Consider the following 72,089-nt stretch of genomic DNA (forward strand, 5'->3'; position numbering starts at 1 on the left):
AAGTAGAAGTGAGTGACAGAGGGAGTTTGGGAAAGGAGGGAGAAGCTTCTATAGGATATGGTCATAGGGATGGCTGGTCATCTGAAAAGATGGCTGAGATTTCCTGGATAGCATTGATTCTGAGATTAAAGTGATTCATATTCTTTAAAAAATCAAATAGATACTCAGTAATGATTCCTTGGCATTTCATGAAGCAGCAGAAGCAAGACCTTCCAAAGACTTAATAGGGCCCAGCACCAGGATCTTGGAAAATCACAATAAGACAGGTACAAGGACGGAGGATTTGAAGTCAGAAGAACTAGGTTTAAATCTTGGCTTCACTGCTTATCACTTCTGTGACTTTTGGGTCTTCATTGCCTTCAATTTTGAAATGAAGGGTTTGGAAGAGATAATCATCTTTAAACCTTGGATCCCAGGAGATGATGGTCCAATGTCCGATGAGTACTTACCATACGCAAAGCCACAGACAGTGGGGTGTTGATACCCCTGAAGATTCCGTGAAAATCTGTTTTTGGAGAACTGAATCACATATTTGAGAAAGTGTTAGAGCTTAGTTGGAGGAACTGGAAGGAGACGAATGAAGGACAATTTCATTACTGTCTTCAGATATATTAAAGGATGATTAAGATTATGGGATTTCAAAGTTAGAGCTGGAAGAGACCATAGAAGTCATCTAGTCCAACAACACTCCTTTTAGGGAAGAGAAAACTAAGGCCCAGAGATGTTAAACAACTTCCTCAAAGGTACACAAGTATTTCAAAGCAGACTCTAAATTCATCATGCTTTCCACTATTCTACATTTTCATAATGGCATGGATTCTAGTCAATTATTCTCTTCTCCCATAAAGAATCAACTAAAAGTCAATGACCTTAAACTGTAATACCTGGAAATAGAGTGCAACCTACAAAATCATTTATTAAAATATAGGAGAAATAAACACTAGCACAGAAATCAAGGGAGATCAAAAACAGTTTGAAATACATTAAATAAGATCATCTCTTTGGGATGGTCTGAGAGATCACTTTCCTGAACCAAGTGGCCTCTTCAATTCCAACTGAGCTGTCAGATTCTGATTAGTCTAGAAGATCTCCCAGAAGTCTTTATAATACACATGTCAGTTCTGGATTGAAGGATGCTGCACATGAGAATGGATTTGCCAAAAGGATTTCCTGTCATAGAGCTCACTAGCTGGACTATAATTTAAGTAAAAGATATGTTTTGAAAATAAGTTAGTATAGTTTCTAAGAAAAAGGAAAAAACTAGAAGAGAGAGGGAAGGGAAGGAGGTGGGGTACAGAGTCAGGATGGACAGGGAAGCATAGAGTCAAACCCCATTCTTATTACCAGCTTGTTTGGAGATGATGACCCTATCAGAGGAAATCCATGTATTCCTACAAGACTTCTGGGTTCCCATTTGCATTTGTACCTGCAGAAAGAGCCAAGAATGGATAATTACTAGGTCTGACCCAATCCTTCTCTAGTTTTTATCTCTGTAATAATCACCGTCTAGGGTGAAAGTCTCTTGTTTTGCTCCTTGTTAAGTTAAAGTTTCCAGAATGAAAGGGATAACAGGAGAGAGTTCAGCTGTGGTTGAGAAGTTCATCCATCTTATGTTCTGCCAACAAATCCCATTTCCTCATTCGCACATCAAACACTCCCCAACCTCTCATCTCTACAGAAAAGCCCATATAAATCTCCAAACCATGAACCTAGCAACATTCCTAACACCCCAAAATCTCCACAAGTTTGGATGAGGAAGACATAAAACATAAAGACATTTGTATTTCTCCTACTTTGTTCAAAGAAGGCTTTGTCCCTGGCCACCTTTTCAAGGAAAAGTTGAGTCAGTACCTACAGTCTTAGAAATACAATTGCTTAGCAAAACCTGCATTACCACCAACTAAATCTTGGAGGTACACTGTGGAGTCCACTGACCATTCTACGGGGCTTTAATTTGTATCAAAAATGAAATGTATGCCCTCTTGTCCCTTCTAGAGATGCAAAATCTATGAATGTCTGAAGGCCAAGGAGAATCTGAGTGGGCAGGCTCTAACAACTGCCTGGGTCTTTGGCTCTTTTAGTGAGATTCAAAGAACCACATGTTACTTACCCGGAGGCTTGACCATTCTGGCTTTTTTGCCATCAAACTCCCTTCCACAGGACATAATCTAATGATCCTTCACATATATATTTAATGGGACACTGATGAAACTTTAGCTCCTGTCGGTAGAGGGATGATGTGGAGATATGCCTTTAGTAGCCTAAATCTTCTTGCAACATATCTGTGGAGAGGAAATTGAGGCAGGTTTGGGAATACAACTGTATAAAACTGTATCTGAACCCAAGAATCACTAAAGAGAGTTCGATGAGCCCCTCAGCAACATGACCTTCCATTTGGACCTCACTGAGCATATTTACATTTATCATAAACTATTGTGCATTATAATCAAATAATTTAGAATCTGAAAAATACATAAGAGCAGTACATCTACCATTCCCATTTTACAGATGAAGAAACTGAGGCCCAGAGAGGTTACTTAATTTATCCCAGGTCAGAGATTAATTATAATGTAATAGATATGGAGACAACCTTGGAGTGAGGAGGAACTGAGTTCAAGTCCCACCTCTGACACATATTGGCTGTATGACCCTATTGTCTACCATATCACTTAGCTTGTCAATATAACCTTCAAGAGACAATGCCTTTACTCACTGGAGTATCTAATAGTGAGAATATCAATCTTCAGTTTAACAGGGTAGAGAGATTAAACCTTAAGGTTTCTCAAAGAAAACTATAGGAGTAGTGCTACCTTTGCCACCTCAGCCCCTCAAGACCAACGGTTTAGTCAGTCAGGTCCAGAGAAGAACAATCCCACTGGTCAATTCAGTGCCTGCCATGGAAAAAAATGTTGTCTTGAAAACCCAGCCTTTGGTATCCAGGACCACAGTGAAGTCTCAGATTCTACTCTTTGCTTGAGACTGACAGGCCACCTCTAAGAAGGCCTGACCTCAGGCTAGACTCATTATCCCAGGAGGTCTTTTTCATATGCCATGTAAGTCGCTTACATAGAATATTCTGAGATGGTTTCTTTGGTTTATTATTGTTTCAATCTCTTCACACTTGTCATTCTTCCTGGATAATGCAATACAAATAAATTTTTTTTCTGGTTAGGACTCAGGGATAGAAATTAATACATCATCAAAATCACAAAAGGTTATTGGATTGCCTCCCTGTTGACTCATTCCTCTAACTAGGCCAAATGCAATAGAATACTGGAAGGCAAAGCACAATTTTAGCCTCTGATTAATCCCACTCACAAAAGAACTTTGTGATTCTCAGCCATCTTTTCAACATGAAATAATATTTAGATCAGTCTTGAGAGCTGGGAATCATGGAATATCATGGTATCTAAGGAGTCAAAATCATAGCTGATCTCAAAGGAAAGAGAAATGCATGCTATGAATAGGCTGCAGTATATTGCCTAGATTGACTTGTATAATGCATTGCATGGGTGTATCAGCAAGGCAATAATAACAATGTAGATGATGATTGTCAAAATGCCTGCGTAGTTCTGTATCGTATTACGAGACTCTCCACATAGAAAGTAGAAGAAGTAAACCATTATTCAGACACCAGAGAACCATATCCCATGAGCCATCTACCCACTCCATCACAGCAAGGAAGCATTCAATACATAGTATCGCAACATGGAGCTTCACCATCCCAAAACCTCTCCAACCTTCTGCTGGGGTCCTCCCAAAAACAAACTAACAGTACAGCTAAGTCACAGCCTGTTCAGTTCTAACTATCAGGAGGGCAGCCATTAGCAGTCACTAGTAGCCATGACTGCTCGCTCTCTCTCTGCCCATGTTCCTGTGACATAACTTCCTTATCCTGTGAGGAAGCTCCTCCCACCACATGTGACTCAGGCTTCCTGTGACATAAGCAGGTCACATGGCCCACCAATGGCTGGGAAAGATCTTCATATCTAAATTGCCACTACAATGGGGCAGACACATCTAAAGGGGAATGGAGAAATAAGAATCTCAAGCCCAACTCTCAAGCATGGACTAATAGTGACTCAGGAAGTCAATGGGAGAAAAAAAAACATTTCATCCATTTGTGCTAAAATATACCTAAACTTCATAAGTATATGAGAACTTATATCTACTATGTTTGCGGCCTTATTAGGTGAGCAGAAGATATGGAAATTATAGGTTCTATTTATGGTCCTAGGATAAAGGCCATATAAAAAGAAAACAGGGCTGCTAAGACCTAGACTACATACCTGATGGCAAATTTCTCCTCCTCTTCATCAATATTGAGGCAGATGATGGTCAAAGGTAACACACCATTAGAACTCTTCTCCTCAGGAAACATCTTGTCTCCCACAATTGCCTTTATATAATAAGTACCATACAGGGAATTAGGAGTTGCAGCCATGGTACAAAAAAGGAAAAAATCGAGAGAAATTGGTCTTCCCCTCCACAAACATCCTTTTCTAATCCTTTTGATCTTGGCACCACTGTCTGAACATAAGCCTCATTTGGACTACACAAATCATCTAGGAGCCAGTAACCTAGGCACCATTATGGACCTATTTGCAGCATGATTGGAGGTTTATAGCAAGAAGTCAGTAAACTTAAGTGAAACGACTGTGAGTACCTAAACAAAAATGTCATAGCCCAAACTGAAGAAGAGATTTGGCACTTATTCCATAGACTGAATGCATACAGAGAGTGGCTTTGAGACTGAGTACTTCCTGGGAACATAATTTGTTCTGAATGGCATTTGGCAGGGATAGAGTTATTATCATCATGGCCTCATTGCCAGCTCACTCTGGACACAGTAGATATAAGCAAAGAGAAGACAGCAGTGAAATACTTGACCTAACATCTATTTCCTGCACTGATGTCCATACCACCAACACCACCCCATAAACTCAATCCGAAATTAAACCTAAAATTATTGTCCCTTAGCTAGGTAACAAGATCACACAAATGTCCAGACCTGGCTGGAAAAAAAAAAAAAAACAATGCAGTAATGGGTTTTTGATAATAACATCTTGGAGTCTCCATCCCTCTAATTTATAGTACTTCCCATGCCAGCTTCATCTCATATGGCTCCAATTGATAAGAAAGAAATCAACATGGAGGACTTAGCGTGATGATTAGAAAAAGGATCTTCATCCTGGGGGTGGAGCCAAGATGGCGGCTGGAAAGCAGGGACTTGCATGAGCTCCCCACCACGTCCCTCCGAAAACCTATATAAAAAATGGCTCTGAACAAATTCTAGAAATGCAGAACACACAAAACAGCAAAGGGAAGCAGGGATCCATCCAAGGACAGCCTGGATGGTCACTGGATGAGATCTATTGTGCACGGAGTAGAGGGGAGCAGAGCTCAGTGTGGGAGGCAGCAGGACCAACCAGACCAGGAGCCGGGCAGGACAGGCCCTAGCACCCTGAATCAGTGAGCTGTGGCAGTTACCAGACTTCTCAACCCACAAACACCAAAGACAACAGAGGAGGTTAGTGGGAAAAGCTGCGGGGGACAGAGTTCGCCGTTTGGCCACCGCTCCAGGGGCAGCGGGGGAGGTGCAGCTACAGAACTACAGCTGCAGTTACTTCCAGCCCCAGGCCCACATGGTGGGAGGAATTAAGTGGTGGATCAGTGCAGAAGTGCAGAGCGTTCTGAAGATTTGCATCAGGTCTGGGTTGGTGGTTCTTGAGGAAGGAGGAATGCTGGTGTGGCACAGCTGGCTGTATAGAAATGGCTCTGAAATCAATGGCGCATCCCCTCAAACTTGGAACAAAGTACTCTTTCCTCTACAAGCAGTCATACCCCAACGAAAAATTCAAGGGTCAAGTAAGTTGACTGGGAACATGGCCAGGCAGCGAAAACACACCCAGATTCAGTCTCAGACTTTGGAATCCTTCTTTGGTGACAAAGAAGACCAAAACATACGGCCTGAAGAAGTCAACAAAGTGCAAGAGCCTACACCAAAAGCCTCCAAGAAAAATATGAACTGGTCTCAGGGCATAGAAGAGCTCAAAAAGGAGTTGGAAAAAGCAAGTTAGAGAAGTAGAGGAAAAATTGGGATGAGAAATGAGAAGGATACAAGAAAACCATGAAAAACAAGTCCATGACTTACTAAAGGAGACCCAAAAAAATACTGAAAAAAATATTGAAGAAAACAGCACTTTAAAAAATAGACTAACTCAAATGTCAAAAGAGCTCCAAAAAGCCAATGAGGAGAAGAATGCCCTGAAAGGCAGAATTAGCCAAATGGAAAAGGAGATCCAAAAGACCACTGAAGAAAAAACTACCTTAAAAGTGAGATTGGAGCAAGTAGAAGCTAGTGACTTTATGAGAAATCAGGATATTATAAAACAGAACCAGAGGAATGAAAAAATGGAAGACAATATGAAATATCTCATTGGAAAAACCACTGACCTGGAAAATAGATCCAGGAGAGATAATTTAAAAATTATTGGACTACCTGAAAGCCATGATCAAAACAAGAGCCTAGATATCATCTTTCAAGAAATTATCAAGGAGAATTGCCCTGATATTCTAGAGCCAGAGGGTTAAATCAAAATTGAAAGAATCCACAGAGCACCTCCTCAAATAGATCCCAAAAAGAAAACTCCTAGGAACATTGTCACCAAATTCCAGAGCTCCCAGGTCAAGGAGAAAATACTGCCAGCAGCAAGAAAGAAACAATTTGAATATTGTGGAAAAACAATCAGGATAACACAGGATCTGGCAGCTTCCACATTAAGGGATCAAAGGGCTTGGAATATGATATTCCAGAGCTCAATTGATCTAGGATTAAAACCAAGAATCACCTACCCAGCAAAACTGAGTATCATGCTCCAAGGCAAAATATGGATTTTCAATAAAATAGAGGACTTTCAAGCTTTCTCAGTGAAAAAACCAGAGCTGAATAGAAAATTTGACTTTCAAACACAAGAATCAAGAGAAGCATGAAAAGGTAAACAAGAAAGAGAAATCATAAGGGACTTACTAAAGTTGAACTGTTATGTTTACATTCCTACATAGAAAGATGATGTGTATGATTCATGAGACCTCAATATCATAGTAGCTGAAAGGAATATGCATATATATATATGTGTGTGTGTGTATACATATATATATATATACATATGTGTGTGTCTATGTATGTGTAGGTATATATATACATATATATATGTATGTATATATATATATATACACAAAGGGCACAGGGTGAGTTGAATATGAAGGGATGATATCTAAAAAAATAAAATCAATTTAAGGGATAACAGAGGAATATATTGAGAGAGGGAGAAAGGGAGAGATAGGATGGGGTAAATTATCTTGCATAACAGTGGCAAGAAAAAGTGGTTCTGTAGGAAGGGAAGAGGGGGCAGGTGAGGGGAAATGAGTAAATCTTGCTCTCATTGGATTTGATTTGAGGAGGGAATACCATACACACTCAATTGGGTATCTTACCCCACAGGAAAGAAGGAGGAAGAAGATAAAAAAAAGGGAGGAGGATAGAAGGGAGGCCAGACAGGGGGAGGAGGTAATCAAAAACAAACATTTTCGAAAAGGGACAGGGTCAAGGGAGAAAATTCAATAAAGGGTGATAGGTTAGGAAGGAGCAAAACATAGTTAATCTTTCACAACATGAGTATTGTGAAAGGGTTTTACATAATGATACACATGTGGCCTATGTTGAATTGCTTGACTTCTTAGGGAGAGTGGGTGGAAAGGGAAGAGGGGAGAGAATTTGGAACTCAAAGTTTTAAAAACAGACATCCAAAAACAACAACAACAAAAAAAGTTTTTTTCATGCAACTAGGAAATAAGATACACAGGCGATGGGGCATAGAAATTTATCTTACCCTACAAGAGAAGAAGGGAAAGGGGGATGGAAGGGGAGTGGGGTGACAGATGGGAGGGCTGACTGGGGAATGGGGCAACCAGAATATACGCCATCTTGGAGTGGGGGGAGGGTAGAAATGGGGAAAAAAATTGTAATTTGAAGTTTTGTGAAAATCAATGCTGAAAATTAAATATATTAAATAAATTAAAAAAAGAATACCTCAAAAAAAGATGAAAACTAAATCACTAGTATCAAAAATGAAAAGGGTGAAAATGGAATTAAAGCTATTATTAGAAAAAAAAAAGAAAAAGGACCTCCATCTTAGAAAATGTTAATAGGGACTTCTCAACAACAAGATTACCCTTAGTATCTTGAAAAAGAATTGAGTTCTAGGATTGTGAGGGAACGTCACAACTTTGCGAACTCAGATCTGTCATTACGAATACAGAAGTCAGCCCAAAGAGCTAGAGTCAGGATTGACACCAGGCCCCAACTACACTAGGAAATAAGCTTTCCTCTTGAAAGCTAAATCCTGAATTTTTGAAGTTCAGTTATTTTCCTTGTGGAGAGTATCTTGGGGAGCCAATCACTCAATCAACAATTATTTATTAAGAATCTACTAGATGCTAGGTGCCATGCTAGGCTTTGAATGTTGCTGTTATTCAAAGACCTTCATAACTTACCCACAAATACACCTTTCCAGATTTCTTACACCTTACTCCCTGCCATATGTGCTTTAATTAAATGACCATGGGCTCTTTGTTTTTCCACAAACAAGACACTCCACCTCTCAGCTTCAGGCATTTTCTCTGGCTATTCCCCATGCCTGGAATGCTCTTCCTCCTCATCTCTGTATACTGGCTTCCCCAGCTTCCTTCAAGCTCCAACTAAAATCTCATCTTTTGCAGTAAACCTCTACCACCCTTCTTTAATTCTAGTGCCTTTTCTCTGTTATTTCCTATTTATTTCATGTATATAGCTTGTTTGTGTATCAATCAATTAATCAATAAACATTGATTAAGTGCTTATTATGTGTCAGGCACTGTGTTAAGGTCTGAGGATACAAAAAATGGCAAAAGACAGTACCTACCCTCAAGGAATTTACAATTTAATTATTTGCTTGTGGTCTCTCCCATTAGATTATAAGCTCCTTGAGGTTAAGTACTGTCTTTTGCCTCTTTTTGTATTCCCAGCCCTAAGCACAGTGTCTGGCACATAGTAGGCACTTAATGAATGCTTATTGATCTACTGACTGGGCAAAAAGAGAATAGTCCCTTCCCTCAATGGGCTTATATTCTATCAAGAGAAACAATATACATGTATGTAAATATATACAAATTCAGTGCAAGGTCATTTCAGGGTTGGTGGAAGAATAAATTAATATTAGGAAAGACTTAAAGGATAAGGTTGTATTTGAGCTATGCTTTGATGGAGGTCACAGATTCTAAACCAGAGAAATGACCCTTGCCAGCTACCTCCTTTCTCATTATGAACATATGGGCACTCAGTACTGCTCTGCTATTTATTTCACTGTTATTTTTTTTTCATTTTTGAACAGTGATACTATTAGTAGGTAGATCAGCAGAACTGTATACACATAATTAACCTGCATTTCAGCAACAAATTTGACCAAGTCTCTCATATTATCTCATATTATAAAATGGGCTAGATGATAGTAGTTACTTTAGTTAGGTGGATTAAAAATTCATTAAATAACTAGAACCAAAAGGTAGTCATTAGTGTTTCAATTCCATCTTGGAGGAAAGTCTCTAATTGAGTGGCTCAAGGACCTAAGACCCGTGCCTTTTGATATTTTCAATTGATTAAGGCATAAATGATATGCTCATAACATTTGCAGATGGCATGAATCTTGAGAAAATAGGTGACCCAAAGGAAAGCTAGAATCCAAGATTATCCTAACAGACTATTATTATGGACCAAATCTATTGAGATGAAATATAGCAAAGACAGAAATAAAGTCCTTTAAATCTGAAAAGTGAAATTCATAAAGACAAAGCAGGGAAGCATGGCTATGCAATAGTTAATAGAAAAAAGTTTAGAGGCCTTTTAGTCACCTTCAAGTTCAATAGGCCCCAAAATTGTGACATTGCCAAAAAAAACCAAAGCTGACATAATCTTAGGACCTGTTAGTGCGTCATAATTTCCAGAAAAAAGGAAGTGATATTCATGTTTTATGATGAGCTCTTCAAATATCATCTGGAGCACAGTGTTCAATTCTAGGTGCTACCTAGAAATGCCAAGCTGGAGTTTATCCAGAGGAAAGCAACCACCCTCCAGCCTATGCCAGTGAAGAATCAGTTAAAAGAATTAGTTGTGCTTAGCCTGGAGACAAGAAATGAGGACATGTTATCTGTCATCAAGTATTTGAAGCAATTTCATGTGAGAAAGGAATTAGACAAGATGTGCTTGGCACCAGAGGGCAGAACTAGTGAACTTTGCCAGGCTAGCCAAAAAGTGGAATGTGCTGCCATGAGAAATAGTGAATACCCCCACTAAGGGTCCTCATGTAAAGGCTGGATAAGCACTTGTTGAGGATTGGGTACAGAGCATTTCTACTCAGATTTGATTTGGATTAGATGCCCTTATAGAGCTACCTCTCAACTTGGAGATTATTCATTAATTTTAATGGATTTTGTTATCTTTTGAAGTTTTTTTACATTGCCTACATTTCTCCTTCCCCAATTCTCCACCAAGAAACTTATTCCTTATAAGAAGGAATCTTTTTTAAAAAGAAAATAGAAAAAACAAAGGAAGATTAAAAAGATTCTGCAAAATCAATCAATACATTTTTTTTTGCTTTTTCGCAGGGCAATTGGGGTTAAGTAACTTGCCCAAGGTCACGCAGCTAGTATATGTGTCAAGTGTCTGAGGACAGATTCTGAACTCAGGTCCTCCTGATTCCATGGCAGGTGCTCTACTCACTTTGCCACCTAGCTGCCCAATCAATACATTTTTTAAAAATTGTATGATGTGCCGTGCTCCAAAACCATGGATCCCTCACCTTGGCAAAGGAGTGGGACTAGGGGAATAAGCAAAACCAATGAAAACATTGAAAAAGTACAAAAATAAATACAGTTTTGCACCCTGTGAACCTCTTACCTCTATAACAGCCACAAAATAGTAGAAAGTGAATATTGTAAAATTATGAAGAACACAACTCCAAAGAAGAAATATGAGAAGTACTTTACCATACTCCTTTGCAGAGGTGGAAAGTTCAGACGAGTGGAAAATTGTATTTATTTTCATACTTTTTCCTCCAAATTTTTCCTTAATGACTTCATTGGTTTTGCTAATTTTTCTCTTCTTCCTCTCTTTTCTTCTTTCTTCTTCTTTTTCTTTTTGGTGGTCTTGTTCTTTCCACACACATTTTTATAGTTATAGTGTATATTGTTTTTGTGGTTCAGCTTACTTCACTTTGCATCAGTTCGTGTAAGTTTCTCCATATTCCTCTGTATTTATCATATCCTTAGCACTGCTCAACAGTAATATTCTTTTCCATTCATATACCAAAATTTGTTTAACCATTCCCCAATTGTGAACATCTACTTTAATTCCAATTCTTTATTGGCACAAAAAAAGTGCTACACTAAATATTTGGGCATATATGGTGCTTTTCTCTTTTGTCAATAACTTCCTCAGGGTATATGCCTCACAAAAAAAATCTCTAGGTCAAAGGAAATGCACGTTATAGGTATCTTGTTTGCATAATTCCAAATCACTTTCAAGAATGGTTAAATTAATCCAAAACCACACCAAGAATGCATTAAATGTGTGACTGTCTTTCCACAAGTTTTCCTGTTTACATCTTTTGCCATCTTTGCCAATTTTCAAAGTGTGAGATCAAACCTTAGGGATGTTTTGATGTGCATTTCACTTAAATTAGTGATTTGAAACATTAAGCCATATTATTGTTAACAATTTTTGCTCAGTCATTCAATCATGTCTGACTCTTCTTGACCCAGTGGACCTTATAGTCTTTGGGATTTTCTTGGCAAGGATGCTAGAGTGTTTTGCCATTTCCTTCTCCAGTGAATTAAGGCAAACAGAGATTAAGTGACTTGCCCAGGGTAAAACAGGTAGTAAGCATCTGAGGCCAGATTTGAACTCAGGTCTTCCTGACTCCAGGCCCAGCATTCTACCTACTGAGTCACCTAACTACCTCCTTTATCATGAGTAGTTTATGGTTATTTTAAGAACTGTTTGTTCATATCCTTTCAACACTTCTCTATTTTCAAATGGCCTTTGGTCCTATATATTTCTCATAGAAGTTCAAATGTGTATACACAATATGTATAGATTAATGTATATATGAATATATGTATATTTTACATATATTCAATATACGTATTGAATACCAAGTCCATATCTGAAATATCTATTTAGAATATTTTCCCCAGTCAATTGCTTCCTTCTTTTTCTAGATGCATGAAGGAGCAAAAGCTTTTCAACTTCATGTAATCTAAACTATTTTAAGTTCTGTTTGTGTCTCTATACCTCATTTGGTTAAGAATTCATCTCCTAAGGAAAGCTGTAAAAGGTATGATTTGCTCTCCTCTAATTGTTTTTGGTATGATCTTTCTGTAAGATGTATGTATGCTCATGTAAGATATGTATGCCCTTATGGATTTCTAAGTTCATCTTGCAAACAGCATGAAACAATATCTCTGGAATCTGGCCCACCTATGTGCAAGGAAGACTGTTATTTCCACCTTGATAAGAACAGGACTGTGGCTAGTTGTTTTCTCCTTCTCTCACCTATCTCTAAGAAGAATATTAAATGATTATTATGTCTATTTTCTGCCCACCCACTCCCAAAATATATAATATATATGTATGTATGTATTGTTGGTCTAGAAGTATAATTTTCATGGGTTTAAAACAAAAATTATTCTCCTGGTTACCAGTTTTTAGCTCATATTTGCTAATTTAACTGCTTCCCACCACATACTGGTTACTCAAAAGACCATAAAATATGGTAGGGAGTGAGAAAACCCATTTATCCAAGGAAAGAGAAATCAGAGAAGTTATAAAGATTAGAATATATATTAGAAAATGCTCAGTAGAAAATTATTTCTTTGCTAGAAGTAATACGAAATCTCATCTCAAACCAAGAGAAAGACTGATCTCAGCAAAAGGGAGAGTTTGAATTCACTAGAGAGACAAGTTAGAATTTAGGGACATATTGAGAAGCTGGTTTCCCCTATATGTCTGGAACTTCCAAAGTCTTTGAACATATCTTCCTGCTGAAAATATCTAAAACAATGCATATATCTCCCAGGAAGCTCTGGCACTAACCTTGCTCCTTATACAAGCATCTAATTAGTAACAAATCACATTCAACTTTCTCTCCCCTAACCTGGAGTCACATCTCCTTCTGCACATGAAACAGCACACAAAACAGCTCAGGCTTAGGCAAAAAACCTGGTTATGTTCCTCCCTTGGGCCAAAACCTTTTATAGTCCCTTATAAAAATCACATATGCCAAATTCAAAACCTGTAACCATACAGCATAAACACAAATATCAGCAACTTAAAGCAATAACGATTTTCCTAGCATCCCAAATAATCAACCTACTGTGCCATTAAAAATATATGGCATTATTTTCCAGTGCCCAATAGGATGGAAGATTAGACAGTTTCTCTAATTCTCATTACCTCTCAAATATTTCCAAAATAAAAATTATGTTTAAGAAATAAAAGCGTTAGCTATCTCCATAGTCTAAGACACAAATAACCCTAACAAGGCAAGAACCCAATGAACTAACAGCAGAGAAGGTGAATTCTTAATTCCTAGTATACTTACTCGATAATTCCTCCCCAACCAACCACCACACTCTGGCAGTGCTACAGAAGCTGACCTACCTAAGTTTGTAAAAAGACTCAATTCTGCTCCTACACACATCTCCCTGCAGTTTCAGAAAAGCAAAATTCAAAACCTTGTTCTGGCTAGGATTTGTTCAGTTGTTTCAATCATGTCTGACTCTTTGTAACCCCATTTGGGGTTTTCTTGGGAAAAACGCTGAAGTGGTTTGCCATTCCTTCTCCAGATCATTTTACAGTTGAGGAAACTGAGGCAAAAAGGTCCGATTTGAACTTACAAAGAGTTCTTTCTTACTCCAGGACCAGCACTGTATACACTGAGCCACCTAGCTATCCTGTCTGGTTAGGAGTACAGTGGAGCAATGCTCTGTGTTGTAACAGTATTCAGCTAGAGAACCGAGGAACAGAGGGAAGTGGAGCATGGTCCATCATACTTGAAGCAAAGGGGACTAGTTTCCAGCTGGAGTCAGTTGTTTCCACTCATGCCCCACACCTCCAAACCCTGCAGAAGTCTTGGGTGTATGTTGGTGATAACAGTACAAAATATTTTGTATCATATAGTTTTTTTTAGTGGAATTTCCCTTTCAAGCTCTCCTTTTTGTGTTTTTTGGTAGCATAGAGGAATGTTTATGATTTATGTGGACTTGTTTTACATTCTAAAATTTTGCTGATTTTATTTATTGTTTTAATTAATTTTTTGGTTGATGCTTAAGTATTTTCTAAATGTATCATCATATTATTGAAATCAGGAATTCGTTAAGGAGCTGACTTCCCTCATATATGCATAGTTTCCGAAGTCTTTTTACCTGCCTCCCTCTTGAGGAATATCTGGAAATGTGTGTGTGTGTATATACGTACATACATACATAAATATTATATGTATGCAGGGTGTCCATAAAGTCCATGTGCAATTTAAAATAGTTGTAACTTTGTAACTGTATGTGATAGAAAGAATCTGTAACAAGGATTAGAAATCTTGCTGTATCTAGTTTATTTTTGTCTTTAGACATTTTGTGTTTATTTTATTTTTATTTTTAGAAATTCAACTTAAAATTATTTATTTTTCAGGAATACTGTTGACCCATGGCTTCACTAGAAGAGAAAGTAAACTGTGTTCTTTGGTCGGCTGTACTAAAATCTACCACCACTGTCCAAAGAAGGTTTAGAACCCAGTACAAGAAAGAAGCGCCACACAGGAATTCCATATCCAAGTGGACGAAAACATGTGATATGATTGCTGGCATTACTGAAAATCAGCTTGAAAATGTTTTCCACAAACGACAGAATCGTATTATGCTTTGTATTAGTAATGATGGTGGACATGTTGAAAAGTAACAAGAATAATAAAAAATTAAGTGATTCTTCTTTCTTTTGCTTTTTATAGATTCTTTCTATCACATACATTACAAAGTTACAACTATTTTAAGTTGCACATGGACTTTATGGACACCCTGTGCGTGTGTGTGTGTGTGTGTGTGTACACATATATGTATATATACATACATATAGATGTATATGTGTGTATATCTCCCTAAGAAGCTCTGTTACTAACCCTGCCCCATATTCAGGCATTCAATATTATTTACTGTTTAACATCCTTTCTCCTAATTCAAAATCATAACTTCTGTATGCATAGAAGTATACAAAATAATCTGTTTGGATGAAAGATAGTTACATTCCATATTGAGGTTGCAGATTCATTTTTAATTCTTTTGTGGAATACGGTATACTTTGTTGATCTAAGTCTAATTTCTGTGATACTGATTTCTGGTTTTCCCAGCAGTCCCTATCAAATAGGTAGCTCTTTTCTAAGTAATTAATGTTTTTTGGGTTTCTCTATGACTGGATTATTCAATTCCATTATTTCTGATTCTCTTTTTTAATTATGTTCTATAGATCTATTTTTCTTCAAAAACCAAACATGAAATATAATTTTTATTGAATTATAGTCAGTAAGTCATATGGTTATTTCTGATGTTTTAATTTTTTGATCAGATCTTTAAGTCCCAAAAATATGATTAATTTTTGTAAATGTGTTTTACATGGCTGAGAAATATGTAAACTCTTTTCTATTCAAATCTAGTAATAACTAGAGAGCCATCATGTCTAATTTTTAAAGAGTTCTATCCAGGTTTTTAACTTCTTCATTGTTTATCTTTTGATTAGATTTGTCAAGATCTGAAAGGGGTACATTGAGGTCTCCCACTATTACAATTTTACTGTCTATTTCTCCTGACAATTCAATTAATTTTTTCCTTTAAGTACTTAGGTGCTTTGCCATTTGAGGCATATATGGTTTTATATTGATTCATTAGATGTGGTATATTCGAGCATAATGTAGTTTCCCTGCTTATCCTCCCTGTATTCACTGTAGACTTATCTGAAATCATGACTGCTGTCCCTGCTTAAGTTCAACTGAAGCATAATAGAATTTCCTCTAATTACTCATTTTTTGACTATGTGATTCTCTATGTTTCAAGTGTGTTTCTTTTTTTAAATTTTTTTATTTTATTTTTTTTACTTTTATTTTTATTTTTAGTTTACAACAGATGGTTCTACATAATTTTGATTTCCAGATTTTCTCCCCTCCCTCCCCAAGACAGCATGGAATCTCATATAACTACCATGTATAACTTCGTATTGAATTAATTTATACACTAGTCAAGTTGAGGAGATGAAGTATGACCAATGGAATGAATTGTGAGAAAGAAGAAACAGAACCAAAAAAAAAAAACCCAAAAACAAAAACAAAAGAGAAGAGAAAAAGGTGAGCATGAAGTGTGCCTCAATCTGCATTCAAACCCCACAGTTCTCTCTCTGGATGTAGATAGCATTCTCCATCGTGAGTCCTCTGGAGCTGTCCCCGTACCTTGTGTTACTGAGAAGCATGAAGTCTGTCAGGGTTGGCCCTCATGGAATCCATATATCTGTGGTTGTGCACAATGTTCTCCTGGCTCTGCTCCGCTCACTCAGCATTATGTCGTGTAGGTTTTTCCAGGTTGTTACGAAGTCTGCATCATCCCCATTTCTTATGGCACAATAGTATTCCATTACCTTCATATACCACAGCTTGTTCAGCCATTCCCCAATTGATGGGCATCCCTTTGATTCCCAATTCTTGGCTACCACAAAAAGAACGGCTATAAATATCCTTGTACATATGGGTCCTGTTCCCGCTTGTGTGATTTCTTTGGAATACAACCCTAGAAGTGGTATTTCTGGGTCAAAGGGTATGAACATTCCTGTGGCCCTTCAGGCATACTTCCAAACTGCTCTCCAAAATGGATCAGCTCACAACTCCACCAGCAATGCAACAATGTTCCCATTTTTCCACATCCTCTCCAGCATTTATAATTTTCCTGTTTTGTTATTTTAGCCAATCTGACAGGAGAGATGTGGTATCTAAGAGTTGTTTTGATTTGCATTTCTCTAATCAGTAGTGATCCAGAGCATTTTTTCATATGCCTAAAGATAGCTTTAATTTCTTCCTCTGAAAACTGCCTGTTCATATCCTTTGACCATTTCTCCATTGGGGAATGGCTTGTATTCCTATATATTTGGCTCAGTTCCCTGTATATGTTGGAAATTAGGCCTTTATCAGAGATACTAATTGTAAAGATTTTCTCCCAATTTTCTGCTTCCCTCCTAATTTTTGTTGCATTGGCTTTTTTGTACAAAAACCTTTCAATTTAACATAACCAAAATTATCCATTTTGCATTTTGTAATGCTCTCTATCTCTTGTTGGGTCATGAATTCTTTTCTTTTCCATAAATATGATAAGTAAACTATTCCTTACTCTCCCAAATTACTTATAGTATCAGCCTTTACTCCTAAATCATGAACCCATTTTGACTTTATTTTGGCATATGGTGTAAGATATTGGTCTATGCCCAGTTTCTGCCCTACCATTTTCCAATTTTCCCAACAGTTTTTGTGAAATAGTGAATTATTAACCCAGAAGCTGGCCTCTTTGAGTTTATCAAAGAGTAGATTGCTATATTTGTTGACTTCTCCATCTTGTATTCCTATCCTATTCGACTGACCCACACCTCTGTTTCTTAGCCAGTACCAGGTAGTTTTGATGACTGCTGCTGTGTAGTACAGTTTAATATCTGGTATGGCTAGGCCACCTTCTCTAGCATTTCTTTTCATTAATACCCTAGATATTCTAGACCTCTTGTTTTTCCAGATGAATTTTGTTATAATTTTGTACAGTTCAGTAAAATAATTTTTTGGTAGTTCGATTGGTATGGCACTGAATAGATAGATTAATTTAGGTAAAATTGTCATTTTTATTATATTAGATTGGCCTAACCATGAGCAACTGATATTTTTCCATTTATTTAGATCTGACTTTATTGGCGTGAAAAGTGTTTCATAGTTATGTTCGTATAGGCCCCGGGTTTGTCTGGGCAAATGGACTCCCAAATATTTTATAGTGTCTACAGTAACTTTGAAAGGAATTTCTCTTTCTATCTCTTGCTGTTGGGCTTTGTCAGTAATGTATAGGAATGCTGAGGATTTATGTGAGTTTATTTTATATCCTGCAACTTTGCTAAAGTTGTTTATTATTTCAAGTAGTTTTTTACTTGATTCTCTAAGATTCTCTAAATAAATCATCATATCATCTGCAAAAAGTGATAATTTAGTTTCTTCTTTTCTTATTCTAATTCCTTCAATTTCTTTTTCTTCTCTTATTGCTACAGCTAACATTTCTAGTACCAAATTGAATAGTAGGGGTGATAATGGACATCCTTGTTTCACCCCTGATCTTATTGGGAATGCATCTAGCTTATCCCCATTACAAATAATGCTTGTTGATGGTTTTGGGTAAATGCTATTTATAATTTCAAGGAAGGTTCCATTTATTCCTATGCTTTCTAGTGTTTTTAATAGGAATGGGTGTTGTATTTTGTCAAAGGCTTTTTCTGCGTCTATTGAGATGATCATATGGTTTCTGCTAGTTTTGTTGTTGATATGGTCAATTATGCTAATAGTTTTCCTAATATTGAACCATCCTTGCATTCCTGGAATAAATCCTACCTGGTCATAGTGTATTATTCTCGTGATGAGTTGCTGCAATCTTTTTGCTAATATTTTATTTAAAATTTTTGCATCAATATTCATTAGAGAAATTGGTCTATGATTTTCTTTCTCTGTTTTGACTCTACCTGGTTTGGGTATTAGTACCATATTTGTGTCATAAAAAGAATTTGGTAGGACTCCTTCTTCACCTATTTTCCCAAATAGTCTACAAAGAATTGGAATGAGTTGTTCTTTAAATTTTTGATAGAATTCACATGTAAAACCATCTGGCCCTGGAGATTTTTTCCTAGGGAGTTCGTTGATGGCATGCTCAATTTCTTTTTCTTAGATGGGGTTATTTAGAAATTTTACTTCCTTTTCTGTTAACCTGGGCAGTTTATGTTTTTGTAGATATTCATCCATATCTCTAAGGCTGCCAAATTTATGGGCATACAATTGGGCAAAATAATTCCTAATTATTCTTTTGATTTCCTCTTCATTAGAGGTGAGCTCACCCTTTTCATTTTTGATACTGGTAAATTGATTTTCCTCTTTCTTTTTTTTAATCAAATTGACGAAAGGTTTATCAATTTTATTATTTTTTTTTCATAAAACCAGCTTGGTTTCAATTTTATTAATCTCTCCTTTGACTTTCAGCATTTCTAATTTGGTATTTAATTGGGGGTTTCCAATTTGCTCTTTTTCTAGCTTTTTCAGCTGTATGCCCAGATCATTGATCTCATTTTTCGCTATTTTATTCATGTAAGCATTTAGGGATATAAAACTTCCCCTAAGAACTGCTTTTGCTGCATCCCATAAGTTTTGGTATGTTGTTTCATTTTTGTCATTCTCTTGAATGAAGTTATTAATTGTTTCTCTGATTCATTCTTTGGCCCACTCATTCTTTAGAATTAGATTAATTAGTTTCCAATTAATTTTTAGCTTATTTTTCCATGGTTCTGTGTTACAAATAATTCTTATTGCATCATGATCTGAAAAGTGTGTTTGGACTACTTCTTCCTTTCTGCACTGGATTGTGAGGTTTTCATGCCCTAATACATGGTCAATTTTTGAGTATGTGCCATGTACCGCTGAGAAGAAAGTATATTCCTTTTTATACCTATTTAGTTTTCTCCAGAGGTCTATCATATCTGCCTTTTTTAAATTCTGTTTACCTCCTTAACTTCTTTCTTATTTATTTTGAGGTTAGATTTATCAAGTTCAGAAAGGGGGAGGTTGAGGTCTCCCAATACAGTTTTGCTGTCTATTTCTTCTTGTAACTCCTTTAGCCTCTCCTCTAAGAATTTGTGTGCCTTACCACTTGGTGCATACATGTTTAACAATGATATTGCTTCATTGTTTATGGTACCTTTTAGCAGGATATAATGTCCTTCCTTATCTCTTTTAATTAAATCTATCTTTACTTTTGCTTTGTCTGAGATTAGGATTGCTACACCTGCTTTTTTTTTTACTTTAGCTGAGGCACAATATATTTTACTCCAGCCTTTTACCTTTACCCTGTGTGTATCCCCCTGTTTCAAATGTGTTTCTTGTAAATAGCATATTGTAGGATTATGGTTTTTAATCCATTCTGCTATCTGCTTCTGTTTTGTGAGAGTGTTCATCCCATTCACGTTCAGAGTTATGATTTCTATCTGTGTCATTTTCTCCATCCTATTTCCCCCTGTTTATGCTTTTATTTCTCCCTTTCCCCTTCTCCCCCTCAACAAAGTTTTGCTTTTGACCGCTGCCTTCCTCAGTTTACTCTCCCTCTTTATTCCCCTCCCTTACCTTACCGTTTCCCACTTGCTACTTCTCCCCTCCCTTCTGTCCACCCCTCTCCCTTTTTCCCCCTTCCCCTCCTACTTCCCGTAGGACAAGTTAGATTTCTAAACTTATCAGGGTATGTTATTCCCTTCTTGAACCAGATCAGATGACAGTGATGCTCAAATACTGCTCTTCTCCCTCCCTTCTTTCCCTCTACTATAATATGTTTTTGTGCCACTTCATTTGGTGTAATTTACCCTTTTCTACTTCCTCCTTACCTCTTCTCTCATAGCCCTCCCTTTACATCTCTTACTTAAGTTTTTTATCTTTACATCAGTTATTTTATACAGGCATTCACAATCTATGTGTATCCCTTTCAATTGTCATAATAGCTGTACCATTCTCAAGACTGACATATATACGTATATATATATATATATAAAACATACATAAGATGATATAATCCCACATAAAGATGCAAACAACCTGCCCTTATTGGTTAATAAGGTTTATGGGGTTTTTCCCCTGGTTACCTTTTTATGTCTCTCCTGAGTTTTGTATTTGGAGATCAAATTTTCCATTGAGTTCTGGCCTTTTCATCAGGAAGGTCTGGAATTCCCTTATTTCATTGAATGTCCATCACCTTGCCTAAAAAGTTATGCTTACTTTTGCTGGGTAGTTGATCCTTGGTTGTAGTCCCAGCTCCTTTGCCCTTCAGAATATCATATTCCAACTTCTCCTGTCTTTTAATGTGGAAGCTGAGAGATCCTGCGTGATCCTGACTGTAGTTCCACGATATGTGAATTTCTTCTTTTTGACTGCTTGCAGTATTTTCTCCTTGAGTTTATAGTTCTGAAATTTGGCTATAATATTTCTTGGTGTTTTCAGTTTGGGATCTCTCTCATGGGGTGATTGGTGAATTCTTTCAATAATTATTTTGTCCTCTGGTTCTAGGACCTCTGGGCAGTTGTCTTTGATAATTTCTTCGAAGATACTGTCAAGGCTCCTTTTTTCATTGTGGATTTCCGGTAGACCAATAACTCTTAAATTGTCTCTCCTGGATCTATTTTCCAGGTCCGTTGTTTTCCCAATCAGATATTTCACATTTTTTTCTATTTTTTCATTCTGTACATTTTGCTTTACTACTTCTTGGTGCCTCATAGATTCATTGGCTTACACTTGCTCAACTCTAATTTTTAATGAGTTAGTGTTTTGATTTTGCTTTTGAGTCTCCTTTTCCAATTGGTTGATTTTGCCTCTCAGGGTGTCATTTTCTCTCTCTAGATTCTGAATCTCCATGGCCATTTTGCCAATATTATTCTTTAGGGACTTTTCCATTTTTTCCATGTTTTCTTTTACCTCTCTAATTTGGTTTTTAAAATCCTCCTTTATCTCTTCCAGCAATGCTTTTTGGGTTGGAGACCAGTTCACATTATCTTTTGGGGTATCAGGTGGATCTATATTGTCACTGCTGTCCTCTTCCAAATTGGTGTTTTGATCATTCCTGTCTCCATAAAAAGAATCTATTGTCCTCAGTTTTTTTTTGTGTTCTTCTTCATGTTGGTTTGCCTTTTCCTGGTTTTACAACAAATTTCTGTCTTTGGGGCTCAGAGCTCTCTGTCCCAGCTTTCTTATTCTGGGGATTGTGAGTCTAGAATTATAGCCTTCAGTTTCCTGAGGTGTGGGGGAGGGGTCTGGCTCCCTGACTTCTCACTCCCTATGGGTGCTCTCCAGTACTGGTCTCAGCTGTTTGTTGTTTGAGCTGATCTCTGGCACTTCCCCTGGGGGAGCAAGATTAAGTCTGGGCTCCTGTTGTTGACCCCTGCCGACTCTGCCCCTCTGGGACTAATGAACTTCTACTATTTGATCACTGAAGCCCCACTTCTTTCTCCTCTGTTCCAGCATTCTTTCCCCGCCCCCCAAGGAATTCTCTGGGTGAGGGGGGGAGGGATTAGAGCCGTTAACCTGGCCATTATGTCTCCGGGAAGTTCGAGAAACCGAGTTTCATTCCTTTGGGCTGCAAGCCTCAGGAGTAAGTGTTTTCACGGCCGGTGGGGTTGCGCTGCCTCTCCTCACTTCCACAGACTGCTGTTGTGTGTTGGAAGGCCTGGGAATCTTCACCAGTTCCAGGCGCCCAGCTTCCTCCCAGCCTGTCTCCCACGTGGATTTCCCGGCTAACTGCCTCCACTTTGGTCTCGAGCAGCTCCCCACGCCGAGCCCTCTCCAAGCCTACAGATTCGTGCCTTCGGCCTGAAGACTCTCCTGGCTCAGAAATTTGCCCCATGCAGACTGCTTGCGGTTTCTGACTCTCTCAAATCTGCTCAAATTCACTTTTTTATAGGAATCTGACAGACCTTGTGAGAGAGCTCCGGTAAGACGCTGCCTTCATGCGGCCATCTTGGCTCTGCCACTCAAATGTGTTTCTTATAAACAACTTATTTTGAATTAAGTTTTCGAATCTATTTTGCCGATGGGTGAATTCATGATATTCACGTTCGTGGTTATGATCATTAATTGTGTATTTCCCTTAATCCTATCCTCTTGTACCTTTTCTCTTTTTGCACCTATCCTCATCTATGCAAGTAAGAAAGCGGTAAAAGAGAGGGAGCTTTCCTAATACTTTGGTCTATAAATGAAAATGACCTTTTTCCTCTATTGCCATTCTTTTCTTTACCTAATTCTTCCCTTGGTGCCAGGTTATATTCTTTCTTCCTTTCTTTTTAATCTCTCCTTCTTGATCTCCTCTTCAGGACAATTTGTTTTGTTAATAACTATTACCTTACCTATCTTGCCTCCCCTAGTCAGTCTAGGGTTCTTGGTGTTTGAAGGCTTTCTTTTTAGTTACTTTTTGTATTTTTACCTAGAAGTTCTGGAATTTGGCTATGGTATACATGGGATTTTTGATTGTGTAGTTTCTTTCAGAAAGTGCCTAGTGCATTTTTTTAACTTTTCTTTCTGGTGCTGAGACCTGAAAAATTTCATTTTTGATATCTTGATATTTAGCATCCAAGGTCTCTTTTAGGAGGATTTTCACATAGGATGATAATTCTTAGATGATCTCTCTTTAACCTATTTTGCATATTTTTATATTATGTCCCTTATATTTTCTTTGGTGTTTTTTTTTTCAATCTTTTAGTTTTGTTTAAATATTTCTTGTCTCAGTTGTTTTCTGTTTGACTTGTTCTAATATTCAGGTATTCATTTCTTGGGTAAGTCTCCCTACCACCTATTTTGAAGTCTCAATTCTCCTTGCCATTCTTTTGTTCCTAGCTATTTCATTTTGGATCTCTTGTTTCATTTCTCCCAGATATTCTTAGGATCCTCTTATATTTTTTGTATATATAGCCTGGCATATTTTTTTCTGAGGCTCTTCTTGGACTTGTGGGATTAGTTTTTTCTTCAGGGTTTGTTCCTTGGGTTTTTCTCAAACCAAAATATTTCTTCATAAAATTTGTTATTTAGTTTGCTTATAACACCTGTCTGGGTCCAAGGTTTGTGCTTGGTCAAATTCTACTTCTCTGCTACTTGATTGTGTGGTTAGACTTCATCCTATGTACTATAGTAAAGCCTAGGCCCCACCTTCTTCAGGAATTATTTGAGTTTATTACCTGAACCATAGCTCAGGCCCAATGTAGCTGGATGCTAGGTTAGGAGAAAATTGCCTGGATGCTGCTCAGGATGTTTTTTTCTTCTGTGGCCAAAGCTCTGGGGCAACTTTGCTGCTGAAATTATTATTATCTCCAGTTATCACAGACCTTAAAAGCCATCTCAGCACTAGGATCTTCCTAAGGCCCTTCTTTCCTTTTTTCTTGACAGTCTACCTGAGGCATTTCTCTGACTAGGGGCCACCCTCCCCACTGGGCTCAGTCTAGGGCCTTTTAAACACTTTTTCTTACTGTAGGGCTTGGGGACTGTCTCCTTGCTGAGTTCTACTCATGGCCTTTTCTCCTACTACCTTAGGAATCGAAGAATACACTCTGTCTGAGCCCTGCTAACAGCCCCTTCTCTTACTGCCATGGAATTGCTTTGCACCGTTCTTTCTACCTACCCTAGGCTATTTCCATTCCAGATTTCTATAGCCTTTTTTATGCATCTCTGGACTGGGTAGAGGATTTTCTATCTGACTCCAAAGAATTTGGGGTGCATTTTTGCTGAAGCATTTGTGAAGGATCCAGGTTCCTCCTAGCATGCTGCCATCTTCCCACAAATGATTTGTTTTCATCATTGATTTACCTCTCCAGATTTGGATCTTACTTTAAGGGCTAGCATGAAACTGACCAAAGACAGCTTTTTGAATATCATATATATGCAACCTTTGGCCACACCCAATAGAAGCCACAAGTTGGAAGTCCAAGATCCTAGGATTCCCAGAGATGTGTACTTGATTTAGTTATAACCTATTTCTTGTTCACTACCTCAAGAAAACCTAACAAAGAGACTGAGCCAAGACAATTGCTTCATACATTTATGTAGCACTTATGTTAGCATAGAAAATGTTAGAAATTGTTAGAAATTGAAGGATGGTGTTGGGGTGATGAGGGAGGAGGTTATGCTGGATCCAGGAACAGAGAATGCTTGTCATCTGAAGAGATGGCTCAGATTTTTCCTGGACAGTATTGATTCTGATATTGAAAGGAATCATCATCTCCTAGAAAACATCAAAAGAAAACTCAGTGATGAATTCTTGGAATTGCAGGAGGGAGCAGAAGCTTCACATGAGCTAGCAAGACCTGGCTCCAGTATACCAAAAGGTCAGAAATTTCATCATTGCCTTCAAATACGATAATGGATAATTAGGCTTATAACACTCTAGACTTAGAGCTGGAAGAGACCTTGGGATCATCTAATCTGCCAACACTCATGCTATAGAACAGAAAACCAAGATCCAGAGAGCTGAAATAATTTTCCCAAGGTCATACTGGTATTTGAAGCCAGAACTTGAAGCTAGGTCCTCTAGCTCCAAGTTCAGCTCTCTCTCCACATCACAGTTACTCTCCTAAGGGGATGGAGCCTGGCCCATTGTTCTCTGCTTCCACAAAGAACCCACCAAGGGGCAATGGTCTTAAGTTCTAATATCTGGGAATGGAGTGAAATTTTCAAAAGTATTTATTAAAATATCGGAGCACTAAAGTTTAGGACAGAAATTCCAAGGAGTTTGTGATCTATTCAAGATATCAAAAGCAAGATCAGGACTCTGGAAAGGCTTAGTTCATCTTCCTATAGCTGAGCTGAATTAAGTGGCATTTTAAGTCCCAGCTGAACTGAAGGTTTCTAGAATTTTCTGGAAGATGCTCTAGAAGTCTTTAATGGACACCTACCTTAAGCATGTTCTGGGGCACAGGCCTCTGCAAAAATAAAGACACATGTGAATGCATTTGCCAAAAGCATTTCCTACCACAGAGCTCACCAACTGAACAATAGTTCATGTTAGATGGGATCTGCTAACAAGTTAGTATAAAACAGCTTCTTAAAAATGAAAAGGGAATAGAGGAAAAGAGATTGGAACATGGGGAGCAGACAGACAGAACAAGGAAGAGCTAAAGCTCCATTCTTATTACCAGTTTGTTTGGGGGTGATAATTCTTCTTTTATCAAATCGTTCTCTGTAGATAAACCTATAAAAATCCTCCAGGGCCTTTGGGTTCTTGTCTGTATTTGGACCTGCAGAGAAATCAGGGTGAATAATTGTGAGGTCTGACACAATAGCTCTCTAATTCTTACCTTCATAATAAATACTTCCTATAGTGAGTCCCTCATTTTTACTGCTTAGTAAATTTAATTGTTAGCATGAAAGGTGATCAGATGAAAACTCAGCAGTGGTTGAGAAAGTCAGCACTTGTCCCCTACCAACAAGTCCCCTTGCCCCCCATCCCAAATGTATCCCAAACCTGTAGCTGCATAGGAGAAAAAAACACCTAAATCTACCAAACATGAACTAAAACAATACCCCCAAATCTCCAGAAGTGCAGTGGAAGACACATGTGCATGTTTACCTCCTTCTCCTTCCATCTCTTGCTCTGTTCAAGTCAAGCTCTGCAGTGTGTGTATATATGTGCACGCACGCGTGTGTGTGTGTGTGTGTGTGTGTGTGTGTGTGTGTGTGTGTGTATGTTCAGTCATTTCAGTTGTGTCCTACTCTTCATGACCCCATTTGAGGTTTTCTTTGTCAAAGATACTGGAATGGTTTGTCATTTCCTTCTCCGGCTCATTTTACAGATGAGGAAACTGAGGCAAACAAGGTTGAGTGATTTTCCCAGGGTCACACAGCTAGTAAGTGTCTCAGATTGGATTCAAACTCAGGAATATAAGCCTTTCTGATTCCCAGTCCAGTGCTTTATCCACTGCACCACTTAGTTGTCCCTGCCCCTTGGTGACTCACTAAGAAAAAGCTACATCAGTGTCTACAGCCCGAGAATGCAATGGCTTAGCAGTGTTTCTATCAAATCCCTAGCTAAGGGAATCAGGTGACTTGTAGAGTCCACTGTCCACTTCAGTGGGCTTTGACAAGTATCAAATGCAAAATCAATCTGCTCCTGCTACTTTCAGGGATTTCATATTTGAGAATTAAAAGGACAATCTAGATGGACAGATTCTAGCAACCGTCTCACATACTGAGGCTGTTGTTCTCTTGATTCACAGAACCACATGTCACTTACCCACAAGTTTAGCCATTCTGATTTGCTCGCCTTGAAACTCTCTTGGACAGACTAGAATCCAATGTTTCTGCTTGGATGTTCTTACTGCAGCACAGGTGTAGCGTAGGCGTCTGTCTATACAGGAACACAGAATATACCCCTTTAGCATTCTAAATCCTTTTAGGAAATATGTGTATAGAAGAGACTGAGGCATACTTGAGAACCCCACTTCTGGTCAGAGATGTACTATGGCCAGAAAGCAACCATAATCCAAAAATCCCCAAGGATAGTTGCATGACTCCATAGCAAAATGACTTTCCCTGTCTGGACCTCATGCAGCACATCATTTTGTACTTCTCTTCTGGAATTATCACAAACCATTGTGTGTAATAGGAACTCAGGATATAGTGATTTGGATCTGGAGGGAGCTTAAGAAAATCTAGTCTGATCTCTCATTTTACAGATGAGAAAACTGAAGTCCAAAGAATTTAATTAATTTGACCAAGATCAAAAAGAAACCCAGTATTGAGTCATTGAAATAATCAAATTGATTCTATATCATCTTTTAATTGATCCTATTTACCATTAACTGATTTTGTTCTGTAACTTGCCTAAGTCATAATTCTTTGTCTCTGAGCTCAGTTCAGAAATTCATCTGGTCTACAATGAGTTAAGTTTAGAAATCCAGTTGTCCTTTAACCACTGTTCTATTCTTGCCTCTAGGAAATCTTTTATCCTTGAGAGATACAGGTGGACACCAAGAAATCTGGTCTAGTATGTATGTATCACCACGCTATCCTTCAAGGATGTCTGGTCTGCTATCCAAAGAAGTCTGAACCACTATCTCTGACCTTGCAGGTGGACAGCCCCTCATTCCCAATTTCTAATCCATTATATTGTCCCCCATGCCTCATTTCTGTAACCAATCTTATTGATTTTGCCATTCATGATGTTGAGCTTTTTGTTGTAGATTTTGTTCATAATTTTTCAGTTGTGTCCCCATTTGGGGTTTTCTTGGCAAAGATATTGGAGTGGTTTACCATTTCTTTCTCCAGTTCACTTGATAGATGAAGAAACTGAGGCAAATAAGGTTATGTGACTTGCCCAGGGTCACACAGCCAGATTTGAACTCAGGAAGATGAGTCTTCCTGACTCCAGGCCTGGCACTTTCTCTACTTGTTCTCTGCCTATAAAGTCCTGTTCTTTGTTCTTTGTTCTGTACTCTCCAAAACTGTGAAAGAGAGCTGTCCCCCTCATTCAGTTTATCAGCTTTGCTGAGGAAACTGAGATCCTATTTATTGGTAAATTTGTGCCTTATTAACAAACTGATTATGCTCAGTACTTTGTGCCTCAGTTTACTTTATTTTGACCATAACAAAAGATCTTGATTTGAGTCTCACTCTGACAAGTCACTTAACTTATCAATTTCCTCTTGAAGGCCGGTGCTTATCTATATTGGTAGGATTATACTTACTGACAGTTCCTGATACCAATGAAATCACAGGTCCTGCCCAAAGTCATATAATTAATAAGAATCAATAAGTATCTAGGCATTTGTTCCATTAGTGGGGATTGTGTCTTATCAATGTGTTGAGAGAAGACTGTGAGCTCTTTTGAGGGCAGCGACTGTCTTATTTTTCTGTTGGCCTGTTCAGAGTTTAGTACAGTGCTTTACATAAAATTAGCACTTAATAAATGCTTTTTTCATTCATTCATTCATTTGAAATTTGTCCCTCCTTCAATGAGAAATCCACCCTCAACAGAACTGTGAGGCAATTTAAGTTTCATTTGATAATCTCTCCCACCTCCATAAGCCTCCAATTGTAAGGTACACACCTGTATTGTGGCACCCTACATCGACACATCACCCTGAGTAGCACTCCCATCATTTTTTGGTATCAAGGTATTAATAGGCATTTTTGTCTCCCTTATTTCCCTTTATCTCCCTTATTGCATATGTGACTCCTTAAAATAGCCTTCATGAGATAGTACCTTTACCCAAGGAACTATCTAAAGGTGAGAATTTCAAATCCTGGGAGTGAACAGGGATAGAGAGGTTACGAAAGTGTTCTTTTGGTGGGGGTGGAGCCAAGATGGAAGCTGGAAAGCAGGGACATGCCCAGGGCTCTCCCCCAGGACCCTCCAAACACTGATAAAAATGCCTCTGAACAAATTCTAGAACTGCAGAACCCACAGAACAGCGGAGGGAAGCAGGGCTCCAGCCCAGCATAGCCTGGATGGTCACTGGGAAGGGTCTATCACAAGGATCTGGGAGCAGAACAGAGCAGGGACCAGAGTGGGCCACTCCTGGACTAACCAGACTGGAAGCCATGCAGAACAGTCCCTAGAACCCTGAATCAGTGAGCTGTGGCAGTTACCAGACTTCCCAACCAACAAACAACAAAGAAAACAGAGGTTAGTGGGAAAAGCTGCAGGGGACAGAGTGAAAGGAGTTCACAGTTCAGCCACCACCCCAGGGGAGGGGTGGGGAGCCAAGGAGGTGCAGCTACAGAACTACAGCTGCAGTTACTTTTGATCCCAGGCCCACTCAGTGGGAGGAATTAAGTGGTGGATCAGAGTGGGAGTGCAGAGACTGCTTAAGATCTGAGCTGTGGTCCGGGTTGGCAGTTCTTGGGGGAGATGGAGCAGTGGTGTGGCAGAGCTTGCTGTGTAGAAATAACTCTGAAAACAACAGCGCAGCCCCTCAAGCTTGGGACAAAGTACTCTCTACTCTACAAGCAGTCATACCCCAACAAAAAAAATCAAGGGTCAAGTAGTTGGCTGGGAACATGGTGAGGCAACAAAAACAGACTCAGATTTAAACTCAGACTTTGGAATCTTTCTTTGCTGACAAAGAAGACGAAAACATACAGCCAGAAGAAGTCAACAAAGTCAAAGAGCCAACATCAAAAGCTTCCAAGAAAAACATGAACTGATCTCAGGCCATGGAAGAACTTACAAAGGATTTGGAAAAGCAAGTTAGAGAAGTAGAGGAAAAATTGGGAAGAGAAATGAGAGTGATGTGAGAAAACCATAAAAAACAAGTCAATGACTTGCTAAAGGAGACCCAAAAAATACTGAAGAATATAACACCTTAAAAAATAGACTAACTCAAATGTCAAAAGAGCTCCAAAAAGTCAATGAGGAGAAGAATGCCTTGAAAGGCAAAATTAGCCAAATGGAAAAGGAGGTCCAAAAGACCACTGAAGAAAATACTACTTTAAAAATTAGATTGGAGCAAGTGGAAGCTAGTGACTTTATGAGAAATCAAGATATTATAAAACAGAAACAAAGGAATGAAAAAATGGAAGACAATGTGAAATATCTCATTGGAAAAACCACTGACCTGGAAAATAGATCCAGGAGATATAATTTATAAATTATTGGACTACCTGAAAGCCATGATCAAAACAAGAGCCTAGATATCATCTTTCAAGAAATTATCAAGAAGAATTGCCCTGATATTCTAGAGCCAGAGGGTTAAATCGAAATTGAAAGAATCCACAGAGCACCTCCTCAAATAGATCCCAAAAAGAAAACTCCTAGGAACATTGTCACCAAATTCCAGAGCTCCCAGGTCAAGGAGAAAATACTGCCAGCAGCCAGAAAGAAACAATTTGAATATTGTGGAAAAACAATCAGGATAACACAGGATCTGGCAGCTTCCACATTAAGGGACCGAAGGGCTTGGAATATGATATTCCAGAGCTCAATTGAGCTAGGATTAAAACCAAGAATCACCTACCCAGCAAAACTGAGTATCGTGCTCCAAGGCAAAATATGGATTTTCAACAAAATAGAGGACTTCCAAGCTTTCTCAGTGAAAAGACCAGAGCTGAATAGAAAATTTGACTTTCAAACACAACAATCAAGAGAAGCATGAAAAGGTAAGCAAGAAAGAGAAATCATAAGGGACTTACTAAAGTTGAACTGTTATGTTTACATTCCTACAGGGAAAGATGATGTGCATAATTCATGAGACCTCAGTATTAGGGTAGCTGAAGGGAATATACACACATACATACATATATATGTATATATATATATACATATATATATGTATATATAGACAGAGGGCACAGGGTGAGTTGAATATGAAGGGATGATATCTAAAAAAATAAAATCAAATTAAGAGATGAGAGAGAAATATATTGAGAGAGGGAGAAAGAGAGAAATAGAATGGGGTAAATTATCTCACATAAAAGTGGCAAGAAAAAGCAGTTCTGTAGGAAGGAAGAGGGTGCAGGTGAGGGGGAACAAGTGAATCTTGCTGTCATCTGATTTGACCTGAGGAGGGAATACCATACACACTCAATCGGGTATCTTACCCCACAGGAAAGAAGGAGGAAGGAGATAAAAAAGGGGGTATGATAGAAGGGAGGGCAGATGGGGGAGGAGCTAATCAAAAGCAAACACTTTTGAAAAGGGACAGGGTCAAGGGAGAATATTGAATAAAGGGGGATAGGATAGGAAGGAGCAAAATATAGTTAGTCTTTCACAACATGAGTGTTGTGGAAGGTTTTTGCATAATGATACACATGTGGCCTATGTTGAATTGCTTGCCTTCTTAGGGAGGATGGGTGGGGAGGGAAGAGGGGAGAGAATTTGGAACTCAAAGTTTTAAAAGCAGATGTTTAAAAAGTTTTTTCATGCAACTAGGAAATAAGATATACAGGCAATGGGGCATAGAAATTCATCTTGCCCTACAAGAAAGAAAGGGAAAAGGGGTGGGGTGGAGTGGGGTGACAGACAGGAGGGCTGACTGGGGAATGGGGCAATCAGATTATATGGCATCTTGGAGTTGGGGGTAGGGCAGAAATGGGGAGAAAATTTGTAATTCAAACTCTTGTGAAAATCAATGCAGAAAACTAAAAATATTAAATAAATAAATAATAATCAGAAAAAAAAAGAAAGTGTTCTTGTGTTTTCCCAAAGTATATCCTTGGGAGTACCTGCCTAATCTACTTTTGTCACCCCTATCCCCTTTACCTCAGTGATCTGGTTAATTATGTCTGTGGGAGGGCAAACCTCCTGTCAGTTCAATCCACGCTGTAGAAAAGCATGCCAAATTCTCTGTACATTGTCAAGGAAAGCACCCCTTTGGACTCCAGGACCCCAGAGAAGTCCCATATCCCAGCCTTTGCTTGAACTTGACAAGTTACTTCTATGGAGACTAGGCCTCAAAGTGGGATTCTTTGGCCTTGGGGGTCCTTTTAATGTGATATGTTACAGTGACTTACTCATGGTAATTTTCCTGGGTTCAACTGTTTTTTCCAACATTATATTAATCTCTTCACAGTTGTCATCCTTCCTGGAGAGTAGAATGCACATGAACAGTTTCCCTAAAGACAAGACTGTTAGAAATTTATATGTCATCAAAATCACAGAAGGTCATTTGATTTCCATATTCCTGAATCAGATCTCAAATTGCCCAACCACAAGAGAATATCTGAGAGCAGGTCAGTATCACGGCTTGTGCCCTTAGTAGTCCTACTCATTAAAAAGTTTGTGTGGGTTCCTATCCATTTTTGAATATCAAAGATTGTCTGGGCAAATCTATAGAACTGGGAATCATAGAACACCATATTTTCTAAGGAATCAAAAGCACACATGGCCCCAAAGGAAATGGAGAAAGGTCTATGGTATGAACAGACAATGCTGCATAACCTATGATGACTTCTGTCATGAACTATATAGGACACAGGCATCCACAAAGAGAATTGGGAAAGTTAGAAGAGTCCTGAACCCATATGATTACTAAGAGTTGGATAGTGACTCAGGAAGTCAGTCAATAGATGAGAAGGAAGCATTTCACCCATTGATGCTAAAATAGAAACTTCTTGCTCACATATGAAAACTTCCAACTACTGCATGTGCTTAGATTCAAAGATTCAAAGCTATAGGCTCCAAAGCTAAAGGCTATAAAGCGATATTCAGAGGCTAAAGAGTGATAAGTTCTAGTTGTGGTCCTAGAGCAGGAAAGGTAAAAGATGAAGCAGGCTGAAAGGATAATTCCAGGCAGTCTACTTACTTCATGGTAAATCTGGCCTCCATTTTGCCATCATCAAGGTACATGATGGTCAAAGGTGACATGTCCCTAGGTATCTCCTCCTCAGGAAATTCTTTGTCTACTGCAATGACTTGTACATAGTATGTGCCCTAGAGAGAATTGTAATACATAGCCAGGTGTTGAGGAAAGACAAATGAGGGACTAACAGATCTCTCTGCTCCACAAATATCACCTCCTAATCCACTGGATCTTCTCTGAACTAACCCCAGGTCTAATGCAAAATTCACTCATGAGTCAATTACCCCATGGACTATCACAGACCTGGTGGCAGCACACTCAGACTGAAAACAAAATCCAGAAGAAACTAGTAGGTTCAGGTAAACTAATCTTAAGAACCCAAACCTATAAAGTGGCAATAAATATTCCATGGCCTAAAATAGAGCAGGGATTTGGCACTGATCCCACAAATTAATCCTCACAAACAGTGACCCTGAGTCATTAAAGGTTCAATTCCACTTGGGAGTATAACTTGTTTGAAATGTCCATTGACAGAGATCAGCTGGATGATAGCTCCCATGTCTAGTTTACTCTGGACAGAGTAAATAAAAGTAAAGGCAAGAGAAGAGTAAAATCCTTGACCAGGCTTCTACCTTTGGAACTACCATCCCTATCACCACCACCAAATTAAACCCAACATTTTCTGGTTGAGCCTATTGCCCTGTAACTACTGTACCTTATAGAATGAGAAAGTTGTAGGTTCCACACATGACTGAAAAAGCCCCAGGAGGACCTGGGTTTTAAATGACATCCTCTCACTAGCACATATCTTCTCCCTTCCCCTGCATTCTATGGCATTTCTCAAAGCAACCTTACCTCCGATGGTTTAAAAGCAGAAAATGCAACATCATCAGCATGGAGGATAGAGAACAGGCTTAGTGCAATGGTGAAGAACAGGACCTTCATCTTGACAAATGTTTATAGGAGCTTCTCCTCCTCAGTCACTCACCCAATAAAGCTGGTTAGAATGTCTGGGCCCCTCTCCTACCAATTGCCTCTTTATATTTCCTGGGCTTGTTGTGACACTGAAGACTGATCAGCCTTAAGTACAATGATAAGGCTGTCATATGATGATAGGGCATTGGGAGGAAAGAGAAGGGGGAAATAATGTATTATTATTTTTGGAAGCACTGTATCTTTCTGAATTTTGAATGACAATACAGAAAAAAGTCATCTAAGAATAAAAACTATTTTTAATGTCTATATCCTCCATGGATTCTAATAATTGATATGTTTATTGCTAGGAAGGAGATTATAATCAGAATAGGAAGTTTTCAAAACTTCTTTATTTGAAGTAATATGGAGAAATCAAAGGCTTCAATCCAATCCCACAGCTACCCAAGCTCCACCTACTCACATTTTCTGGCACATTTTGCAAGCCTTTTCAGGTGCTGTTGGAGACTTCCCTGTAGTCTTGTATGCATGTAATAGCAAGAACCCTGGGCAAGGAAGAATTCAAAGAATCTGAATTTGAGTCCCATTTCTATTATTCAAAGTTGGAAAAGACTTTTCATCATTCATTGGCATAAGGCTTTTAACTTTTCCAATCATTGTCCTACGTACTGTCTCATAACAGCCTTGTGATGTCAACAAGTCTAATAAAATTATCTCCATTGGCCAGAAAAGAAATGGAGGCACACAGTAGCCTAGTTTCTCTTAGAAAATCCCCTGGACTTGGCATCACCATCCTCTAAATGTTTAATTGAAATTATCTTCTTTCTTGGAACCCTTATAATTTTCCAAGTTGTGTATGTCCTTCTGCCTGAGACCCTGGGTGAACTAAGGTTGTTTGGATGGATGTTGCTGGTCATAACAATTGCATCTTTGTGAGGGGAGGCTCACCCCTCTTTGCCATGACCACAAGGCTTTTCAGATAAACACAAGGCAGTATATTGTGACAACAAAATCAGTTGATTTCATACTAATTAAAAAGATGACAGGAAACGATAAGCCATGCCCAATCCAGGAAGGGGAAGATTGGACAGTGAGGTAACAAGGCAAGGCCTTAGTAACCTCTGGATATGTGTATTTTTCTGGTTCTGGATGTCAAGAAATGGAAAACATCATAATAACTCCTTATTGAATTGTATGCTTATTAATAGCATACAGACCACCAGTGGAAAACTCATGCAAAAGGGATACAAAAAGTCATGTATTTCTGCCTCACTGCAACTCTTGCCCTGATTCTAAGAAATGAAGCTATATACCTAACTATGACCCAAGCAATCTTCTTTACCTAGACCAAGTGATCTATGGGGTTTTGTAAGGAGGTAAGCCAAAAGAGTAGGAGCCTTTTACAAATAGATACACCATTCCAGGCTCTGCAGGCCAAGGTACCTTTGAATTCATTAATCAAGACTAGGCTAGATAAAGGATCATTGGTAGGATTGGTAGAATTCATTTCATGTCAGAAATGGACTCATGGATTAATCAGCCCTTCTAATTGTCTCTATCTTCCTACCTCCTTTATTATCTAAGCATTCTGAGTCAGTAGTATAGGCAAATGTCCAAAGACTTGGAGCTTTTTCTGATCTGGCACACTTCTACTCAGATTCATCTTCCAGTAAGAAAGAAGTAGCATTTGCTAGTCTTGTGACCCTGGGTAAATCACATATTCTATCTACTTCAGTATCCTCATCTGTAAAGTGGGGATAATATTAGAATTTACCCCACAGAGTTGTTTTCAGTGTAAAAATGAGATAATGTAGGGGCTGCTAGGTGGTATAGTGAGTAGAGCACCAGCCCTGGAGTCAGGAGGATGTGAGTTCAAATCTGGCCTCAGATACTTGACACACTTACTAGCTGTGCGACCTTGGGAAAGTCACCCAACCCCAATTGCCCTGCCCTGCCCTCACCCCTGCAAAAAAAACAAAAATGAGATAATGTTGCAAAACTCTTTGCAAAATTTACAGAATTACATAAATACTAGCTATTATTATAACTTCCAAAACCATCAATCAAATAACAAGGAAACATGGGAAGAGTGCATGTGTTTTTTTGAGTTTTACCTCATAAAATAAAGATGAGTTGATGACTACCAGGAGGTATAATTCGTGAAATCAGAGGTTGTTGAGAAAACAGAGAAAATGCTTTAAGAAAAAGAAGGCAAATAAGCTGAGCTTGGGAAGATGCAGACAGAAAACTCAAGAGCCTTCCAGCTGAGATTACTAACTCTTCAACTGTTTTGCTGATGGGTAGAACAACAATGGGGAGCAAGTGCTAGACGCTCACTGGCACTGAACTGAATCCTGTTCTCAGTGAAGAGATCCTAGTGCTCATTGCTCTCTAGTATCACTGCAAGGGCAACTAGGTAATGCAATGAATAGAACACTGGACCCAGAGAATCTGTGTTCAAATCCAGCTCCACTTACTAGCTATGTGATCCTGGGCAAGAATCTCTCAGGAATCCATTTGTTGCCATCTATTGTCCTCTCTGATTTGGGGAAGAGAAACAGGGTGAAAGATAAGCTTCTTAGCTTTTTTGCTTTGAGCTGTGCTTTGCTGTAAGAAGAGTCTTGGAGATGTTTACACTATGCAGAATCCTCTGCTGTTGATGTATGTAAGAAACTTGAATATTCTCTGGATTAAGGGAGTAGATTGTCGGTAAAAGGGGGTAACACATTTGCTCAGTTCCCTGTTAAATGCCACTGTAATAAAAAGTGCTTGTCATTGATTCATCTAGAGAACAGAAGAGGAATAATTTAGAGACTAGTCAAGACAGTAGAATTCCGCTAAATACACCACAAAGACTTAGAAAATGCCCCTGTAAAGACTTAGAAAATGCACCATACTGAGTTCTGATGTGGAAATCTAAGAAAAAAAACACAGTGAGTCATTTTTCCAGGCCAGTTCAGTATATGGAGATAGAGAGGACTGCAGACTTCAAGAGATAGGGTCAAGAGTGTACCAAGTGGACTCTTCCAGCCTGGATACTGAATAAGGGCCTCGGGCTGTGTGCTAGGGAAGGGAGAAGTCCCAGAACCAGCACCAAGAAGTCTGACACTGTTCAGAAAACAAGAACAGGTGCCAACTGACAACTTTGCCATTCTTACCTCAGATCCGGGTTATAAATCCAGCGCAGACTGAGAACGAGACCTGTGCTTCGCAGGGTAAGACAGGAAAAGGAGTAGTTTCAACCCAGAACTATGTAACTAGATGAAGATCAGGAACAAGATAGTAGTAGTTGTATGTCTCTGACCCTGGGACTGAAGTAGGATCTCAGATATAACCTGAAGCTTGCAGTGTAATAACCAAGGAAAGCAGCTCAGATCAAAGAGGAGCCTATAATTCTATCAGTGAGTCAGCAGGGCTTGCCAGCAGTCTGACAGTGGCTGAATCCACCAATGGTCTCCTGGAGTTCCATTCAGATGCAAGCTCAAGCTCGTATTGCTCAGATCCAAACCCAGGTCAGGAGTTTGAAGAGCTCAGACCAGGAGGGCGCAATCACACTTTGCCTGAATTAGACAATTGTTGGTGCTCTGAAAGTTCATAGGTCCCCAGCCTGAGATCCTTCAATAACACAATACCCAATACCAGGCAAATGCTGTGCTGGATAAACACGCTTAAAGATAAAGATACCCACAGAAAAATAAGGAACTGGAATAAAATCTATTATGTTTCATTGGAAGTCAAAAAGGCATGGATAGCAATCATGATCTCACACAAGGTAACAGCAAAAATTGACTTGATTAAAAGAGACAAATAAGAAAACTACATTTTGATAAATAACAAAGATAAATAACAACTTATCCTTTTCAGATCTAGCTAAAAAAAAAGAAGTTAAGTTCCTGAATAAAATTTTAGAAAAGTTATGAAAAATTTTAGCAATTATTTAATAGAAATAGGAGTATATATGTATATATATTTCAAAGCTGTGCATAGTACCTTTACATAAATGATCATGTAGTCTGACATAAAAACCTCACAAGTAAATGCAAAAAAAGATATATTTTAAACATGTTATTTTGCATTTTTCCATATTATATATTTGCATATGCATAAAATTACATTTTTACAATTTCAATTAGCAAGACAATAAAAATCATACTCAGTAAAGAACCATGGAAGAAAGAATTAAAAATTAATTTTACCTCAAGGAAAGAGTAGATCAAAGAACAGAACATAAATACAATACAAATAAATATAATAGTTAAAGTTGATAAAAAAGAGACCAAAATTTTGAGGATGCAGTCAAAGCAGTCTTTAGGTGAAATTGTATATCTCTAAACACTTTCATCAAAAAAGAGGGAAGGAACAGATCAATGAACTGGTTGTGAAACTAAAAGAACTAGAAAACCAACAATTTTTTAAAAACACTAAAATAGAAAACTTGAAAGAAGAGATTAACAAAAAAAGAAAAAAGAAAATAATAAAAATAGAAGCTGTTTCAAGAAAATAAAAATAAAATAAAATTGACAACCATTAACTAATTTTACTTAAAATAAATATGAAAACCTAATTGTCAGCATAAACAATTTTAAAAGTGAATTCACAAAAAAATGAAGAAATAAAAGAAATAATTAGAAACTATTTTGCCAAGTCATATGCTAATAAGAATGTCCATCTAAATAAAATGGATGAATATTTATAAAAATCTAAGAAGGCCAAGATTAATAGAATAAGAAGTAGAGGGCTTAAGTAATTGAATCTCAGAAAAAGACATTTTAAAAGCCATAAATTAGCTGACAAAAGGAAAGGATGAGAAGGGAAAAGGAAACCTATTTAAAATAACTGTAGAATGTTTGAAACCCATGAGGCTCTATCTACCAAGACATAAGCAAGGATTATATTAATTCATCTACAAACCAGTCCTTATACAAACATAAATAGCATTAAATAATTGGAGAAATATTAATTACTTTATGTAGGTCAAGCAAATATAATAAAAGTAGCAATATTACATGAATAAATTTACTGATTCAGTGTCATACCAATAAAACTACCAAAGGATTACTTTATAGAGCTGGGGAAAATGATAAAAATTAATATAAAGAATCATATCATCGAGAAACTTAAGGAAATTACTGAAAAAGAAGGAGGAGACCTTAGCATACCAGATTTTGAACTACATCACAAATCATTAGAAAAAATGTGGTATTGGCTAAGAAATAAAGAGATCACTCAATCAGTGCAACTGATTTGATAATATACAGAAAAATGAGTACAATAATCTAATGTTTGATAAACTTAAAATCCCAAATATTGTAATAAAAACTCACTATTTAACAAAAACTGCTGGGGAGGCTGGAAACCAATTTGGCAGAAAGTAGATATATATCAACATATCATATACCAAAATAAGCTCTAAATGGGTACATGACTTAGCTATAAAGCATGGCATCATAAACACATTAGAAGAGCAAGAGGAAAAAATACCTTCCAGATCTATCCTCATTTGATCCATGAATCTCTGTTCACTATCTTCCTATATCTTTCCTCCCTTTTGTGGCTAAAATCCTTAAGAAGGCCATTTACATTGGTGCCTACATTTCCTTTCCTCTCACTCTTTTTTTAACTCTTTACAATCTGATTTCCTTCCATCCTAATAATTCAACTAAAACTGCTCTTTCCACAGTGATCAATGATTGAACATCTCAAACTGGATATCCCTTGGACATCTTAAACTCATCATGTCCAAAATTAAACTGACTCTATTTCTAAAAAAAAAAAAAAAACACAACACCTCTCCTCTTCCTGACATTTTACTATCACTGTCAGGGTTAACACCATCCTCCAAGTCACCAAGGTTTGAACCTAGAAGTCATCCTTGACTCCTCGCTCTCACCACCCTCACATGCAATATGTTGCTGAATCTTGTCAATTCTCGCTTTGTAAAATTTCCCATATATGTCCCCTTATCTTCTCTGACACTGTCACCACCCTGGTGCTGGTCTTCATCATCTCATGTCTAGACTACTTAAATAGCCTTCTCATTCCAATCCATTTTTCACTCAGCTGTCAAGCTGTTATTCTTAAATTAGACATCTGATAATATCACTCCCTCTTCAACAAACTCCAATGGATCCTTATCACCTTCAGGATCAAATATAAATCCAAAGATCCTAGAGTGGTTTGCCATTTCCTTCTCTAGTTCATTTTGTAAATGAAGAAGTGAGTCAAACAGGGTTAAGTGGCTTGCCTAGGGTCCCACAGTTAGTAAGTATCTGTGGCTGGATTTGAACTCAGGTCTTCCTGACTCCAGGCCCAGTACTCTATCCACTGTGCCACTTAGCTGCCCCACCTGATTTGTTGTTGAGTTATTTCACTTGTGTCTGACTCTTTATAATCTCATTTGGGGTACTGTCTTCATTCACTTATCCAATTAAGTTACTAACTCTAGTATCTTTGACAAGAAAACCCCAAATAGGGTCATGAAGAGTCGGATGCAATTGAAAAGAATTACAGCAACAACAATTCCCAATACACATATAGAATAATAACTCAGTCCTAGCATTAATAGACTTGTGAGGACTATTGTTTATTTTTAGTGTCTCTCCCACTTTCATGTGACTGCAATCCCAAGGTCCCAGGCAGGCAATTCTGAAGTTGTGCCCCAACTTGAGTATCTCCTCCTCACTTCCGGTAACATTCTGGATGTTCATCTTGTTGTATCAATGAACTCTATTGTTTCCCACACTTCTAGATAATATATGGGAATCCTAAGATTAGGCTTCAAAAGACAATAACTTTACCCAGTTAAGTATCTAATGTTGAGAATTTCAGGTCCTAGAGTCAAACCCCGTCAAGTGGCCTAACATCCAATGATTCAGATTCAGGAAAATGAGCATGATCAGCATGGAAGATGAAAAATAGGCTTAGCCCAGTGGTTAGAAACAGAGTTTTCATCTTCACATACATTCTCAAGATATTTCTCTCAATTACGTGGTCAAGGAAGTTGGCTAGAATGTCTGCTTCCCTCTCCTAATATCTGCTCCTTTATATCCCCTGGGCCCAATGTGGCATTGGAGACTGATCATTCTTATGCACATGGCCCAATTAAGCATAAAATAGACCATTTGGGGATAAGGAATGAGTGAAATAGCATATTATTATTTTTGGAAGCATCTTATCTTTGTGAATTTTGAATGACTTCATTAAAATCAATCGAATAAGTCAACAAGACCTATTTTTAATGCCTACATCTACCATGAATGCTAATAATTGATTTGGTTACTGTTAGGAAGGAAATTATTATCAGAATAGGAAATTTTCAAAGGTTCTTTAAGCAACAAAGAGACTTTATTTCAATTCCAACACTCCCTATCTCCACCTCCTCACTTTTGCTGGCACATTTTGCAAGGTTTTTCAGGTGCACTAGAGACCTCCCTCTGGACTTTTATGTATGATACTGTAGAAAAAAAACAGGACAAGGCCATTGTCAGAATGTGGGTTTGAGATCCAGTTGTGCTACTCACTCAACCTTGGACAAGACTCTTTACCTCTAACTTGTGGAGGGTTTTTAACCTTCTCTAAACATTGTACCATCTCTCTCTTACATCAGGTCTGTAAGATTAGTAAGACTTATATCAACATCACCATCTGATGCAAAGGGAAATAAATGGAAGCACCTAATGACCAAATGATTTGGCTAGTGTCACTCAAAGAGTGACAGAACTAGAGACAAAATTCAGGCCCCCGGGCTCAACATCACAGCCCATCAAAAAAATCCTAAATATAAAGTTGTCTTCTTTCTTGGGACACTTGATTTGGGCAAGCTTGTCTACCTGAAACTCTAAGTGAACCTAATTTAATTACAGGGGAGGAAGCGATTGGACTGATTCTATTAATTATAACAATGGCACCTTTGTGAGGAGAGGGCAGTCTCCCCTGCTAGTCTTTTCTGTCTCACACAGTTCTCCAGATAAGTACGGGTTGAACACAGATCATGAAGTTTGGGTCAATTGATTTCACAACCACTAAAAAGATGAAGGGGAATTATAAGTCTTGCCCAGCCCCAGGAGGGGAAGTCTGTCTGTGAGGTGACTTGGCTGGGTCTGACTTAGCATTTGATGGTTGTGTCCTTCTAGGTCAGGATCTCAAGGAAGAAAAATACAGGTATAATCACTTCTGATCAGTCTGATAGATGTTATTGGTAGCATACAAACCACCAGTGGAAGAATCACCCAGATAATCAGCTCTAATCAGACTATAGACCATGCTTAGTATAGTTAGAGTCTACGGGATTTTATAGAGGGGTAGACAAAGTTAGAGCCTTTTGCAAATACACCTATCCAGGCTCATCAGAACCCAGGGATCTTTGAATGTACAAATTATGAGTAGGCTGGTTAAGAATAATCACAGGGACTGGGAGAATTCTTTTAGTTTCAGGGACTGCATTCATTAATCAGCCATTTGAGCTGTTCCTAACAACTTGCATCCCATTTTCCTCCAGGGGAAACTACCCTGATCTAACTACCCTGAATCAGTAATGTGGACAAATTCCCAGTGCCCTAAAGCAGTTTCTGACTTGAGAAAAGAGTACTGGCCAGACTATCTTTCAGCTGGACAGAAGTTGTATATGTATAGTTAGGCCAAGTTAAAAGAATTTGCCATGTCTGGCCTGGAGAAGAGACCAGTAGGACTGACATCTAGCTTGACTACCCTTACTGAATGTTCAGATATCTGTCTTAAATTAGGGTTTCTTGATATTTAGCGAAAGGGTTATTTCATTTGCAATCATTTTTTTTTGTTGATTCATTCTCCCCAGATTCAAATTGTGCCTTTGGGGACAGTGTATACCTGACCTGATATAAAAGATGATGGTTAAGAAATACGAAATTGGACATGGAAGTGAACTGCAAATGTAGAAATAAAGATGGATAAGAGATTAATAGCCTGACTACTTCACTGATATCCAAGAAATATAAAGTGATTGTGAGGAAGGCCTCCAATATCATGGATAGATTTTAGATTTAGGGTATCAGAGAAGAGAGTCAAGAAGTAGGCAGGGTGAGAGGGCATCAGTGGTTTATTGTTATAGTTATTCTGTCAATTCAGTCACTTCCAACTCTTCTTGATTTCATTTGGGGTTTCCTTGGCAAAGATACTTGTCTCCAGATCATTTTACACATGAAGAACATGAGGCAAACAGGGTTAAGTGACTTGTCCAGGGTCACATAGCTGGTGTCTGAGGATGAGTCTTCCTGACTCTAGACCTGGCACTCCAACCACTGTGCTACCTCTCAATGATTTGTAGTAGGCAAAAAAGGAAAGAAAACCCAAATCAAAGAAATTACAAATCATTTGAAGTGTTAAAGGTTACTCACTGGTCTTTGGAAGCTATATTGTATTGATTATTTATTTTGAATTTGTAGTCAACTAACAATACTAAGTTTTTTCCATGACATTGATTTATTTGCTCTACTTGGACCTCCACTGCTTCCAACATGATCTGTCTCATGTATTCAGAATGATCACAGGAATGCTCTTCAAATATACCACCTCCAACTTAATCTTTACTTTTGTTGATCTACCTTCTTGAAATGCCAACACTCGTCTCCCCTATAACACCAAGACTAAGACACCAATAAAAGAAGACAGTACAAGAGGTTTTCATATGAGAATTTCGATGAGACAGAAAGAACATAGGCAGATATATTTGTTAGCAGAGCCAATGATCAGACACAGAGAAGTCAGAAAAAAATTAAAAAGGGGTTAATAGAGGTGGTAAGATTAATTTCAGAGTTTGGTAGGTTAAATGGAAGCAAGTCAAACTAGAAAATGGGAGAATTAAGAATTAGGAGCAGAGTCAAAGTATCTGTTCAACAAGGGTAAGGTCCAGATATGCTATGGGCAAAGGATATATTATGATAATTGTATACACTCTAAAGGAGAAACATCATTCCATTGAGCTGGTCTCCTGCCTTTCTGGTGAAGGGAGAAGGTGCTATTGCAACACTTCAGGTCTCCTGGCTGGTCTCCAGCTTCCCATAAGGAAAGGAGGAAAGATATTCCATCATAAACAAGTCTCCTTCCTTGCCAATGAGGAAAGAGGAGAAGATGTCATTCCTCCACACTACTTTCTTAAGTTTCTGGTGAGGGAAAATGGCACCAATCTATTGCACTGGTCTTCAGCCTCCATCACAGCCTTTTTCAGAAAGAGGAGTAAGGCCATTCTATAGTCCCATTTTCCTGCCTTTTTGTTGAGGAGAGAGGGATTCATTCTATCACACCAAATCTCTTTCCCTGTTTCCAGCCTCCTAGGGAAATAAGACAAATACTACCCTATCACTCACCAGTTTCTCACCTTTGGGGTAAGGAGAGAGGACACCATTCCATCAGGAGGTCTCTTGCCTCCTGCTAGCAGAGGGAAAGCACCATTCCACCAAGCACCAGATGAAGGTAAAAGTTTTAGGGAACCTGGGAAGGTTCATATGACAAGATGCAGGGATGTAGGCAGATTCAGGAGAACAATTTGTACAATAAGAAGAACATGGTAAAGACAATGTTACAATGGAAACACAATTTGCACTTTTGCTCCTACCTCCTGACTCACTGATTCAGGTAGGGGAATTGAAATAATCCTTGCTCCCCATTGCTGCTTCAAGGTTCTCCATTTACCTCTATCATGCAGTAACCTCTCTTCCTTTGAGGTTCACTCAATCTATATTCCCCACTCAATCATCCTTTTGTTAGTTCTTCTCTACTAATATCCAAGATACTGTCCTCTAGACACTCTCGTCAATGAGTTCAGTGCATCATCCACAATCATTCTCTCCTATTCAACCCCTACTTTCATAATATGGGGCTTCAATATACATATTCATATTCCCTGAAACAATCTAATCTCACAGTCCCTCAATTTCAGCCATGTCATATAACCTACTGCTCTATCCTACCACAGCCACACACAAAGAAGTCCAGGCTTTTAATTGTGCCATCACCTACAAATGCACCACTTACACATTTATGAATTCTTAAACCCCCTTATCTGAGCATAATCTGTTGTTATTCTACCTCTGCCTTAAAAACCCTAACACTGTTCTTCATCTTTACAAAGACCTCCAGTCCCTCTACCTTTGTTTCTTTCCCAGGCCATCACCTTTGTATCACCTACATTCTCCTCTCTTCCTCATTTTGATTCCTTGGTGAACCAATCCAATTCTATACTGCCCTCATCTCTTCAGTCCCTTGCCCCTTTAGGATTTTTCCTCTCTTGTCCTAACAAGACTCTGTTTTTAATAACTCCAACCATCTGTTGCATTCATTCCTATATGTGTGTTACTGGAAAAAAGCTGGAGAAAAGCATGAAAGTGTGCTGAGTTCATCAGAAAAACATAGTACATATCTTCATTTGGGCCTTTCCTACAGCAAGCAATCCTCTTATATCTTTTATACCTTTTTAATTAACTCACTAATCCACTCACCACAATGATTCTTGCTTCTTCCAAAACTTTCCATCTCTATTTAGACCTTCCCTGGTCCCACCTTACCCCACATTCTCAGCTGAAAACCTTACCTTATATTTTACTGAAAAACTTGAGGCTATTCACCAAGCATAACTTTTTCTCCCTCCTCATCACACATGTGCCTTCTGCCATGATTTTCTCGGTTATTCCTCTTTCACATGAATAGATGACCTTTCTTCTTGCCAAGGAAAATCTTTCTATGTGCATGAGGGATCCCATTCCAGCCTATCTCCTTCAGCAGAGTGTGCCTTTCTATCATCCATAATCACTCGCATTATTCTCTCTACTACTGTCTGCTCCCCTGCTGCCTACAGATGTGTCCATTTCTCTCACCCACAAAAAAAATGTTACTTAACCATGCATCCCCATAGGTATCATCACATATCTCTCCTTCCTTTTGTGACTCAAATCCTTGAAAAATATATCTACAATAGGTGCTTCCCCTTTTTTCCTCTTCATCTCCTCTTAATTCTCTAAAATCTGGCTTCCAACCTCATTATTCCATTAAAATTACTCTCTCTGAAGATATTAGTCTTCTCCTTGATACTCTTTCCTCTCTAGGTTTTTGTGACACAACTCTGCCCCTGCCCATCTACAAAACTTCCCAATTTCTGTCAAGGGCACTACAATTCTCCCAGTCATCGAGGCTCATGACCCTGCATAGAGATCATCAAACACATGGGAGCTAATGATATCACTAATAGAAGGAATGTAGAGGTAAAAGAGAAAATAGACTAGGATAGAGCCCTTAGGTATACCCCAGTTAAGTGGCATCGATGAAGATCTAGCAAAAAAGATTGAAAAGAAACAGTGGAATAAGTAGGAGGGGAACCAGAGAAGATTGTGATCAACAGTGTCAAAGGCTAGAATTCAAGAAGAATGAAGATTAGAAAAAGACCATTCGAAAGTGGAGGCTTAAGTGAACTAATCTGATTATTACAAAAAGCTACCTCAAAGAAAAGCAGTGCAATTTTTTGATAGGAGGAGGGGAGGAAGAGCTGCTAGCAAAAAGAAAACTAGTAATTTTTGCACTCAGAATGAACAACACAACAAATTCCCAGGAGAAAGCAGCATGAAATGCAAACTAAGATTCAGTTGAGAATCAGAAGATGGTTCAAGGAATGCTATTCAGAACTTTCCTAGGAAGTGATAAAGGAGACAGAGAAACAGGGAACTAGGGAGGAAACACATCCTCCTGATTTAGTGTATGGGTAGCTTATTATATGAAAAATTATACTTACAAAATTATAGTGAAACTCAGCTGATCCTCCATTGCTAAGGGTTTCAAGTGCTCACTTTTGGAGCCATGAAACATTAAATTGGTTGCTATAATTACTGCTATGATTAACATTATGAAGAGAAGATAGGTTACCCTTTCATTTTTCAGCAAATAATTTAAAAATTATATATACGGATTGTTTGATTTAAAAATATAGAAGACATAAGTTCTTCTCAAACATTTGAAATCCAAGGCTCATAGACTTCCTGTCAACTGTACCTGATCTGGTTGTCACCCACTTCTTATTCATTGCCCCAAAGGATATTTCAAAAATAGAAGGAGACTGAGAAAAGAATGATTGCTTTATATATTTATTTTCGCATTGAAGAAAATTCTAAAATTTCAGGGAAAAGGTAAAGGATTAAAGGGAAAAGTATATGTAGTAGCCAGGCACTAGGAACAGCTGGTCATTTAAAGATATAACTGAGATTTCATGGACAGAATTGATTCTGAGGTTGAAGAGAATCCTCTTCTCCTAGAAAACATCAAAGAGAAAGTCAATGAAGAGTCTCTTGAATTGCACCAAGGAGCAAAATTGGCAGTTTCTCATGAGCTAACAGAACCTAGCCCCAAAATGCAAGAGGTTCAGAAAAAGGCATCATTATGACTGAGAAAGAACAGAAGATTTGGAATCACAGGGAATGGTTTCCCATTTGGGTTTCACTGCTTCTAAAGAGGTCATTTGTATGATCTCTCTAGGCTTCATTTACAACAAATGAAAAATGAGCAGGCTGAAATAAATGAAAAGTTCTAAATCTAGAACCCTATAACCTCAGAAATGGAGAGGCCATTACTAAGTAAGAACCTATCATGTGCAAAGTCATGGAGAGGGTGATTTCAATGTCCCCGAATCCCTGTGTGTAAAAAAACTTTTTATCCAACTGAATCATGTATTTGAGAAACCCTAAGAGATCCCTTGGAGAAACTTGGGGGTGGGCAGAGAATAAAGGACAATTTCATCACAACCTTCAAATACATTAAATCATGATCATCATTATTATTATGAGATTCTAGTTTTAAAGCTTGAAGAGATAATAGGAGTGATCTAATCCAACCTCACTCATTTTACATGAGGAAACTGAGGCCAGAGTGGTAAAGGGACTTTCTCAAGGTCACCTAGGTAGTTGAAACTTGTGACTCCACCTTCACACTGCTTCTCCTAAGGGAATACATTTGAGACACTTGTTCTCTCCTTCCACTAAGAACCACACAAGAGGCAGTGATCTCAAAGGGAAATGTCTGGCAATAGATGGAGATGTATCAAAACATTTCTAATATGCAGGAAGACAAAAGACTAAGACAGACATTCAAAGGGGCCTGAAACCTGTTTGAGATAGGTAAAACAAGGTGATCCCTCTGGCAGGATTTGGGAATTCACCTTCCTGTAGTTGAATTGTACCAAGTAGATGCTTAAAACTCAGGTGAATCCAGGTGGATTTTAGATTATTCTGGAAGATTTCTTTAGAAGTCTTGAAAGAGTACATACCTTAATCATGTTCTGGGGTGCAGGCCTCTGCAGAAACAAAGATATATGTGAGTGGATTTGCCAAAATCACTTCCTACTATAGAGTTCAAACAATTTCACAAGGTCTCCCAAGAAATAAGTGTATAACAGCTTCTAAGGGAAGTGAAGAACAAGAAAGGAAGGAAAGGAAGGGTTTGAGGTTTAGGGGATAGAGGAACAGGGCACAGCAAAGTGGAGCTAAATCCATTCTTATTACCAACTTGGATGGGAAAGTCAATTTTTTCTTGTTTAAATCCTTTAAGGCTGACAAATTTCTTATACTCCTCAAAGGCTTTTGGGTTGTCTTCTGCATCTGGACCTGTAGAGAGAGGGTAGAATGAATAACAGTTCATTCTAACTCAATCTTTCTCTCCTATAGTGAAAGTCCTTGGATTTTGCCTCATGGCCAGTCAAATTACAAGCGCAGAAAGAGATGAGAGAACTAAGTGGGGGTGAGCAGTTCAGGACTCTTATCTTCTGCCAACAAAAGCCCTTCTCCCATAAATTGAACAATTCCCAAACCTACACCTCAACAGAAAAACCCATCTACAACTCCCAAGCATACACTAAAACAAAATAACCCTAATGCCCTCAAATCTCCAGAAGTGAGATGGAAGAAAGAAGGAAGATATGAAGACACAATGTCTTCTTCCTCCTGCTGCTTTGTTCAAAGCAGCATTTTGCTTTTTACAGCCTCATTACAGAGCAATTCAGGAAGCACTGGCTGCCTGAGAATTTGACTGGTAAACAATGGCTGTGTTGCCATCAAATCTCCAGGGAGAAAAACTTTTGATGGAATTCACAGAATCCACTGGTCACTTTATTAGTCTTTGGTTTGTACCAAAATGCGTCCCCTCACGCTACTTCTACAGATGCCAAAATCTAGGAATGCCTGAAGAGCAGTAGGAATCCAGGTAAGCAGTTTGTAGCAGCTGCTCCACATCTTAACATTGTTCTCTTGGAGGGATTCACAGAATCCCATGTTACTTACCCACAAGTTTGGCGATTCTTATTTGCATGCCGTGTAACTCCCCTTCACAGAGGATAATCCAATGATCCTTGACAGATGTCTTTTCTATGAGTACTTGGCGTTTGCCCTCATCTGTGGAGATGATGAAGAGATATACTGTTACTATCTCTAATCCTCTTGGAAAATCTATTGGGAGGAGACTACTGCAGGCTTTAGGAACTCACTCTGTCAGCAAGGACCCAAGACCTAGTGGGCAGCAGCATCCAAGAATCAAGAAAAAGAGTTAGTTGGCCCCATGACCATCTCCTTGGATCTGATATGGCACCTTTGTAATGTACTTATCATGTAATATTGAATATTAAAGAAACCCAGGACTGGATGTTTAAGAGTTTCAAGGTACCTAAAAAAAACCCAGGTCATTCCCTAATTTAACATATAAGGAAAGTAACGTCAAGAAAGTAATTTGTTTTTCCTACTTTCAAGGGATGATATGCCATAGTGAACAGAGAAATGAGCTTGGAGTTTGTTGATCCTGAGTTCAAGTCTCACCTCTGACATATACTGACAAGGTAAATTCTCAATACCCTCAACCAACTCTCAAAGAATATAACTTGCAGAACAGGGGCTGATCTGTCTTGATAGAGGGAGATTCCTTCCTGGAAGTTCTTGATACCAATGAAATCATAAGTCAGGTCCAAAATGACAAAGAAAGCAAGAATAAATGACTACTTCTGTTCGTGCCTTTGGCAAGAATCCCATTGAACTAGAGTTTGGTCCCCTCCCTCAATGACCAGCACAATGCTCTAAACACTGGAGTTGATTGATAAATGTTTATGCAGCACCAGCATGATATCAGTGTCCTTGACTCTGGGAAATGATTCAGCCTCAATTCACCCCAATATATAAATGGAAACATCCATTTTAAAAACAACAGTGATGCATATGTCTTATTTTTTCCTTATGTCCCTTCTCTACTGAACTCTAATCTCAAGAACCCAAGCAAGTAACTGTTGCAGTGCCCCATCTTTCCATGTCTTCCTCTTCTCCCCAAGAAACATTCTGGAGAGTAAACATATTACATAATGAACCCTACTGTGACACACTTTTTTACAGATGACTTATGAATCCAAATAACACCATTCATAACAATATTTTTGGCCAGTGAATTAATGGAAGGAGAGAACTTAAAGAAATGTTCTTCTGATTTCCCAAAGCAAATCATAAGAGTAGCTAGTCAGCCTGACTTTGTTACCCTAGCTCTTCACATCAGTGGATTTATTCAGTCACATCTGCAGACAGACAATCCTACCCATCAACTCAATCTATGTCATAGAAAATGCATGTAAATTCGCTAGATATTGTCAAGAAAACCCAGCCTTTGAACTCCAACACGTAAGGAAAGTCTCATATACCAACCATTGTTTGGGCCTGGCAAACCACCTCAAAGGAGGCCAGATCTCAGGCCAGATTTCCTTTAATACAAAATGTTTGATTTACTTACCCGCAGAAAAAATCCCAGGCTGACTTGTTTTCTCTAATTTCAATTTTATCTCTTTGCACCTGCCATACTTGCTAGAAAACAGAACACATGTGATGGTTTTGCTGGAGACAACAAGAGGAAGAGAAGTTTATATGTCACTGAAATCAGGAAAAGCAATTTGATTCCTTCTCCTGTCCAGTTCTCAATGCGGCAAGCACAGGAGAATGTCCCAAAGCAGATTAGCATTACAGACTATGGTCTGATTATTCACACCCATAGAAAAGAACTGTGTGACTGAGCACCCATCTTTTGAATATTGAACAATCTCTGGGTCAAGCTATAGAGCTGGAAATCACAGTACACCATGACCTTTAAGAAATCCAAACCCAAGCGACCCCAAAGGAAGTGAAGAGAGATGCTCAGTATGAGGAGGCTGCAATATATAACCTAGGACATCTCATGTCATGAACTTCATGGAACAAAGGCATCCACAGAGGAACAAGAAAAGTTTAGAGGAGGCCTAAGGCCATGTGGGGATTGGAGTTAGACAATGAATCAGAAAAAATTTAGTCAATGAGTGCACTGTAAGCATTTCACTCATTGCTGGGAAAGTAAGCAGAAGTTTCATACATACATGTTTTTATATGTCTATACGTACATGTATGCAATTGTATATGTCTACGTATATACTCTAACTATAACCTGAATCTTAACCTTCTAAGCCTCTAACTCTAACACATACAGATACTGTGTGTGGTCATATTAGAGATGCAGAGGATATCAAGTGATCTGCTCTAGTTGTGTTCCTAGAATAGGAGAGGTAAAGATGAAGCAGGGTGATAGGACAATTCTGGACAGTCTACTTACTTGCTGGTAAATTTGACCTCCAGATTCCCATCACTAAGTTGGGTGACTGTCAAGGGTGACATGTCCTTAGGCTTCTTCTTCCCAGGAAATTCATTGTCTGCCACAATGGCCTTTACAAAGTATGTACCCTAGAGGCAATTCTGATATGTGGTTAGTAATTGAAGGAGGAAAAATGAGGGAGAAAATGAGCGACCCAACCCTTCACAAATGTCTCCTAATCATCTGGACCTTCTTCCCCATCTCTCAAAAGAATCCCAACTCTGAGGCAAAAATCTTGCATGAGTCAGTTATGCAGGAATGACCACGAACCTTCAGGCAACATATACAAAGTAGAGTTTTGTGGGAAGCCATTAGGTTGAAGTGAACTAGCCATGAGAACACAAACCTATCAAACTGGCGCAACTTCAACATGGCCCAAATGGAAGCAGACATTTGGCAATGAACCCCCAAATGGAATCCTTGAAGAAATTGACTGAACCTTTGGAGACTTAACTCCACTCAAGAACATTACTTGTTGTGAATGATCATTAGCAAGGATAAAATAACTGAATCATATCCCCCATTTCCAGTTCATTCTGGAAAGAGTAAGTTACAGCAAGAGAAAAGTGAAATGCTTGACTTGAAATCAATTTCTTGTACTAACTTTCCCCCATAAACTCAATACAAGATTTTCTAATGGAATCTATAGTGCTAAAATATAAGCCTACAGACCCAAATTAAAAAGAGCCCAGTGGGGCCCTAATTTTGAAATGACAGCTTTTTGCTAGCATACATCCCTCCTAGTCTATAATATCTCCCAATGAAGTCTCACCTCAAATTGTTCTTCAGAAGAGGATGACTCCTGAGCTTGGAGGATAGAGAACAGGCTCAGTGCTAGGGTGAGGAAAAGGACCTTCATCTTTGCAGACTTTCACAGGTTTTTCACTCACTGAAGCAGGTGACAATATGTGTCCTCCTCTCCTAACATCTCTCCCTATAAATATATTCTGAAATCAATGTGGCATTGAAAACTCTTATCTTTTTGCACAATGTTCCCATAAGTCTTATAATAGAGCAATGGGAGGTAAGGGAAAGGTAAAATAATATGTTATTATTTTTGGAAGCCTTATGCCTTTCTTCATTTTCAATGACTACTCATTAAAATCCATCCAAATAATCAACTAGACCTAACTTTTGCATCCTCCGTGAGTTGTAATAATTGATTCATTTACTCTTGGGAAGGAGATTGTTATCAGAATAGGAAGCAGTTCAAAGATTCTTTGAGCAACAAAGAGAAAATCAGTGGCTTTAATCCAACCACACCCCATCCCACCCCCTCATTTTTGCTGGCACATTTTGTAAAGTTTTTCATGTGTATTAAAGACCTCTCTCTAGTTCTGTTTCCATGATGCAGTAAAGAATAAATAAATAAATGACCGCACACACTACGCAAAACAACAGTCAGAAAATCTGGGTTTGAATGCCACTTCTCTTATTCATTATGCCTTGAACATGTACTCTTTATCTCGACTAGAAAGGGACCTTAACTGCTAACACTTTCACATCAGTCCTGTAATGTCACCAAATTATATATGATGATCCCCATTGTGGAGGCAGAGAAGACCTTAATGACTACCCTGCCATCACAAAGAGTGAAAGAACTAGAGCCAAAGCCTAGTTCTGCTAGGCTTGTCCCCACCACCCTCACAAATACATCACTAAAAATGAAATTGTCTTTTTCCTTGGAACGCTTATAATTATCTGAGTTGGGGAGACCCACCAGAGAGAGTGAGTCAACCCAGGTTGTTTGGACGTATGATATTGATGACGTGAAAACTGGCGGTATAGCATTTAGGCTGAGTTTTGCTTGTCAAAGTGAAGTTCTCTGGGACATTGAATCATATATGTTAACATCTTTAAAAGTAAAAAAAAGTACATCAGACTTTGCAACCAGCCCTCCAGCTACCGCCGCCACCGCTGTCCGCCAGCACTCCTGTTCCCCATCCGCCAGCCCCTCCAGTTTTTTTGCGTAGAAATCGCCTAAGTCCTAGAACCTCGGCTAGCCTCAGGTCCGTCGCCAAGGTACTCGAGAAACGCCTGAGAGACGGCCGCCACCTGAAAAAATGTTTGTTCTAGTGAGTGATGGTGCATGTGGGAAGATATGCTTGCTGATTGTATTTAGCAAAGACCAGTTCTCTGAAGTTTTTGTGCCTGTATTGTTTGGAAATTATGCAGCAGATATTGAAGTGGATGGAAAACAGGTGGAGTTGGCTCTGTGGAACACAGCTGGTCAAGAAGATTATGACCGCCTCAGACCTCAATACTATCCAGATACAGATGCTATACTTATGTGCTTTTCCATCGATAACCGTGACAGTTTAGCAAACATCCAAGAGAGGTGGACCCCGGAGGTGAAGCATTTCTGTCCCAATGTGCCCACCATCCTGGTTGGGAACAAGAAGGATCTTTGAAATGATGAGCACACGAGACGAGAGAAGAAGCCAGTGAAACCTGAAGAAGGCAGAGATGTGGCAAATCGGATTGGTGTGTTTGGTTATATGGAGTGCTCAGCAAAGACCAAAGACGGTGTGAAAGAGGTCTTTGAAATGGCCACAAGAGCAGCTTGGCATGCCAGACGTGGAAAGAAAAAATTCAAGTGCCTTGTCTTGTAAACACAGTGGAAAGCACAAGCCTTCACTTGGTTATGAAGTGCTGTTTATTAATCTTAGTGTGTTCTTACTGGCCTTTTTCATTTATCTAAATTTCCTTGAAGAGATTTACAAATCAGAAATCAACTTGCTACCAGCATTTAGAAGCCAACCATGATTGTTTAATGACAGTCTGTGTCCAACACATCTGTGCACACCAGGGTCCTTCTGACATTACTCTTAATAACCTTCTTCATTCTCCCAACCAGCATATCACGTGCTCATTCAAAGGAAGTCTTAACTTCTTCTTTCTAGAAAGAGAAAGGGTTCAATTTTGTGAAATTGGGCTTTAACTACTTTTATACCTACCATGTCCTGTTGCTGTCAGCTGCAGGGCCCTCTGGGGAGTAAATACAAAGTCACTTCAGAGCAGGACCTCTAATAAGGCTTTTATTGCTATAGCACTGGGGTATTGTTCAATTGTTTGAAAATGGGACCCAGTCAGAGATGCCAAGTCCCCATATAACTGTGGCAAAGCTACAGTTCTGTGGTTTCGTGTTAGTTACCTTAGAGTTACTGTATAATTAGTGCCACTTAATGTATGTTACCAAAAAATAAATATATCTACCCCTCCCCCAAAAAAGAAAAATAAAAGTAACAGATCATTTATTTGCAGGTCACTCAGCAACAACTTTACTTATGTTTTCCTAGGGAACCTCATTTTTTCTTGCAAACAAACTCTTTGACTACTGATCATTTACCCCAGGTATTGCTAATTTTACTGTGATATACCAAACAATAATTATTAATTAAGAGCCTGCTATCTGCCAGACATTGTGCTAGCCATTAAACAAAACCAATATAGTCTCTGTGCTCAAAGTGCTTCCATTCCATTAAGGAAACAACATGTATGGGTATAGTAATGTACATGAAATAGCTAAAAGGTAATTTGAGAGGCAAGAGAAGTATTAACTGCTAGTAAGATAAGGAAAGGCCTCATGTTTGAAGTGGCTTTTAAAGTGTGAAATCCCTAAAGATTTCAGCAAATGACCCCTACCAACTGCTCCCTGTCTCTCTATGATCAGAACTGCTTCTCCAGTACACATTTTCCTGGGTTTTTTGTCAGTGTTGCAAGTATGGGACATAAATCAGCCAAATGGTGTAAACATAGGGAACATCTATTTCAACTACAAATGTGTCAAAGTTTCATAGGTTCTTCTGGTCAAAATGGGTTCCATGATGATTTTCAATATCCACAGAATAACTGGACCTCAAAAGTAGCTTAACACATTTGTAAAATGACATGAAGCTTAGGAAGTTAGCCAACATGAAGAACAGATTAGGATCCTAAATGATCCAAATTACTTAGAATGGATGGGCCATACTAAGGGAATATACCTGGATTGAAAAAATCAGCTTCTCAAGACAAGACTAGAAATTTTGTACAACAGTTCACAGGAAAAATAGTGATTCTTTGGGCATCCCAGTTCAACAAGAGGCAACATCGTGACCTACATGAACAAACTGACACAATTCTAGGCTCTTAGCTGTACGTCAAATTTCAAGAATAAGAGAGATGTTTTCATGTTCTGCCGTGCCCTGGTCAAATGTCATCCGCATTAGCATGTTCAGTTCTGAGTGCTACCTAACAGTGACAAGCTGGAGCATATCCGGAATAAGGCTGCCAAGACGGTGAAGAGACCCAAAACTATGATATACGAGAATCTATTAAAGAACTGCCATGTTTACCTGAAGAAGAGACTTATGAGACTGTAAGAATAGTCTTCATGGACTTGAAGGGATCTGTGATGGGAAAGGATTGAATTTGGAACAATGGGTGTTGCAAGGAAAAAAGTTTGGCTGAATTTGAGGAAAAACTTTCTAACAATGCTAACAAAAGTGGAATGAGGTGCCTGGGGAGACAATGGACACCCCAGATATGTATATCTATTATTTGTCTATGTGTCTTTGTTTTGTCGAAAAAAGCAAGAGAGACCCGTATATAAATTTTGATGTGGATTTATTCAAGCATGCTACAGTTCAGAGTAAAGACTCAAATCGAACAGCCCCGAACAGGGGTAGGGTCAGGGTATTTAAAGGGAAAAATCACAAAGTGATTTCCATGGAGATGGGAACACAAACAGTGGGACAAGCTGGGGCAGGATTATTTCCGTGGAGATGGTAACACAAACAGTGGGTTGAGTTGGGGCCAGAAGGGGGATCTGGCACAACATTCACCAATTCTTTTTCAGAGTATGTCAATCCCTTGACACATTCTCAGGGGCTCCATCACAAGAATGGGGGGACCGGAATTTGCAAACTAGTAATAGAGATCCCTAAACAATAGCAGCTCAACAGAGTTTATGCAGGACTTGACAAATTTCAGAAAACAATTAATGAGGGAGGGACCCACCACCAGAGCTATAATGACGAGAAGGAGGGGGCCAGCCAGGGCCAACACCAGGGTAGTGAGCCAAGGGGATGTACGGACCAGGGACTGATACCAGTTCTCAGAGTTTTCCAGCTTCCTCAGTCTATTGGCAATATTTTGGCATACCAAGCTCAGGCTTTCCCACACCACCCCAGAGTTGTTGGCATAGAAACAACAAGCCTCGCCAAGGGCCGCACAGGCCACCCTGCTTGAGAAAAACAAGGTCAAGGCCTCTGCAGTTCTAGAGGACCACCTCTGCCAGAGAGTCCACTTGTTTCTCTATGACTGAGATGGACTGCTCTATGTGGGAGAGGTCAACGTTTACCTGTGCGCTTAAGGCCTTAAGGTTGAGATCCCCTTTGACTAGGGCTGTGGTCCCAGTGGCAGCAGAGCCCACAAGCCCCAGGCCCTCTAAGATGGGGATGAGGAGTGGTACTGCTCACCTTTGATGGTAACTTGGTTGCCCTTCGGGGGAAAAATAGCACTAGCCTTCCTCACCTGGGAGGAGGGAGACCCAGGGAATTAAGGCCACCAAGATGCACAGGGGGCCCTCCGGGTGTTGTTGGTGTCTAAGGAACACAGTAGCAGAGACACACTGGGTAAGGCCATCATGACATGCCCACCAGGCTTCTGGAGGGACCGGGAAGTAGTCTGAGCTGGACGCCTGAAACTCCTGAGTTTGTTTGCAAATGGAGCCATACTGAGAACTGGATAAAGTGGTGCTAGATGATGTAAGGCAAAGGCCTGTTCCCTGCACATGCCCAAAGGTGAGCTGTGGTTGGTTCCACTCGCAGTTCTCCATGTTGGAGGTAGGGGTGACGGAGGCATTTAGTGCTACCACTACATAGTAAGGAGGCTGGGGCATAACACAGATCCAACAATTTTTGCCCAGCATGTGGTTAGAACTGTTAAGTGTCATATGAACTGCCGACAAAAGGGCAAGCAAGGGGACCTGATTGGTGTGGGGTTCCTGGGTAATAGGTCTTAGGGCAGGGATGGGCAGGTCCCCTATTGGGCCAATGGGACAGGGACCTGATAAAGGCATCTTGGTCACAGTCAGGACCACCATCTCTCCCATGTACGCCAATCCTATGCCATCCCAAGGGCTAATGAGTCCCAGTACCCAAGAGACTGGGGCTCTCCAGGCAGGGTCGAAAGGGTCTTGGACTTTAAGGTCGAGTTTGGGGTGCCAAGGGTTAGACTTGATGGTATGGATACGGAGTAATGGATCCGAGCCCCCAATACTGCCTGCCAGGACGCACAGGGAGCCTCTAGGGTCAGTCAAGGGGAGGTTGTAGGCCATGATACAAAGGCAAGCACACGTGGTTGGGCATCCTGAAGTAGAACAGAGCAGGTAGCCTGTGTCTGCTGGTGGGCCCCCAAACGGGCCCAGCTGCGGAAAAAGGGTATTGTGGGGGAGATGTATGTCTTTGGGATTTTGGAAAGTCCAGGACTGTCCATTCCCTGTAGTAACTACCCAAGTAGAGCTTGGCTTGGGGGCATGGGGATTGTGAGGGACCATGCAAGGGGGTAATAGGAGGATCAAGAAGAGTGTCTGGAAAGTCTTAGCCTTTGGGGGTCCTCAAGGGGCTCTGCCTTCCCTTGTGCGGATGCAGCTGCCTTCACACGTCTGTGGTGGAGCCAGACAGGAACGGACCAGAGGTTATATGTTTCCAGATTAGGACAGAGTACCCAGGCTGGAAGCGGTGGAGGTGGTCAGAAGTCAGAATAGGCGGGGCTTCCCAGACAGATTTATGAAGCTGAGACTGGGCATGTTGCAGACCCTGTAGGAACTTAATGAGGGAAGCGTTAATAGGAGGGGGCTGCCCAAAAAGAATTTCAAAAGGGGTCAAACCAAATTTATTAGGTGTGCATCAGCTATGGAGCAAGGCCAGAGGGAGCAGAGTGACCCAGTTCTCCATTCCGCCCCTAAAGCTCTGGCCACACCCTAAGAAACTTTGGCAACAAAGCTAGGGCCATTGCCTGAGCCAGTGCTAAGGGGAAGGCCGAAACAGGGGATCAATTCATTCAAGAGTTTCTTTACAACCACTGGGGCTGTCTCTTTCTTCAACAAAGACCAAGAGACATTTAAAACCCGCTGCTGGTGGTTTGACTTCAGTAAAATCTACTTCCCAATGTTCCCCAGGTTGCCTTCCCGCAGCCTTACCCCCAGCGGAGTGGTCTTTGCCTGTTTTGTGTTTACTTGGGCACAGGACGCATATCTGGTGACTGTGCTGGTAAGGATGTTGTCTAGGTTGGGGATGTAATACCTGTCCCTGAGTAGCTCCCCAGGTTCATGATCTGATGGAGTATTCTCACCCAATCCCTCCCCAAGACTTCAGGAACAAAAGTCCAGCCCTCTCCCAAAACCCACCACCCAGACTACTTCTTCCCACCCCACCCCCACTTTTTTGTGGCGAAGGAATCATCCGAGGGTGAATAGGAGGGAGGAGGGGTGGCAAAGGGGAGGGGGTCTGAAACAAAAAGAAGGGGGGCAGCATCTGAGAAGGATGCTGCCCTGGCACAACTTCACAATAATAGCATTTTCTGACAAATACCTTTTCTTTTTAAAGCTTTACCAGGACCTCACAATCAAATTTTAATTTTTAAAAGAATATCCTAAAAGCCAATTATTAAAAATTAGTCCTACTGACTTTAAAAGTCAGGTTCAGAGGTCAGCTAGTTTCTGATCCCACTGTTCTCTCTCTTTCAGTAAAACTTCTACTTCCAGTCTTTCCCAACTTATTGTACAAATAGGGATCCCAGTACTGTTGCTACAAAACCTGGAAGTTTATAATTTCTTAAATTAAACTTCTTCAAAAGACATGGTCATATAAAATAACTTAACAGTTTCCTAATCCCTTCATTATTTTAACAGTACAATTATCAATGTAACAATACTTAGAGAAATTGCCTCTCTAACAACACAGATGAACTCAACAGTTGTTTACCAAACAATACGACAAAATTTTTAGAAATACAACAATGCCATAAACACATGTCATGTATTAAAACCTTTTAAAACCATAATTAATTAATTACCTATCTGGCTGTATGTATTTCCACCTTCATCTTATCACCATTGACATAAACTTCACATCTGAGAAAATTCACATATGAAGCAATTATATTTAACTTAAACAAGTACTTTTATAATTATGAATACTATTACAATTTTGAATCATCTATTATAACCACGTCAATTTAAAGTGACATACTGGACCAATATTCATGTTAAATTTAATAGAACCCACTCACAGATCTAGTCCAAAGGGAGGGTGGACATAATCCCTTCCATCTCTTTATAACTTCGTCTATTGGGTTTTTAACCCAGGCTATAAAGCCTTTTACTCTAAGCTGCTTGGTCAAGATTTTAATTTACTAATCTTCCATTTTTATCACAGTCTCTCCTTTCCTTTTCCCATAAACTTTAGTGACAAGCAGTAACATTAACTCTAATTTATCTTAAGCATTAAATTAGGAATGACACATTTTCACTTTTCACATTTAGTTCAATTCTTTTCTGGTTGGGTCCATTACACAAAAACTTTTCTCTTTTATGTAGGCAGAAAAAGGGTTAAAATACTTGTCTAGCTGCTTCCCTTTGATCTCAGGGAAAAGTTCCCCCCCTTCTTTCTTAAACCCTTTCTTATCTTGAAACTTTTTTTTTAGTGCAGAGAAGTTCAAAGAAAACTTTTCCCATGTACCTTTAAGTCTTCCTCCTGCTCAGATAACTGCTTTTTGAGTGGAGGTTATACCAAAGCCCTGAGAACTCTAACTTTTCTCAGGCTTTCTTTCTCACATACCCTGTTTTCTCCCCATTTGCAACATAAATCAATATCCACATGCACACACACACACACACACACACACACACACACACACAACTTGGCTTTAACTTGTGGGTATTTTCTCCTTACGATGGTAAACTTTAACCAGACCATGGAAACATAGCCTGCTCTGCTCCCCCCAACCTGTTTCCTCAGGAATGCCAGTGGGATAGAGAGGGGCAAGGGGGGAGTTTACTGCCATTGTTGCTGCTGCTGCTGACAGACTACACTCATTCACACAGACACACAAAAACACAGACACAAACAGACACACAGAAACACACAAACACAAAATGGAGAGACACCCTGGGACAGAAACCAGAAACAGTCGGGAACCTGACATCTTAAGAGCTCCCCGGGGGATCGGTATGTTTTTTACTGAACACTATGCCGTGTCAGGCCCTGGATCCCAACCAGAACCAGAAGGGAATTCCCACCAGAAACCTGTCCTACCTCTGGGGCTCTGCAATGTCTCAGAGGCCGGCCCCTGTGGAGGTCTGGATCCACAAGAGTCCAAATAGGGGGCAGGTTGGCGTTGGTGGGGGGGCGGGTTAGTTCTCCTCCCTCTTCAGCTCCGGGGGTTCCGGAAGGTCTCAGAGGCCAGCTCCCCTGGAGGTCGGGGCAATGAGATACCCACCACCTGAGGATGAGATCCCTCCTGGCCCGGGTCTTGGGGGAGCTACCGGCCACCCCCAGATCTCGCTGGGGCCTCCAGAAATGTTGTGCTGAAAAAAAGCAAGCGAAACCCAGATATAAATTTTGATGTGGATTTATTCAAGCGCGCTACTGTTCAGAGTAAAGACTCAAATCGAACAGCCCCGAACAGGGGTCGGGTCAGGTTATTTAAAGGGAAAACACAAAGTGATTTCCATGGAGATGGGAACACAAACAGTAGGACAAGTTGGGGCAGGATTATTTCTGTGGAGATGGGAGCACAAACTGTGGGGCGAGCTGGGGCAAGACGGAGGGTAAACTGGGGGACAGGGCACAACAACAGCAAGAGAATCTGCCTTTATACCCACTAAGTGCTCCTTGTACTCTGGCTCTCATCAGCTGCTAGATTCCTCCCACCATGTGAGCCAGGGACCCGGCAGCGGATGCTCTGGAAGCAGCCTCAGGAGCTTCTTGCTGCTGCTATGGCCACTGCTGCACCAATTCCTCCACCCCCAGAGTTGGCAGCCGGACCACTCTGAACTCAATCCCTCACTTTCCCCCTAACCTCCTCTTTGGCGTTTGTGGGTTGACAAGTCAGTAACTGCCACAGCTCACTGTTTCATGGCCCCAAGGCCTGTTTGGCTGGCTGACTCAGGGTCTGTTCTGTCCCAGCGCTGCCCATGCTAGGCTGCCCTCTGCTCCCAGCACCATGCAATAGACCCCTCTTGGCGACCATCCAGACTCTCCTGGACTGGGGACCTGTTTCCCTCTGCTATTTCATGGGTTTTGCAGCTCTAGAATTTGTTCAGAGCCATTTTTTACAGGTGTTTGGAGGGATTGGGGGGGAAACTTAAACAAATCCCTGCTTTCCAGCCACCATCTTACTTTCAAACATTCTTGATGAAAAGACCAGGGCTGAATACAAAATTGGACTTTCAAATACAAGACTCAAGAGATGCATAAAAATGTAAACAAGGGAAATCATAAGGGACTGAATAAAGTTAAACTGTTTACATGCCTACATAGGAAGATGATATTTGTCATTCATAAGACCTTTCTCTTTATAAGGGTAGTTAGAAGGAGTGTATATGGACAGAGGGCACAGATGTGAGTTGAATATGAAGGGATGATAGCTAAAAAAATAAAATTAAGTGGTGAGAGAGAAATGTACAGGAAGAAAAAGAAAGGGAGAGGTAGAGAAGCAAGAAAAGGTTTTACAGTGGAGGGGAAGAAGGGGGAGAGGAGGGAGAGTGCATGAAGCTTACTCTCATCAGAATTGACTCAAAGAGGCAATAACACATTCATTTGGGTATAGAAATCTATCTTACCATACATGAAACTAGGAAGGGAGGAGGATAAGAAAACAGGGGGTGATAGAAGGGAAGGCAGATTGGGGGAGTAGGTAATCAAGCAAACACTTTTGAGGGGAGACTGGGCGAAAGTAGAGGGAGAATAGAATAGATCGGGTGATAGGATGGAGGAAAATATGTTATCAAATGTGTGAAAAATTTTTTGAAGCAAGCTTCTCTGATAAAGGCTTCATTTCTCAAATATATAGAGAACTGAGTCAAATTTATAAACAAAAAATAAGAGCCGGGGGGGCGGAGCCAAGATGGCCGCATGAAGGCAGCCTCTTACCGGAGCTCTCTCACAAGGTCTGTCAGATTCCCATAAAAAAGTGAATTTGAGCAGATTTGAGAGAGTCACAAACCGCGAGCAGTCTGCGTGGGGCAAATTTCCGAGCCGGGAGAGTTTGAAAGGCCGGAGGAACGAACCTGCAGGCTCGGAGAGTGCTCGGTGCGGAGCTGCTCCAGACCAAGGCGGAAGCGGCTGGCCGGGAAATCCACGTGGGAGACGGGCTGGGAGAAAGCTGGGCGCCCGAAACCGGCAGAGATCCCCAGGCCTCCCAATACAGGACGGCAGTATCTGGGAGCGACGAGAGGCAGCGCAACGCCACCAGCCGCGAAAACACCCAGCCCTGACGCTTGCAAAACCCAGGAACTCGGCTTCTTGAACTTCCGGAAGACTCAATGGCCAGGTAACCGGCTCTAACCCCTCCCCCCCTCACCCAGAGAATTCCTCGGGAAAAAAAAAAGAGAACTGAAACAGAGGAGAGAGTAGCGGGGCTTCACAGGACAAATACTAGAAGCTCATTAGTCCCAGAGGGGAAGAGTCGGCAGGGGGCCAAGCCAGGAGCCCAGACGTAACCTTGCTCTCCCAGGGGAAGCGCCAGTCATCAGCTCAAACAACAAACAGCTGAGACCATTGCTGAAAAGCAAGTGCTGGAGAGCACCCACAGGGAGTGAGACGCCAGGGAGCCAGACCCCTCCCCCACACCTCAGGAAACTGAAGGTTATAATTCGAGACTCACAACCCCCAGAATAAGAAAGCTGGGACAGAAAGCCCTGAGATCCACAGATAGAAATTCGTTGTAAAGCCAGCAAAAGGCAAACCAACATGAAGAAGAACACAAAAAAACCGAGGACAATAGATTCTTTTTATGGAGACAGGCAGGATCAAAATATCGACATAGAAGAAGATAGCAATGACACGGTAGATACATAAGATACCTCAAAAGCTAATATTATCTGGTCTCCAGCACAAAAAGCACTGCTGGAAGAGCTAAAAGAGGATTTTAAAAACCAAATTAGGGAGGTAAAAGAAAATATGGAAAAAATGGAAAAGTCCCTAAAGAATAAGATCGGCGAAATGGCTATGGAGATTCAGAATCTAGAGAGAGAAAAGGACACCCTGAGAGGTGAAATCAACCAATTGAAAATGGAGGCTCAAAAGCAAAATGTAAACACTAACTCATTTAAGATTAGACTTGAGCAAGTAGAAGCTAATGAATCTATGAGGCATCAAGAAGTAATAAAACAAAACGTAAAGAATGAAAAAATAGAAAAAAATGTGAAATATCTGATTGGCAAAACTACTGACCTGGAAAATAGATCCAGGAGAGACAATTTGAGAGTTATTGGTCTACCGGAAATCCACGATGAAAAAAGGAGCCTTGACAGTATCTTCGAAGAAATTATCAAAGACAACTGCCCAGAGGTCCTAGAACCGGAGGGCAAAATAGTCATTGAAAGAATTCACCGATCACCCCCTGAAAGAGATCCCAAACTGAAAACACCAAGAAATATTATAGCCAAATTTCAGAGCTATAAACTCAAGGAGAAAATACTGCAAGCAGCCAAAAAGAAGCAATTCAAATATCGTGGAACTACAGTCAGGATCACGCAGGATCTCTCAGCTTCCACATTAAAAGACAGGAGAAATTGGAATATGATATTCCGAAGGGCAAAGGAGCTGGGACTACAACCAAGGATCAACTACCCAGCAAAACTAAGCATAATTTTCCAGGCAAGGCGATGGACATTCAAAGAAATAGGGGAATTCCAGACCTTCCTGATGAAAAGGCCAGAACTCAATGGAAAATTTGATCTCCAAATACAAACCTCAAGAGAGACATAAAAAGGTAACCAGGGGGAAAAAACCCACAAACTTCATTAACCAATAAGGTTAGGTTGTTTACATCTTTATATGGGATTATATCATCTTATGTATGTTTTTTATGTACATATATATATATATATATACATATACATATATAAGTCATTCTTGTGAATGGTACAACTATTGTGACAAATGAAAGGGATATACATAGGTTGTGAATGCCTGTATAAATTAACTGATGTAAAGATATAAAATATAAATAAGAGATATAAAGGGAGGGCTATGAGGGAAGTGGTAAGGAGGTTGTAGAAAAGGGTAAATTACACCAAAGGAAGTGGCAAAAAAAACATATTATAGTAGAGGGAAAGAAGGGAGGGAGAAGAGCAGTATTTGAGCTTTACTGTCATCTAATCTAGTTCAAGAAGGGAATAACATACTCCGATAAGTTTAGAAATCTAACTTGTCCTACGGGAAGTGGGAGGGAAAGGGGGGAAAAAAGGAGGGGGGAGGGCAGAAGGAAGAGGAGAAGTAGCAAGTGGGTAACAGTAAGATAAGGGAGGGGAATAAAGAGGGAGGGTTAACTGAGGAAAGCGGCGGTCAAAAGCAAAACTTTGTTGGGGAGGAGAAGGGGAAAGGGAGAAATAAAAGCATAAACAGGGGGAATTAGGATGGAGAAAAAGACACAGATAGAAATCATAACCCTGAACGTGCAGGTGATGCACATTCTCACAAAACAGAAGCAGATAGCAGAATGGATTAAAAACCATAATCCTACAATATGCTGTTTACAAGAAACGCATCTGAAACAGGGGGATACACATAGGGTTAAGGTAAAAGGCTGGAGTAAAATATATTGTGCCTCAGCTAAAGTAAAAAAAGCAGGTGTAGCAATCCTAATCTCAGACAAAGCAAAAGTAAAGATAGATCTAATTAAAAGAGATAAGGAAGGACATTATATCCTGCTAAAAGGCACCATAAACAATGAAGCAATATCATTGCTTAACATATATGCACCAAGTGGTAAGGCATACAAATTCTTAGAGGAGAGGTTAAGGGAGTTACAGGAAGAAATAGACAGCAAAACTATAATATTGGGAGACCTCAACCTCCCCCTTTCTGAACTTGATAAATCTAACCTCAAAATAAATAAGAAAAAAGTTAAGGAGGCAAACAGAATTTTAGAAAAGGCACATATGATAGACCTCTGGAGAAAACTGAACGGGGATAAAAAGGAATATACTTTCTTCTCAAAAGTACATGGCACATACTCAAAAATTGACCATGTACTAGGGCATAAAAACCTCACAATCCAGTGCAGAAAAGCAGAAGTAGTCAATGCATCCTTTTCAGATCATGATGCAATAAGAATCATTTTTAATAAAGTACCATGGAAAAATAAGCTAAAAACTAATTGGAAACTAAATAATTTAATTCTAAAGAGTGAGTGGGCCAAAGATCAAATCAGAGAAACAATTAATAATTTCATTCAAGAGAATGACAATAATGAAACAACATACCAAAACTTATGGGATGCAGCAAAAGCAGTTCTTAGGGGAAGTTTTATATCTCTAAATGCCTACATGAATAAAATAGCGAAAGAGGAGATCAATGATCTGGGCAGACAGCTTAAAAAGCTAGAAAAAGAGCAAATTGAAAACCCCCAATTAAATACCAAATTAGAAATACTGAAAATCAAAGGAGAGATTAATAAAATTGAAACCAAGAAAACTATTGAATTAATAAATAAAACAAAGAGATGGTTTTATGAAAAAACCAATAAAATTGACAAACCTTTGGCCAATTTGATTAAAAAAAAGAAAGAAGAAAATCAAATTACCAGTATCAAAAATGAAAAGGGTGAGGTCACCTCTAATGAAGAGGAAATCAAAACAATAATTAGGAATTATTTTGCCCAACTATATGTCCATAAATTTGACAACCTTAGAGATATGGATGAATATCTACAAAAACATAAACTGCCCAGACTAACAGAGAAGGAAGTGAAATTTCTTAATGACCCCATATCAGAAAAAGAAATTGAGCAGGCCATCAACGAACTCCCTAGGAAAAAATCTCCAGGGCCAGATGGTTTTACATGTGAATTCTATCAAACATTTAAAGAACAACTAATTCCAATACTTTGTAGACTATTTGGGAAAATAGGTGAAGAAGGAGTCCTACCAAATTCTTTTTATGACACAAATATGGTACTAATACCCAAACCAGGTAGAGTTAAAACAGAGAAAGAAAATTATAGACCAATTTCTCTAATGAATATTGATGCAAAAATTTTAAATAAAATATTAGCAAAAAGATTGCAGCAACTCATTACGAGAATAATACACCATGACCAGGTAGGATTTATTCCAGGAATGCAAGGCTGGTTCAATATTAGGAAAACTATTAGCATAATTGACCATATCAACAACAAAACTAGCAGAAACCATATGATCATCTCAATAGACACAGAAAAAGCCTTTGACAAAGTACAACACCCATTCCTATTAAAAACACTAGAAAGCATAGGAATAAGGGGAACCTTCCTCAAAATTATAAATAGCATCTACCTAAAACCATCAACAAGCATTATTTGTAATGGGGATAAACGAGATGCATTCCCAATAAGATCAGGGGTGAAACAAGGATGTCCATTATCACCCCTATTATTCAATTTGGTTCTAGAAACATTAGCTGTAGCAATAAGAGAAGAAAAAGAAATTGAAGGAATTAGAATAGGAAAAGAAGAAACTAAATTATCACTGTTTGCAGATGATATGATGATTTATCTAGAGAATCCTAGAGAATCAAGTAAAAAACTACTTGAAATAATAAACAACTTTAGCAAAGTTGCAGGATATAAAATAAACCCACATAAATCCTCAGCATTCCTATACATTACTGACAAAGCCCAACAGCAAGAGATAGAAAGAGAAATTCCATTCAAAGTTACTGAAGGCACTATAAAATATTTGGGAGTCTATTTGCCAAGGCAAACCCAGGGCCTATATGAACATAACTATGAAACACTTTTCACGCGAATAAAATCAGATCTAAATAAATGGAGAAATATCAGTTGCTCATGGTTAGGCCGAGCTAATATAATAAAAATGTCAATTTTACCTAAATTAATCTATCTATTCAGTGCCATACCAATCGAACTACCAAAAAATTTTTTTACCGAGCTGGACAAAATAATAACAAAATTCATTTGGAAAAACAAGAGGGCTAGAGTATCTAGGATATTAATGAAAAGACATGCTAGAGATGGTGGTTTAGCCACACCAGATATTAAACTGTACTACACAGCAGCAGTCATCAAAACTGCCTGGTACTGGTTAAGAAACAGGGGTGTGGATCAGTGGAATAGGATAGGTACACAAGTAGGTGAAATCAACAAGTTTAGCAATCTACTCTTTGATAAACCCAAAGAAGCCAGTTTCTGGGCTAATAATTCACTATTTCACAAAAACTGTTGGGAAAATTGGAAAATGGTAGGGAAAAAACTGGGCATAGACCAATATCTTACACCATATACCAAAATAAAGTCAAAATGGGTTCATGATTTAGGAGTAAAAGTTGATACTCTAAATAATTTGGGAAAGCAAGGAATAGTTTACTTATCAGATTTGTGGAAAAGTAAAGAATTCATGACCCAACAAGAGATAGAGAGCATTACAAAATGCAAAATGGATAATTTTGATTATGTCAAATTGAAATGTTTTTGTACAAAAAAAGCCAATGCAACAAGAATTAGGAGGGAAGCAGAAAATTGGGAGAAAATCTTTGCAACTAGTATCTCTGATAAAGGCCTCATCTCTAAAATATACAGGGAGCTAAGCCAAATATATAGGAATACAAGCCATTCCCCAATTGAGAAATGGTCAAAGGATATGAACAGGCAGTTTTCAGAGGAAGAAATTAAAGCTATCTATAGGCATATGAAAAAATGCTCTGGATCGCTGCTGATTAGAGAAATGCAAATCAAAACAACTCTTAGATACCACATCTCTCCTGTCAGATTGGCTAAAATAACAAATCAGGAGAATGATAAGTGCTGGAAAGGATGTGGGAAAATTGGAACATTGTTGCATTGCTGGTGGAGTTGTGAGCTGATCCAGCCATTTTGGAGGGCGGTGTGGAACTATGCCCAAAGGGCTATAGAAATGTTCATACCCTTTGACCCAGTAATACCACTTCTAGGGTTGTATCCCAAAGAAATCACGCAAGCGGGAAAAGGACCCATATGCACAAGAATATTTATAGCAGCTCTCTTTGTGGTAGCCAAGAATTGGAAAGCAAAGGGATGCCCATCAATTGGGGAATGGCTGAACAAGCTGTGGTATATGAAGGTGATGGAATACTATTGTACCATAAGAAATGGGGATGATGCAGACTTCATAACAACCTGGAAAAACCTACACGACATAATGCTGAGTGAGCGGAGCAGAGCCAGGAGAACGTTGTGCACAGCCACAGATATGTGGATTCCGTGAGGACCAACCCTGACATACTGCGCTTCTTTCAGCAACCTAAAGGGGCAAGGACAATTCCAGGGGACTCACGATGGAGAATGCTATTTTCATTCAGAGAAAGAACTGAGAAGTTTGAATACAGACTGAGGCACACTACATGCTCGCCTTTTCTGCTTCTCTTTTGTTTTTGTTTTTGGGGTTTTTTTTTTTCTTGTTTGTTTTGTTTGTTTTTTTTTTTTTTTTTGGTTCTGTTTCTTCTTTCTCGTGATTCATTCCATTGGTCAAAATTCTTCTCCACGACTTGACTAGAGCATAAATTAATTCAATGCGAAGTTATACATGACAGTTATATGAGACTTCATGCCGTCTTGGGGAGGGAGGGGGGAGGAAGGGGAGAAAAACTGGAACTCAAAACTATGTAGAACCGTGTGTGGTAAACTAAAAATAAATAAAACACCTTTAAAAAAAAAAAAAGAAAAAAAAAAAAGAAAAGAAAAATACAGAAAGATTTGGACCTAAGAAGGAAGATGTTATTCACCCTCAGGGAAACAGAATAAGCAAGTATAGTATGGTCTTGAATAGATGCATATGAATGTACATATCTATATATGAGTATGATTATAGATATCTAAGTATATATAAGCATATGTAAGTGTAAGTAAGGTATATATATATAATATGTATACATGGTTGTATTTATATATGTGTATTTATGTGTGTATGTATACATGAGTATAATGTGTGTGTATATGTGAATGTATATATTATGTATGTATCAATCTATCTATACACAAATATATCAATGCTTAATTACAGCCTTCTCTTAGGAGAGAGGGAAAGAGGGAGGAAGTGGAGGAAAAGAACAAAGTAAAAAGTTCACAACAGAGACCAAAAAAAATTAAGGAAGCAAAGAAAAAATGGACAGCTTATGACACAATGTGTAGTATTTATTATACAGGCTTTCTTGAAATGGAAATTGATTCTTATATAATTTGAATCCTTTCTTATATTCGGCTGGGCAAATGGCAATGCTTTTCTTTTTTATTTTCTATTTAAGTTTTACTATTTAAGTTTATATTTCTTTTTTTCTTTTCTTATTGTTTATTTAAGTTTAAAATAAATTAATTTAAAAAAAAATAAGAGCCATTCCACAATTCGTAAATGATCAAAAGATATGATCAGTTTTCAGATGAAGTAAGCAAAGCTATCTATATAAAAATAAAAAAATTACTCTACTCAAACAATTCTGACATACTACCTCATACCTATTAGGTATGGCTAATGGAATAGAAAAGGTAAATGACAAATGTTGGAGGGGATGTGGGAAAAATGAGACATTAACACACTGTTGGTGGAGTTGTGAACTGCTCCAATTATTCTGTAGAGCAATTTGGAAGTATGCCCAAAGGGCTATAAAACCATGCATAGCCTTTGACCTAGTAATATTACTTTTAGGTATGTATACCAAAGGAGAGCTAAAACAAAAAAAGAAAAGGACCTGTATGTACAAAATATATGTAGCAGCTCTTTGTTTATGGCAAAGAATTAGAAATTGAGGGGATACCTATTAACTGGGGCATGGCTGAACAATTTGTGGTATGTGATTATGATGGAATTCTGCCATACTATAAGAAATGGTGAGCAGGATGCTTACAGAAAAAGCTGGAAAGATTTGCATAGGCAGATGCCAAGTGAAATGTAGTGTGCACGAACTAATAGCAATATTGTAAGATGAGCAGCTTTGAATGATTTAGCTATTCTCACCAATACAATTATCCAAGAAAATTTTGAAGGACTTATGATGAAAAATGCTATCCCTCCAGAGAAAAGGAACTGATGGTGTCTGAAAATAGAGTGAAGCATGCTTTTTTAACTTTATTTTTCTTGATTTTTTTTTATTTTAGTCTGTTTTCTTTCACAACATGACTATTGTGTATATGTTTTGCATGACATGTATAACTGAAATTGAATTATTTGCTTTCTCAGTGAGGGGGGCATGGGCAGGGAGGGAATTTGGAACCCAAATGTTTTTTCACATCTTTTTTTTAAATTTATTTAATATATTTAGTTTTCAGCATTGGTTTTCACAAAAGTTTGAATTACAAATTTTTTCCCCATTTCTACCCTCCCCCCACTCCAAGATGGTGTATATTCTGGCTGTCTCATTCACCAGTCAGCCCTCCCATCTGTCAGCCCACTCCTCTCCCATCCCCCTTTCCCTTCTTCTCTTGTAGGGCAAGATAAATTTCTATGCCCCATTGCCTGTATATCTTATTTCCAATTGCATGCAAAAACTTTTTTTTGTGTTGCTTTTGAGCATCTGTTTTTAAAACTTTGAGTTTCAAATTCTCTCCCGTCTTCCCTCTCCACCCACCCTCCCTAAGAAGACAAGCAATTCAAAATAGGCCACATGCATAACATTATGTAAAACCCTTCCACAATACTCATGTTGTGAAAGATTAACTATGTTTTGCTCCTTCCTAACCTATCCCCCTTTATTCAATTTTCTCCCTTGACCCTGTCCCTTTTCAAAAGAGTTTGTTTTTGATTACCTCCTCCCCCAGTCTGCCCTCCCTTCTATTATCACCCCTTTTTGATCTTCTTCCTCCTTCTTTCATGTGGGGTAAGATACCCAATTGAGTGTGTATGGTATTCCCTCCTCAGGTCAAATCCAATGAGAGCAAGATTTACTCATTCCCCCTTACCTGCCCCATCTTCCCTTCCTACAGAACCACTTTTTCTTGCCACTTTTATGCGAGAATGGGGTAAATTATCTCGCATAAAAGACAATTTCATTTTTAGTGACGTGTTTGTGAGAGTGGTGGGGCCAAGCCTAAGAGAACTGGACTTTGGCTCTAGTTCTTCCACTCTTTGTGATGGCAGGGCAGTCATTAAGGTCTT

At 39.1% G+C, this 72,089-nt stretch overlaps 2 protein-coding genes and 2 pseudogenes across 2 annotated transcripts; 2 read left to right on the top strand and 2 right to left on the bottom strand.

Annotated features, from left to right (window-relative positions):
- Positions 1-25,826: 25,826 nt before the first annotated feature.
- Positions 25,827-34,114, bottom strand: LOC118841214 (late lactation protein). Its single transcript, XM_036748606.1, has 6 exons — positions 34,025-34,114; positions 33,173-33,300; positions 32,382-32,452; positions 27,163-27,276; positions 26,066-26,167; positions 25,827-25,852 (listed from the first exon to the last, which is right to left on the bottom strand). The coding sequence occupies exons 1-6, from the start codon at positions 34,112-34,114 to the stop codon at positions 25,827-25,829; spliced, it is 531 nt and encodes a 176-aa protein (XP_036604501.1).
- Positions 34,115-48,381: 14,267 nt separating this feature from the next.
- LOC118842304 (late lactation protein B-like) lies at positions 48,382-52,613 on the bottom strand. Its single transcript, XM_036749879.1, has 6 exons — positions 52,527-52,613; positions 51,716-51,843; positions 50,870-50,940; positions 49,390-49,500; positions 48,616-48,717; positions 48,382-48,407 (listed from the first exon to the last, which is right to left on the bottom strand). Exons 1-6 carry the CDS (start codon positions 52,611-52,613, stop codon positions 48,382-48,384), a joined length of 525 nt encoding a protein of 174 aa, XP_036605774.1.
- A 1,204-nt stretch (positions 52,614-53,817) lies between these two features.
- Positions 53,818-54,366, top strand: LOC118842305 (annotated as a pseudogene).
- Positions 54,367-60,990: 6,624 nt separating this feature from the next.
- Positions 60,991-72,089, top strand: part of LOC118842306 — a 17,314-nt pseudogene continuing 6,215 nt past the window's right edge.

Source organism: Trichosurus vulpecula, chromosome 3 (genome assembly GCF_011100635.1).
Source record: "Trichosurus vulpecula isolate mTriVul1 chromosome 3, mTriVul1.pri, whole genome shotgun sequence".
Taxonomy (NCBI): domain Eukaryota; kingdom Metazoa; phylum Chordata; class Mammalia; order Diprotodontia; family Phalangeridae; genus Trichosurus; species Trichosurus vulpecula.

Coding starts and splice junctions, on each gene's coding strand:
- LOC118842304 (XM_036749879.1), bottom strand. CDS start 52,613: ATGAAGGTCCTTTTCCTCACCCTAGCACTGAGCCTGTTCTCTATCCTC. Junction 51,844..52,526: donor CTTCTGAAGAACAATTTGAG/GTGAGACTTCAT, acceptor AATTGCCTCTAG/GGTACATACTTTGTAAAGGC. Junction 48,408..48,615: donor TGACTTTCCCATCCAAGTTG/GTAATAAGAATG, acceptor TTGTTTCTGCAG/AGGCCTGCACCCCAGAACAT.
- LOC118841214 (XM_036748606.1), bottom strand. CDS start 34,114: ATGAAGGTCCTGTTCTTCACCATTGCACTAAGCCTGTTCTCTATCCTC. Junction 32,453..33,172: donor GAGGCCAGATTTACCATGAA/GTAAGTAGACTG, acceptor TCTACTCTCCAG/GAAGGATGACAACTGTGAAG. Junction 25,853..26,065: donor TATCACCCCCAAACAAACTG/GTAATAAGAATG, acceptor TTATTTTTGCAG/AGGCCTGTGCCCCAGAACAT.